Genomic DNA, 52,525 nt, shown 5'->3' with positions numbered 1-52,525 from the left:
TCTGTCAGGCAGAGACCGCGTGATGCTAGGGCAGCTGGTCGTGCTGCGTTGTCTCGAGCTCCTATTTTGGAATTCGAGTCTACCAGTAACTTCCGCTCTGTCCTGCGTCAACTCCTACCTTACAGCAGGTTCCAGGGTCTCTTGATCCTGCTCCTGCTGTCTCTCGGGGACTATCGCTTGCCCCGATAGTTCCTTCGGGTAGGTCACGTTCTTTCTCTCCTCCTCGGAGGGTGACGTTGATGGAGGTGGATTCGGCGGGTGCCTCTCCTAGTGATGAGAGGGACGTTCTTTGGGGCTCTCCCGGTTGCTCCAATTTTACGGAGCCTCTGGATGAGTATAGAGTCGGCTAGTTTCTGACTCTGATTTGGAGTCGTTGGATTCGTCTGGGTTGGACTCGGAAGGCCCTTCCGATGTTTCCCAATCACGGCCCCGAGATGCTGATCCGGTGCCTCCAGAGGTTTCGGCTTCGTTTCGCACTTTACCTGCAGAAGTTATGAAGCTTCTGGTGGATGGGGTTTGCCCACGCCCTTCCTCGGATTCAGCCGTCCCGGAGCGCACCTCGCTCCTTCAGAGCATGTTGCCTCCCCTAGCATCTGCCTCCTCGGCCTCTGATAGGTCTCTTGCGGAGGGACGAGGCGTTGCTTCGTCCCTCGCTCAGGTCAACGCTTTATTGAAGCAGAAGGTGAGCAAGGCTCGCAAGCCTTTTCCCCTCTCGGCTTTACAGGTCGTGGTTGCTGATATTGCAGATTTAGCTGCAGATACGAACCGCATCCACGACCTAGTCTTTGCTCCTAATTCCATTTTCCTTTGAAAGGGATCTGGATAAGTGGCCGGGACGCTGTGTTGACCAGGTTGTGATGGGGCCTAGGGAGCACTCTTAGTTGGAGCGTCTCCTTAGGCTGGCTCTCCATGTTCTGTCCTACGCAGACTGGTTTACTTTTGCGTTGCTGGCTTCGAGCTGCAAGTCGGTGGAGCAGCTCCCCAGCAAGGCTGGACTGATGGAGCGCCTCAGCCAGGCAATTTGCAAGGCACATCTTGATGCGATGGCCTTATTGTCGGCTGCCATGTCACACCTTGTTGTTGCCCGCCGGTTGTCGGTCCTTTCTGGACTGCCAGACGTCGATTCCTATCGGGCTACCCTTTTGGAGGCTCCCTTGACTGGCGAGGATTTGTTTGGGGGGGGGGGGGGGGTCCTTCCCTCAGTGCAATCTGAGATGAGGTTGGACCCATTTGCGTCTGAGGATGCACGCCACAATTCTGCAGGCAAGGGCGCTAGCAGGAAGAGGCAGGCTTCTGGCTCCTCCAGGCGTAGGAGGAAGAAGGCAAAGACAGCTGCTTTTCAGCAGCAGGCTGCCCCTCCGACTTCCGCGGTAGGGGTTCCCATAGGGGTCGAGGCAAAGCCAAATTTTCCAGAGGTAGGAAGGGTTCCTGACTCTTCCTTGCCCTTGCTAACTCCTTGTCTACTGTCTGTCGCCGCTCCCACGCCCTTGGTCGCGGGAGGCTCCGCCGATGTGGTTTGGGAAGGGCTAGATTGGCCCCTTCCAGACTTGCCAGTGGGCGGTCGACTGTCCCATTTTGTTCCTCAGTGGAAGGAAATCACATCAGACAGTTGGGTCCAAGGGGTTGTGTCCAAGGGTTTCTGCATCCCGCTCCCTCTGGCGCGAGAGCCTATCTTTTTCCCTCCTCCTTCCGATTCGGGAAAGGTGGAGGCTCTCGGGTCGGAGGTTCAGGCTATGATCGCGAAGAGCGCGATCGAGGAACTTTCATTGGACCAGTGGTCTCCTGGGTTTTACTCCCGGGTCTTCCTCGTGAAGAAGAAGTCCGGTGTCTGGAGGCCTATTATCGACCTCAGTACGTTCAACACGTACGTCGATTCCCCGCACTTCCAGATGGAAACGCCACAACGCATCATTGCGTCAGTGCGACCAGGGATGTGGGCTACGTCCATCAATCTGAAGGATGCTTACTTTCACATTCCTGTCAGGAGGTCGGCCAGGAAGTTTCTCAGGTTCACTTTCGAGCAGAAGGTTTACCAGTTTCGCGCTATGCCCTTCGGCCTCATTGTGGCCCCCTTGGTTTCACCAAGTTGTTGCAGGTAGTAGTGGGGCACCTCCACAGTCTCTCAGACTGTTCGAGCTGCGTATGAGTCGGCAGGGGATCAGTCCTTGCGGGTGTCAGGGGTTAGGGCTCATGAGGTTCGTGCTTTATTTAGGTACTTCGTGGGCCTTATTTAATGGTTCTTCTTACGCTGAGGTCATGACAGCTGCTATTTGGAGTATTCATTCTACGTTTACAGAGTTCTATCTTCGATCTTTGTCGGAACAGTCTGATGGGTTGTATTCTTTGGGTCCTCTTGTGGCTGCCAAATTCCGTTGTCTGTCCTCCCTCTTCTTTTGCATAACCCTCATTATGTCTTCTCCGCGTAACCTGGAACGCTGGTCGTAATCAGGCTCTGTGTCACAAAAGAAAAGGTATTTTGAATTTTTCCTCCGGGGGTATGGGTCCTATTGTTGGAACCATTCATCGCTCCACGGAGACACAACTGTGGTAAGTCGAATTCGCATTATAATGACTGTGGTAACGTTATTTCAAATAGAATTGAGGTTTCTCTTGTGAAACCTATTTCTGTTATAAATACTTACCACAGTCATTAGGTGAGTTCCCTCTCGGCCTCCCCTTGTCTCCTTGGCTTTCACTTTTTTTTGGGCTTTGGAATTATAAAGTGGGAAGCATGGCTTCGTGTCTGATCACGTGCGTGAATACTGCCGCTTGTTTGGTTGGTTTTCCAGGGGTTTCCCATGGGGGGGGGGGGGGGGGGGGGAATTCTTTATTTGCGTATGTAAAGAGCCAAGTAAGGTTGGAATATGCATTATAATGACTGTGGTAAGTATTTATAATAGAAATTGGTTTCACAAGAGAAACCTCAATTTTCTCACACTGCTCAACCCAAACAGACACATTACACACAGTCAAACTTTCTACATCATGATAGGCCGCATGTTCCCAAGCCATACTTGTCGAGAGGAAATCAACAAAATTTTGGTCAGCCATCCGGTGATCGTTATGATAGGCCAGTCGTGGAGGGGATGGAGCTATGTAACAACTACAACAATGGTAAATGTAATGGAACTCAGTGCATCTTTGCCCATGCTTGTGAAGTGTGCAAGAATGGTAGCCATCCAGCAGTAACATGTGTCCATATAAACAACAAGAGGCCCAATGGGCCTGCATCGCTCACCTGGTATTAATCTCACACTTGTAATCTTAAAAGAGGACTAAAATACAGCTACAAGGAAAATATCAGTGCTTCATTCATAAGAACCTATTAAAAGATATAAACATCCGACACCTATGACCTTGAATGTCGAACAAGGACATTATAATATTAGGTTGAACAGAGTTTATAGTTTTCCAACCCAGCATGCTTCTGGAAAAATATCATTACCCTGGACCTTTTGGTTATACAGAACAAATCATTTAAAGATTTTAACATATATTGACCACTGTGACCTTGAATATGGGCGAAGGTCATTCACTTGGTAGTCCTTCATCCCAGCATTTTAATGGCCAAATATCATCACCCTTGTCCTTTTGCTTATTAAGAAGAAGTCATTCAATGGTTTTAAACATATTTGACCCCTGTGACCTTAAAAATATATATGTCAAAGTCATTCATTTGAACTTGGTAGTCCTTAATCCCAGCATGTTACTGGCATTATCCTAGGCCTCTTGGTTATTCAGAAGAAGTTGTTTAAAGGTTTAGAACAAATTTGACCCTGTGACCTTAAAAAAGATGAAGGTCAGCAAACTTTATAGCCCTTCATCCCAGCATGCTACTAGCCAAATATCATCACCCTATGCCTATTGGTTATTCAGATGAAGTTGTTTAAATGTTTAAAACATATTTGCCCTCTGTGACCTTGAATATAAGTCAAGGTCATTTATTTGAACAAACTTGGGCCAGGTGAGCTAAAAATGACTAAGTGCTATAGACATAGAATGGAAAGCCTCAACACCTGTTAATGTTGAACATCTCAGACTAGAGTTGAGCAAACATCCGGATAGGATCTTCGTAGAATATCTATGTACAGGATTAGAGCAGGGTTTTGACAAAATGGTTAAGACTGATATGGACCTACTAACTAATGAATGTAAAAATCTTAACTCTGTAAGGAAAGAAGCAGAAGCAGTCACAGAACTAATAGAGAAAGAAGTTGAGAAGGGATTTTTAGTGGGACCTTTTCGACAGCCCCCATTGGAGCAGTATAGAGTGAGTCCGATAGGATTGGCAACAGGAAAATACTCTGACAAGAAAAGACTGATAGTAGATCTGTCTGCTCTACACGATGACAATTACTATTCTAGTGTGAATAGCATGATAGAGAAAGAGGAATGCTACCTTAGTTATGTCAGAGTAGAGGATGCGGTCAACCTTATTCAGGACATCGGTACAAAGGTAACTATGTGTAAGACTGACATAACGGACCACTGAAGTTAATACCAATACACCCCTCTCAGTGGCACCTCTTCTATGGGAAGAACTGTATTACTTTTACAAACGTTTAGCTTTTGGTTGTCGGTCGAGCCCAAAGATATTCGACACTCTGTTTACAGCAGTGTGTTGGATAGCAGAGAAGAACTATCAAATAGGGAACATTTTATACCTATTGGATGATTTCATAACAATTAACCCGAAATCTGTGACACTATGATGACACTCAAACATAGATTCAACATCTACAATATTCCCTTGGCAGTACACAAAACAGAAGGCCCTAGCTGTGTTATAGAGTACCTGGGCATAGTGTTAGATTCAAATTGAGTGGAAGCGAGATTACCTAAAAACAAACTGGAGAAATTGGTAGAAATTATTATGGAATTTCAAGGTAGGAAATCATTCACAAAACTAGAGCTGTTGCAACTACAAGGGCACCTTAACTACTTTGTATGCATCCCGGGTGATTCCAATAGGAAAGTCCTTCATTTCCTATTTGATATCTTTGTCCACAAAAGTTTCATTCATGAGACATCACATCAAGCTGAACCATGACTGTCGAGAAGATCTTAAAATGTGGATATTCTTCTTACAAAATTGGAACGGGGTCTCTATATTTCGCAATGAAGCCTTATCACAAGCACAAGATATGGAGTTATATACAGATGCATCTAAAACGATAGGATATTGGGGTAACTTCATGGGAAAGTGGTTCTCGGAAGCATGGCCAGATGCATTGACATCAAAAGACATCAATTGTGATCTTTCAATCGCGTTCAAGGAACTATACCCAGTTGTAGTAGCGTGTATACTTTGAGGTCATCTGTGGGAAAGGAAACGGGAATTATTCTGGTGTGATAATGAAGGAACATTGGGAATCTTGAATAAAGGTAGATCTAAAGCTTTGAACATGATGCCTTTAATGAGGAGATTAACGTTATGTGCAGCACAACACCCCTTCACAGTGTTGGCGAAACATGTGCCAGGAGTTCAAAATCAAATAACTGATGCCTTGTCTCGTTTGCAGGTAAAACGCTTCCGGAAGCTAGCTCCAAAAGCAGATTTGGTACCACACAAAGTTCCCTTGGTGGAGGCAGTGTTCTGGACCTCCACAGTGTAGCTCATGGTTTGTGGAGAACATCTGTGGCACCCAAAACTAAGACAGCATATGAGACCAGTTTCAGAACCTACATCAGCTTCCTCCTCCTACAGGGTGTCGTAGCAGTGTAAAACCTTACCAGGCGCCTCCAGTAAGTGAGAACCTTCTCGTGTTATTCATAGCGTACTGTTATCAGTACTCGCAACTGAGTTACCACACTATCAAGTTATATATCTGCGGCGTTAAACATACTTGTCTTCAACTCAATGATCGGCCAAATATATCTACAAGCACGGAGTGGTCTCCTTGCCTTACAGCTGTGCTTAATGGAGTAAAACGCGCACAAGGAGGTCCCATGAAGACTTCCTGTTACCATAGACATACTGGTTAGTCTGTGTGCGAGATGGAGGAGAGGTCTATTTGGGGTAGCTACAGATCTCCTTTTAGAAACAGCTTGTACAACAGCCTTTTTCGGGTTTATTAGATGTGGCAAATTTACATGTACAAATAAATTTGACCCCAGAACAAACTTATGTGTGGAAGACTTGACAATTAATGATGATCACTTAATTCTCAACCTGAAGTCATCTTAAACCGTTCCGTTTCGAAAAGGTGTGTCTGTGTACTTATTCAAAAACAGCAGAGGTGTGTGTGCATACAAAATCATGGTCAAATACATTCAAGCTCCTGATATCAAAAGTGTTTCAGGCAAAAGTGCACTGTTAGTGACACAGGATAAAGTAGCACTTTGTAGGAAGGTGTTCATAGACTATCTTAAGCGTTCACTTACAGAGATAGGCTTAAACTCAGAACTGTATAATGGACACTCCTTCCGCATCGGGGCAGCTACATCAGCAGCTTCTCGTAACGTTCAGGATCACCTAATAAAGACATTTGGTAGATGGTCCTCTGACACTGTCGATACATCAAAACACCAAAAAGTACTTTGAGAAAAGCTCAGATAGTGATGGCATTGACAATAAGTGATGACAATTCTGTCTAATGCTAGATTTCAATAAGACTTGCAATACAATTGGTATAGATAATCATAACACATTATCAAGGTATAGGTATATTACATACTGATAAACATAGTCATGTATGAATTATACATATGTGTGAGATATATTGGGTATACTAACATGTATACGTATGTACCTACTAATGTTGTTTGTTTATCTTAATTTCAATTTTATTTTTTGTTTCTTTCTTGTTATTGTGACATACATGTATATCAACTTTATACAGTGTAATCTTTTGCATTTTAGAGTGTATTTAGCATCAAGTTATAATTTAAGTAGCAACAGGTAACTGCATTGCCCCTGTATAATTCAATGATCAATAGTGGCTGCAGTTAACAGGACCACATAACAGTAGGTTATTGTCTTATTAGTGAGTACCACAGGTACCTCAGATCTCGGGGAGTAACCGATGTAACACCAAGCACTCAGCAGCTTGTCACATCTTAGTAGCAGGTAACACTTACTTCCAGTAGTTTGTAGCAGGTAACCGCGGTTAAGCACTGGTGCCTACAGCTACACCCAGCTATAACGATGTTACTCCTCAACCACTTGGCAGCATGATTAACGCAAGTAAACAGGTAACCGCTGTTACCTTCTATTTAGATGCACTGGTTACCATGGTTACCTCCAGCGAGCAACTGCTGTTACTCCACAACCACCGAGCAGCATGATTATCGTAAGTAGTACAGGTAACCGCAGTTACCTTCAGTATTAGCACTGGTAGCCGCAGTTACCACCAGCGAGCAACCGCTGTTACTCCACAACAACTTGGCAGCATGACTAACATAAGTAAACAGGTAACCACAGTTATAGGAAGCTTAATTAGCAGTGTATTGTGGATGTACATGTATAGTATATGTTATTGGATAGGTAGTGTGTATCGTTCGGCAGAAGAGTGGGAAATAGCTAAGTTGGAGAGAGAGAATACAGAAATATTGACAGTGCCGACATTATGTCCATGAATACATGAATGCGAGAAAGAACAAGAATGGATGCGATGTAATGTAATCAGAGACATGTAGCGATTATGTTAATGCTTTTTGCTTTTTTTTGCATCGCCTGATCTGGTCAAGTGGTATGTAGATATATTCTTGCTATGTAGTACATATGTATATATATATAGGTATCTTGTAAATAAGATAGCGATGTTAATTACGTTTATAATTTGTTTTATACTCTCTTCTTGGGGGTATTCAGCTGTGGTAGATCCTCATTTGGGCAGTTACTCATTTTGTAATTCGTAATCCCCCAAGAATTTTATTCCGGGGTACATATATGCTTCTTTCATACATTGCCCAGTCAACAGCTACAATACAGCTGGCCGGGTACATACATGAAAGTATTAGTAGTAATATCACAGCTGTTATATCCCCTTAGCCCATATATAGGTAGAATGTTTTCGTAAATAAATATTATTTGCTAATAATCTCAATCTGCCTTTGAGTCCTTGTTCATAAATAGATGTTTATTTTTTTATAATTATAATCTACAGTTCTTGATTAAAGCGCACAGTCAGACTTTTAGTAGGTTTTTCAAATACTGTATTTTTAATGAAATACGTTTGTAACACCGTGTCAATATGTGATTTTTCTTACGTTTATAAAGACTGCTAGAGGGTGGTAAAGGCATGTCTTCAAAACGAAGTAAATCATAATTATCCTGGCCTGCCCGGGTTGTCACATGAACAAAGTTCCCAATAACAAATACCCCTGGCCTCCCACCCTCTGCATTATAAAATAGGTTACTTGTGGCAGAAAAGAAGCAGTTGGCCGTTGAGTTGTGATTTCTTACCAGACCTGAATACACCATCAATTCTGACCTTTCTTTACTTCGATGAATAATTAAAATGGATTATGAAAAAGTTGGCAAAGAAGATGAACACATTACATGCTTGTACAGTGCATATCTGGTATTGTGTGAAAGACCTGTGTTTAAAGCAAACAAAAATAGTCGAAAACGCTACACAAACAAATATGTTTTCAGTGCTAATAAGTTACAGTGTACTGAAACGTAAATGTTGGCGCATAACTTACGTATGAAAACGGTACTAAAAATGTATCCGGAATTTAAAAGAAAAACAATTAAATTGAACAACTAAATACAAAAATATTGTTGAGTGGCAAACCTATAACACCTGTATGTTTAAATGTGTGAATATCCTTAAATTCTAAACTTTACACAGAATTCAATTAAAATTAAAAGTATTTAAAATTTGAATTTATTAGTAAAGCGTGTATATTTTGAACCATGCCACTACTCAAAAGTAAAATTTGGAGTTTAAAAAGATTTCATTAAAGACCAACAAAAAGTAAATCATGTCTTTACAGTGATTTATTTCATAATACTGTCTGTAAGTGATGCTTCACAGATTAACATAGTACATGCATTTCATCCCAGATTTTTAGCTCATTATCATTATAACAAAAAAAGTTTTCTCAAGCACTCAGAATCTACAAGGAAAAGAGGAGTTCAATGTCTAACACATGATTAAATAACATTGGAATATTGTCGGAGTTATCTCCCTTTATCCCATTTCAAGTTTGATAATTGTATTAAAAAGCTCCTTAAACTTCACTGATGAGAAATACAAGGCCCAATTTGATTGTAGAGTTCACATCTCAGACCTTTGAAGTTGGTCAAGGTCATATTTATTGAAATAAACTTGACATCAAGAAATCTAACACTACAGACAAAATATCATCACTGTAATATACGTCTTTAAATGTTGGTCAAGGTCTACATACATTTACTTTATAGTGTTTTATCCCAGCAAACTACAGGCCAATCATTACTACTCTAAAGCTTTCAAAATATAATGCTTTTAATTTTTCACACATTTGATACCTATGACAAAGATAAGGTCATGGTCATTCATTTCAACAAATTTTAGAGCCCTTCAAACCAGCAGCTAAACAAGAGGCCCAACAGGCCTGCATCGCTCACCTGGTATTAATCTCAAACTTGTAATCTGTAAAATGGACTAAAATAAATCTACAGGCAGAATATCAGTGTTTGATTCATAAGAACCTATTAAAAGATTTGAACATATGACGCCTGTGACCTTGAATGTCGAACAAGGACATTTGGTTGAAAGTGGGTCAAGGTCATTCATTTGAACAAACTTGATAGTCCTTCATTCCAGCATGCTACAGGCCCAATTTCAGTACCCTTGGCCTTTTGGTTATTGAGATGAAGTGGTGTGAAGATTTTAAGACATTTGACCCCTGTGAACTTGAAAATGGGTTAAGGTCATTCATTTGAACAAACTTGGTAGCCCTTCATCCTAGCATACCGCATGCCTAATATCTGTACCCTGGGCCTTTTGGCTATTGAGAAGAAGTTGTTTAAAGATTTTAAGACATTTTTAACTCTGTGACCTTGAAAGTTGGTCAAGGTCATTCATTTGTACAAACTCTGTAGCCCTTCATCTCAGCATGCTACAGGCCCAATATCAGTACCCTGGGCCTCGATTATTGAGAAGAAGTTGTTGGAAATTTTTAACATATTTGACCCTTGTGACCTTAAAAGTGAGTCAAGATCACTAATTTGAACAAACTTGGTAGCCCTTCATCCCAGCATGCTACAGGCCCAATAACACTACCCTGGGCCTTTTGGTTATTGAGAAGAAGTCGGGCAAAGTGAGCTAAAAAATGTGTATCATTACTCTAGAACTTACATATCTTAAGAGATCACTTCCCCATGCTAAAAAGTAGGATTTTTTTCAGATTGAATCCCACCTTCCTCTTTGACACCAAATGCACCACATGGCCTCTTTATACAAAATTAAAAATTGGTCCTTCAAAAAAGGTAAAATCCTTCAGCAGTACTAAAGGAGTTCAATAAAGATCTACTCCTAGAAGACCCATCAGCTCTGTCCCAAGGTTGGCCACATCCTTCACTTACGCAAAATACAAACGTTCTCCTTTCTTTATACATTATTTGGTTGATATCCCTTCATCAGAAATTAAGAAGTAGGATTGAAAAGATTTAACCATTTTCCCACTGGTTGGCCCATCCCTCTGTCCCTTTATCTGTTGGATTGTTTATACCAAATAAGGCTGAAATCCCTTTGCCCACACTGAAGGAGTACGAGTGGGGAAGAGAGGGTGGAAAATTTGTTTATACAAAGTAGAGTTCTTTTGGCCAAATAATGTTCCAGACAAAAATGGCATCAACACTTTCACCAATACTGAAGGAGGAGGATTTTTCAGATTTTCCCCTACTTCTCCCTTTTGTGCCCCATATCCTCAGATGACAAGTTAAATGTAAAATAACAATGGAAATGTCATTCTCTGTATTCTGGTTTAAATTTTGATCCCATTGGTTTTTTATTTATTGGGGTTGGCTACCTGAGCTACCAATTTTATCTCTTTCGTCCAGAGCACATTTTCCCGCAATTTTCTCCCTAAAAAAAAAGAGGAACTGTGATCACAGTCACATATTTACTTCAGTATATAGGCTTATTCAAAACAGTGAGAAGACTGCAATCAACATATAAAACAAGAGGCCCAATGGGCCTGCATCGCTCACCTGGTATAAATCTCACACTCGTAACCTTAGAAGTGATCTTAAATAAAGCTACAGGCAAAATATCAGTATTTATGATTAAAATTCATTCAAAAGAACCTGTTAAAAGGTTTTAAAACATTTCACTCCTGTGACCTTGAAATTTGAACAAGGTCATTATGTTGAACAAATTTTATAGCCTTTCATTTCAGGATGCAACTTGCAAAACATCAACATTCTGGGACCGATAATTATTAAGAAGAAGTCGTTTAAAGATTTTGAACATATTTGATCCCCGTGACCTTGAATATGATTCAAGGTCATACATTTAAACGAACTTGGTAGCCCTTCATCCTAGTATGCTACAGACTAAATATCAACATCCTGGCCTTTTGGTTATTCAGAAGATGTCATTTAAAGATTTTGAACATATTTGACACCTGTGACCTTGAATAAATGTCAAGGTCGTTCATTTGAACAAAGTTGGTTGCCTTCATCCTAGTATGATACTGACTAAAAATCAACATCCTTGGCGTTTTGGTTATTCAGAAGAAGTTGTTTAAAGGTCCTTTTTAACAATTGACCCCTGTGACCTTGAATATGAGTTAAGGTAATTCATTTGAACAAACTTGGTAGCCCTTCACCCCAGCATTTTTCTTGCCAAATATCATCTCCCTGGGCATTTTGGTTATTCAGAAGAAGTTGTTTAAAGTTTTAAGACAATTGACCCCCTTGTGAGCTTGAATAAAAGAGGCCCAGAGGGTGAGCAATACAGAGGGCCTGTATTGCTCACCTGGATATCTAAGCAATCATGGCAAAATATTCTCCAAATGAGATCCAAGGGAATGTGCCAGACCCCAAGGCCAATCCTTGTAGCATATCTGTATTCAATTTTTCATGCTCAGCAATTTAATGTATGGTTATGGGGTGGGTATCTCAACTGCTTCCAAGCTGTGACTCGGAAACTAGGTCCCTAGGGTTGTGGCCAGACTCCAGGATCAATTCTAATATCATGACTGCATTCCTCTCTTTATGCCCAACGATTGTATATATAGTTTTGAGGTGGGGATCTTAACCATTTCAAATTTAAGACCCAGGGGTTAAGTCTCCAAGGGTGGGGCAGACCCCAAGGCCATCCTGGAAGCATATGCGCATTCGTCTCTTTATACTCAGCAATTGTATATATGGTTATAGGGTGGGGATCTCAACTGTTTCCAAGCTGTGACTAAGAAACTAGGTCCCTAGGGGTTCGGTTAGACCCCAGTTTTTTTTTCTAATATCGTGACTACATTCGTCTCTTTATGCCCAGCATTTGTATATATAGTTTTGGGGTAGGGATCTCAACCGTTTCAAAGTTTTGAATCAGGGACTATGTGTCCAAGGGTGGGGCCAGACCCTAGGGACATCCTGGAAGCAAATGTGCATTATTCTCTTTATACTCAGCAATTGTATATATGGTGATATGGTGGGGATCACAACCATTTCCAAGTAATAAACTTTTTTGGGCACCACCCCTTAGCCTTACCATTTGTTCAATTTTGAATCCCTGCCTCCCATGAATGCTTCCGACCAAATATGATCGATATCCATGGCATAGTTCTACAGCAGAAGTCGTTTATAGCAATATAGCCCAATTGACCCCTTTTGGCCCTGCCTCTAAGCCCCCTGGGGGGTCAGACCCACCATTTGTACAATTTTGAATCACCACCACCTAGGGATGCTTCCAGTCAAATATGGTTGATATCCATTTCTTAGTTCCAGGGAAGAAGTCGCTTAAAGCAATATAGCCAAATATCCTTTTTGGCCCCCTCCCCTAAGCCCCCTGGGGGGTCAGCCACTCCATTTGTACAATTTTGAATCCCTGCCTCCCAAGAATGCTTCTGACCAAATATGATTGATATCCAGTGCATAGTTTTACAGAAGAAGTCATTTATTGCAAAATAGCCAAATTGCCCCCTTTTGGCCCTGCCCCTAAGCCCCCTGTGGGATCAGCCCCACCATTTGTACAATTTTGAATCTCCACTACCTAGGGATACTTCCAGTTAAATATGGTTGGTATCCACTTCTACTTTCCAGAGAAGAAGTCGCCTAAAGCAATATAGCCAAATTGACCCATTTTGGCCCCTGCCCCTCAGTCTCCTGGGGGGGGGGGGGGCCCCCCCCCCCTTTTTAAAATTTTTTTTCCCCCCCCCCCCTAGGGATGCTTCCAGTTAAATATGGTTGGTATCCTCTTCTTAGTTCCAGAGAAGAAGTCGCTTAAAGCAATATAGCCAAATTGACCCCTTTGGCCCCGCCCCTCAGCCCCCTGGAGGGTCAGCCCCACCATTTGTAGTATTTTATATCCCCACCACCTAAGGATGCTTCCAGTCAAATTTAGTTGAATTCCAATCAGTGGTTAAGAAGAAGTCGTTTAAAGAAATTGTTGACGTACGGACAGACGGGAGCTAATAAATCAAGGTCATTCATTTGAACAAACTTGGCAGCCCCTTACCCAAGCATGCTACTGGCCAAATATCATCTCCCTGGGCATTTCGGTTCAGTTGTTTAAAGTTTTTAACATATCTGACCCCTGTGATCTTGAATATGGGTGAAGGTCATTTATTTGAAAAAGTTTCAAAGAAATCTATTGAAAAATGAGCAAATGCATAACAGGACAAAGTTTTGCCAATTTTTTTGTAAAGGGGCATAACTCTCTTAAAAAGATTCAAAATACAAATTTATTTCAGGGGACACAACTACATCTGGTTCTGCCACTACACCAAATATTTCAAAGAAATCTATAGAAAAATTAGCAAATGCATAGCAAATTTTGTCTAAGGACAGACAGCCGGACAAGCTGATTTCAGTATACCCTCCCCCCCACCCCCCACTTCATTGCAGGGGATATAACTATCACTGCAAATAGTGTCAGTACCAAATATCAATTCTAAACTGACATAATACATAGTGTAGTAGTGACAATATACATTTACAATTGTCAATCAGACAGACTACATACTCTCGGATTTGAGTTAAACTGAGGGATCATCTTTGATATAGCTGTATTTGATGTGATTTTTTCAGTCACATGATACCACATTGACAACCAGCATGGTACCCATGTGCAATATTTATGACTACAGTTGGCTCAGAATATAGAATACAAGGAAATTATTTTTTCCTGAACCCACCTCCACTTTTTACAAAGCACATTAGGGCCAATGATGACCTTCGCACTAGAGAAACACATCACTTCCATACTTTAAGATTACGACCTTCACACTAGAGAATTACATAATTTCCATACTTTAACATTATGACCTTCGCACTAGAGAAACACATCACTTCCATACTTTAACATTATGACCTTCACACTAGAGAAACACATCACTTTCATACTTAAAGATGATGACCTTCACACTAGAGAAACATATCACTTCCATACTTTAAGATTATGACCTTCACACTAGAGAAACACATCACTTTCATACTTAAAGATGATGACCTTCACTCTAGAGAAACATATCACTTCCATACTTTAAGATTATGACCTTCACATTAGAGAAACACATCACTTCCATACTTTAAGATTATGACCACACACTAGAGAAACACATCACTTCTATACTTTAAGATTAAGACCTTCACACTAGAGAAACATATCACTTCCATACTTTAAGATTATGACCTTCACACTAGAGAAACACATCACTTCCATACTTTAAGATTATGACCTTCACATTAGAGAAACACATCACTTCCATACTTTAAGATGATGACCTAGCTTCACACTAGAGAAACATATCACTTCCATACTTTAAGATGATGACCTTCTGATTAGAGAAACACATCACTTCCATACTTTAAGATTATGACCACACATTAGAGAAACACATCACTTCCATACCTTAAGATTTAGACTACCACAACATATACTATCATACCCATGCAAACTCATCCTATTTATAGTAGCACAAAGACTTTCCCAGCACATGTATATCATACTTCGGATTCCAAGTCTCCAAACTGATAATTTGTCCAAATTTCTTCAAAGAGTTCTTTACATTGTACTCTACTACGGAGTTTAACACACAGCAGGAATGCCCCCGACATTTTCCTGTGGAGGGAGTAGGTTTCTATCGGTGGAGGGCACAGTCTCTGGTCAGCCATTATAGGGATGATCTCTGTTATTCTTTTAGTCATATCCTGTGCTCCAAAGTCAAATGGTTCGTAGGATGCCAGTGCCTCACCCAGAATCTGCACAGCACTTACATGAGCTTCTTCCATACTCTAAAATCAGAAAGGAGAACAAAATAGAAATGATAGTGTTCATAATATATGATAAACATATATATTTGATACTGTGGGTGACCTCTCGACCGAGGTCTCCTCATACTTTGATGTGTAGAGACATGTTAACCCTCTTCCACTCACCATTCTTGACACTCCAATAGTGTCAACAAGATAAGTTGACTTCTCCAGCAGGTAATACCATTCACTGCAGGAATATGGAGGTAACAAGACTGACATGAGTCTTAGTTTTATATCAAGGGGTATGATAGTCGGAATTATTTTGACGTTTTATCAACTTTTTTATATCGGTCTGGTGTCGATTAATGTCAGAACTCCGGTGCTCTATAACATGCGGGAAATATTAAAGCGACCCGGGCCAGGGTCGCTTTTCAAACTGATATTTTAGAAACAAATCGTCACTTTCACACACATGTAGCACATGGACAAGTGTGTGAAAGTGACAATTTGTTTCTAAAGTATCAGTTTGAAGAGCGACCCTGGCGCGGGTTGCTTATTTCCTGCATGTTATAAAGGGCTGGATTTCTGACGTTAATCGACTCCAGACCGATATAAAAAAAGTCGATAAAATGTCAGAATAATTCGGACCAGGATAGAGTATTAAACAAATTAATCGTTGAGCTCCACATTCATCTGCATGGCTTGATCTGATCGCATTTTTAAGTGTTAAGAGTTACCCCCCTTACCTTGCTCTCATGGCCTGTAAGGAAGCCCAACTCTTTAGAGTATTTGAGAATACCCTCTAGGTCCTGGTCTGCTGCTGCTCGAATCACCTTGATGTAACCATCAACAAATTTCTTATCAAACTCACGACTTGCTCCAAAGTCCAGTAGCACAATCTACACAAGAAAGGACAGTAAAAGACCAATCAGACACAAAAGAAAAGAAAAACACAAACAATCTGAATTATTAATAACCAACAAGAGGCAATTCTTAAAGCATTGACATTTCTGACCTATGCAATTAGTTTCTCATCCAGCCCTAAGCCAACAATGATTAATAGACTCTTTCATGCCCAGGGGTGTAGGATAGGAAAATTCTACCTGTTTTCTTTTTTTGGTAAAGCCGATCGAGGGTTTTACCAAATTTGAAAACCCTGAGGGTAGAATTTCTCTATCCTAAACCCCTTGGCATGAAAGAGTATTTTTCTCTCATTCCAACTACCAGAATAAGCTCAGAGACCATGAAAATGCATTTTGACTGACTACCATTTGGAAATTGTCAACTTTGCCCCTTAGCTATTTTGACAAAAATGAATCTGTCCGCAAGATTTAGCATACCCCATATTAGCAAACCAAGTTCGCGCAGAAAAATTGATCTCATCTTTCTAACTAGTATGGTTTTAATTTCATCACGTTGCCTTTTCCATGTTGTGGCAGCCAAGTTTTTCAAATTTGTGACGTCACGTCACTGTTGAGCCATTGTCACATCACGTCACGTGAAATGGGGTGTAAGATAGAAATTTCTTACACCCTTTTCTTACCCTGGACAGCTCTATCTACATGCACAGAAATGAGAGAAAACTGTCCCAAACTAAACAAAGACAACTTTAATACCAACCTAGCACAGGAAGGGGGAACGACAACACCAAGCATTGGTGTTCTTAATCTCAGAAAAGAAATGGGTAAAAGGCTAACTCAAAATAAATGTTTTAATACCATGTAACCGGACAAAAGTACAATGCCATATAATTTCTTACTGTTATATTGTTCAGTTAATTGGTTGACCTTCTGGCTTTCTTTATCAAGGTAAAATTTGTTTTCACCTTTATAAAGAAATATTGTTACATATATAAACTAGAACACTGACAGGTCAGTAAGGGCCCCGTCTTGTGGCAATATATCCCCCATAAACATCAAGATGCAATCTGCCCATATAGCTAAGCTTGACGTTTGACATTTGGACTTCAAAAAGAATCGCAAGGAAGCAAAATATACATTTTACATGTACTATGATGTGAGTCTTGTTTCCTTCCACCGCCATATTTGCTGGGCTAACAGAAATGTAAACACTGGTGCAATACTCATTTGTTAGCTTTGATTTGTTTTATTTCACCTTATATACCTCCTCCATCAAGAGCCAGGGTCAAAGTCAGAGATCCACTTTGTCTTTGACCTTTGGACCCAAATGACCTTGACCAATTACCCAGTGACCCTGATCTTTAGTCAGTTGACTTATTTTTTAATTCCGACCAACTTTGCTTCTTAATATCATAACAAAATGTTCTTCAGTGAAAAATTCAAAACTTGACCTTGACCCTTTGGATCCCATAACCTGGACCTAAGGTCAGTTGACTCTGTGTTAAGTTCTGAACAACATTGCTGCATAATGTCATAACAAAATATTCATCAGGGAAAAGGTACAAAATTTAACCTTCGCCTTTGACCTAGTGACCTTGACCTTTGGTCAATTGATTCCTTGTTTAATTCTGAGCAACATTGCTTCAAAGTGTCATAGCGAAATTTTCACCAGTGAAAAGATACAAAATGTAACCTTAACATTTGATCCAATGACCTTGACCTTTGGTCAGTTGACTCCTTGTTTAATTCTGATCAACTTTGCTTCATCATGCCATAACAAAATGTTCATCAGTGAAAAGATGCAAAAATTGACCTTGACCTTTGAATCTAATGACCTTGACCTTTGCCTCAACTTTTTACCTCAGTGTGTCTCTATGTTTAATTCCGAACAACTTTGCTTCATAATGTCATAGGGAAATGTTCACCAGTGAAAAGCTACAAAATTTGACCTTGACCCCTGATCCGATGACCTTGACCTTTGGTCAGTTGACTCCTTGTTTAATTCTGACGAACTTTGCTTCATAACGTCATTACAAAATGTTTATCAGTGAAAATATGTAAAATTTGACCTCGACCTTTGAACCTAATGAGCTTGACCTTTGACCTTGAATTTTTACTTCAATGTGTATTTTTGTTAACTGAACATCTTGACCAAGTTTCAAGTACATCGGTCAATAAATAACAAAGTTATTAGCCAGGATCAAAATTTGTGGACGGACAGACAGACAGACAGAGGGATTACTAAGGGGCACCCGTATCTCCAATACAGGGCCCTAATTACACATGAGCTGTTCATACTATTCCTACCTTACATCTGCATGTGAATATTTTCTTGTCAAGATCTTGTCATGTATTTCCACACATTTGACCACCTTGACCTTGAAGGTGTAACAAGGTCATTACCGTATTTTACCGGCAATAAGCCCCCTCTCGCAAATAAGCCCCCTCCCCACTTTGGTAAATGTCCCGGGAACAGGGTGGGTGCCTGGCATTAAGCCTCCTCCCTAATTTTGTCTCCATCTCAAAAATAAATGTATGTCAATTTTTGTCTCTTGCATAAGCAATATTATAACACGTGATTATGGAATATGATGTAAACATAACAAAATATCAAGATATCTAGATGGCTTAACTTAAAACAAAACATCGTTCTGTTGCTGAAAGAACACCATGCTTTAATTTTTTAACCGGTTGTGTATTTTGCAGATTTCAATGTAAAATGAAACATGTTGTTTGTACCAAATCCATTATATCTATAGTCTGTACTGAAATAGCAAATTATGAAAACACTTTAAAATACTTTTATGAGTTGTACCAGGAGGTAAAATCGTTTTTAAATTGATAATTTTTTTCATATCAAATCTTTCTGTCAAGGTCAGTTCGTTCATATTGCCATTCTGAAATTTGTATCAACCAATACATGTACAGTTGTCAACAAAAACGGCTCCTGGACATTATTTTTTGGAAGACTTTTATCCATAAAACATGTCTCTTGCTCATAATGCTTGCAACCTGCATACCGATAAGTTCTTTTGGTTTTGTGTTAATTAAGCCTTGTATATGCTTGAATTCATAGTACAGTATATATTTAAATCATGTAATGGCACTAGCCAAACACCAGAGAGCCTGGTCGTTATATTAATTTTTTACACCTCTGAATGTTGGTATTGTGTCTTAAAGAGTACTGATTGACTTATCAATAAAAAATATAAAAATTGTGTTTGATAAAATAAAATTATCGAGACAAGTTGATGATAGAAAATAAGTTAAGAAAAACAACAGCACCATCAATTTTTTGTGATTGTTAAAAAATATTCTGTCTGTTAGTTGTTATTTTAACAACATGAACAACTACAGTGGATAAGTACATAATATTTAGTGTGGTCATAGATCAAAACAGTGGTATATATCCAAGATGGCNTTAGCATGTCTATAAGGTAATCAAGTTAGGTGGGGGGGTTATTGGCAGTAAAATACTATAAGTTGAATAAATTTTATAGCCCTCCATCTAGCATGCAACTTTTGGTTATTTAGAAGAAGTCATTCAAAGTTATCATATTTAACCCCTTTGACATTGAATATTAGTCAAGGTTATTTTTTTTAACAAACTAGGTCGCCCTTCATCCAGGCAAATATCACCATCCTAAGCCTTCAAGTTGTTCCGAAGAAATTGTTTCAAATAAAAGATATCCCAGAAGGATTATGGCACCCACCGTTTTACCATCTTCATTAGTTCTACATCAGTTTGATCTTTTCTCTTTTATTCTTTTATCTGTTTGATTGACTCATGTATACAGTAAATGCACCTTAAGGTAACTTTTGATCTAAACTTCATACTGCTGTGTATAAAAGACAACCTTCAATGTAAGTTTGTTGTTTCAGTGAGACCAGATTTAAAAGTAAATATGCATAACTACAGACAAATGGGGAACCTACAAACACAAGAGGTCTAAGGGCCTTATCAGTCACCGGAGTTATATTATATAGGTACTGACCGGTAGCTCAATTTTGTTGTTGAGACGTGATGTGAAAATCAACACATAAACAAAGTAAAATACAATACTTGTCATGTCACCAAAGGTAAAGTACTTTAAAAACTATTCAAATAAATCATTTTGCTTTTGAGAAATATAATATCTATTGTTATTTAGCCAATTTTCCTCCCTGGCCAACCCTGGGATAGGTCAGAATCTTGCTTTCTCAAACTATTTGATTTCAATTTCATTATTACTATTCCAACCAAGTTTGAATTATTTCTTGCTGAAAATTGACAGGACATAGTTTGTTAATAAAACATCTGAGTCTGATGAAGAAGATTTTTTAACTTTTGATTTTACCCATTTTGGCCTCATCCTTCTAGCCCCGGGGATGGGGCATGATCTTATGGGGCATGAACTTATTTTCTCATACCCATCTAATTGCCATCTGGCACCATAACCATTCCAACAAGGTTGAATAATTTTCCTGCTAAAAATGCACAAATTTTATACCCTAAAGTGTTATTTCCCTATTCAAACTAAAGTAAACTTTACCCCCTCCCCAAGCGAGAAATGATGGCCAAGAGGTAATGAAATTGAAAAAAAGATAAAGCCCCTGATGGAATGTTCATCTATACAAAGAAATGGACTGTAGTTCATCTGAATCTGGAGGAAAGAAAGTTTTTTGAAATATTATTTAATTTTCCCTTTGGGGCCCCGCCCTGGCCCCTGGGGTTAAGGCAGGAATCCCATTTTAAATTGTAATACCATCTTCCTCCAAAGATGATTCTCACCAAGTAAGAATAATTTCCTTCTCAAAATTGACAAAATATACCCAAAAGTGTTATTTCCCTATATCAACTATTGTAAACTTTACCCCAAGGGAGAATGAATTGCCAGGGGGTACATGAAATTTACAATTTAAACAAAGGTCCTGATGATCTTTCCATCCATGAAGAGAAATTGACTATAGTACCTCTGAGTCTGGAGAAGAAGATTTTTGAAGAAGAGGCCCAGAGGGCCTGTATCGCTCACCTAGAAATGTTAGCAAAATTTAAGTTGAAATAGCCAGATGTTGCTGTTTTACATGGCTAGTCAGGGTTTATTATTTATATGAATTGGACAAATTCCTGTCATTCCTACAAGAAAAGGCGGAATTTGAAGAATTTGCTATGTTTCCACTTCTGGGCCAAGCCCCTCTGCCCACAGGAGCGTTTTAAAAGAAAAGTTGACGGACGGACGACGGACACTGCGCCAAAAATTGGTTAATTTTCTCTTTGGGCGCTGGCCCTTGCGGTTGGGGTAGGAATCCCAATTTTACAATTTTGTAGTGTCATCTACCAAGGATGATTCTGACCAAGTTTGAAAAAATTCCATGTACTGGTTCTTGAGAAGAAATTGAAAATGTAAAAAGTTGACGCACCACACACGTTGCACGACAATGGAGGGAAAGCAATCAGAATAGGTCACTTGAGCAAAGTTCTAAAAGATTCCTCAAGTACTTCCTAAGAAATAGCGATAACAAACATTCACTGTTAAAATCAAAAGATTGCTGCCTGTCAGCCATTTTACATATCTGATCAGTCTCAAAATTAAACAAGAGGCCCAATGGGCCTGCATAGCTCACCTGGTATTAATCTCACAGTTGTAAACCTCAAAAGTGATCTAAAATAAAGCTACAGGCAAAATGTCAGTTTTTAACGTATTTCACCCTGTGACCTTAAATATTGCCTGGGTGAAGGTCATTTATTTGAACAAACTTGGTAGCCCTTCATCCGCGCATGCTACTGACCAAAATATCACCATACTGATCCTTTTTGTTATTCAGAAGAAGTTGTTTAGAATTATTTACCTATTTGACCCCTGTGACCTTGAATTTAATTCAAGGTTATTCATTTGAACAAACTTGGTAGCCCTACATCCTAGCATGCTACTGACCAAATATCGATATCCTGGGCATTTTGGTTATTCAGAAGAAATTGTATAAAGTTTGTTTTAGACAATTAACCCCTGTGACCTTGAATATCAGTCAAGGTCATTCATTTGAACAAACTTGGTAGCCCTTCATCATGCTCCTGGTAAATGTTTTTAAACCTGTGCATTTTGGATATTCAGAAGAAGTTGTTTAAAGTTTTTAACATATTGCACCCCTGAGACCTTTAATATGGCCTAGCTGGGTTTTAAACATTTCACCCCTGTGATTGAAAGTCGAACAAAGTCATTATGTTGAACAAATTTTATAGCCTTTCATCTCAGGATGCAACTTGCAAAGTATCAACATCCTGTGACCCATGGTTATTCAGAAGAGGTTGTTTAAAGATTTTAAACAAATTTGACCCTGGTGACCTTGAATATAAGTCAAAGTCATTCACTTTAACAAACATAGTAGTTCTTGATCCCAGCATGGTACTGACTAAATATCAACATCCTGAGCCTTTTGGTTATTCAGAACAAGTTGTTTAAATATTTTGAACATATTTGCTCCTTGTGACCTTGAATATGATTCAAGGTCATACATTTAAACAAACTTGGTAGCCCTTCATCAAAGTATGCTACTGACTAAATATCATCACCCTGGGCATTTTGGTTATTCAGAAGAAGTTGTTTAAAGTTTTTAACATATTTGACCCCTGTCATCTTGAATATAGGTGAAGGTCATTCATTTGAACACATTTTTTAGCCCTTATCATCTCAGCATGCTACTGGCCAAATATCATCACCCTGTGAATTTGGTTATTCAGAAGAAGTTGTTTAAAGGTTTTTTAAGACATTTTGACACCTGTGACCTTGAATATGGGTGAAGGTCATTTATTTGAACAAACTTTGTAGCCTTTCATCTCAGCATGCTACTGGCCAAATATCATCACCCTGTGCATTTTGGTTATTCAGAAGTTGTTTATTGTTTTTAACATATTTGACCCCTGTGACCTTGAATATGGGTGAAGGTCATTCATTTGAACAAACTTTGTAGCCTTTCATCTCAGCATGCTACTGGCCAAATATCATCACCCTGTGAATTTGGTTATTAAGAAGAAGTTGTTTAAAGTTTTTAACATATTTGACCCCTGTGACCTTGAATATGGGTGAAGGTCATTCAGGACGGACCATGGACCACAAACCAAGGACCACGGACGCAGGTCGATTTGAATATAAATGCCATTCAATCCTTATATAAATCAATTCAGGCAATCTTAAAAACAGCAAAGCTAAGGTACATGTATTGCATATTGAGACACTTCACAAAAGTGGTTCTCCTCATTCTAGCTAAAGGCACATTATTCTGTGTTAGACTATAGACCAACTACTTACCTTGCCTGTATCAGGCTGATACATAAAGTTTGACCAGTTTGGATCTGTCTGCATGAACCGATAAACATATAATTCCTTCAAGCATAGCTTTAGAATATCTGAACCAATCTGAAAAAACACAAACATTTTGAAGTTGTAAGAAAACATTAATAAAGTATGTATTCTTTGTATTAATCACAGCAGTTTCAACTTAAGGTAATAGGATTGTGTCGCCATTTCTCAGTAGAATTTCTTCAAATTTTGTAGTTATATTGCTTTGAAGTAAAGAAAATTTTCTGCCACCAAAATAAAAAGGTTGTCAGAATTTTAAGGATTTTAAATTGAAATTTATGTAAAAAAGGAGTGAATTTAAAAAAAAAATGAAACACAATGTTTTGCCAAAACAAGAGGCCCAGAGGGCCTGTATCGCCCACCTGGATACCTTAGCAATCATGGCAAACTATTCTCCAAATGAGATCAAGGGAACATGCCATACCCCAAGGCCAATCCTTGTAGCATAGCTATATTAGATTTTTCATGCCCATCAATTTTATGTATGGTTATGGGGTGGGGATCTCAACTGTTTCCAAGCTTTGACTCAGAAGCTAGGTCCCTACCGTTGTGGACAGACCCCAGGATCAATTCTAATATCGTGACTGCATTTGTCTCTTTTTGCCAAGCATTTGTATATATAGTTTTGGGGTGGGGATCTCAACCGTTTCAAAGTTATGACCAAGGGGCCAAGTCTGCAAGGGTGGGGCAGACCCTGGGATCAATTATAATATCATGACTGCATTTGTCTCTTTATGCCCAACAATTGTATATATAGTTTTGGGGTGGGGATCTCAACCGTTTTAAAGTTATGGCCCAGGGACTATGTCTCCAAGGGTGGGGCCAGACGCTAGGGACATCCTGGAAGCAAATGTGCATTCTTCTCTTTATACTCAGCAATTGTATATATGGTTATATAGTGGGGATCGCAACCATTTCCAAGTAATTCACCCTGGGCATTTTGGTTATTCAGAAGAAGTTGTTTAAAGTTTTTAACATATTTGACCCCTGTGACCTTGAATATGGGTGAAGGTCATTCATTTGAACATACTTTGTAGCCTTTCATCTCAGCATGCTACTGGCCAAATATCGTAACCCTATGCCTCTTAGTTATTCAAAAGATGTTTTAACATATTTGACCCCTGTGACCTTGAAAGTAGGTCAAACTAATTTTCATTCTCAAACTTTGTTAGGCTCTATCCCAGGAAGCCATCAGCCAAATATGAAGATTAGTATTGCATTAATGTATATTAATTTCATATGTGCTGAAATTGTGTAAAATTTATTATCTCTAAACGATTAAAAATTGACATTTTGGTCCCTAGGGGTTCGGTCAGACCCCAGGGTCTATTCTGATATCATTATTGCATTCGTCTCTTTATGCCCAGCATTTGTATATATAGTTTTGGGGTGGGGATATTAACCATTTCAAAGTTATGACCCAGGGGTTAAGTCTCCAAGGGTGGGGCAGTCCCCAAGGCCAACCTGGAAGCATATGTGCAATCATCTCTTTATACTCAGCAATTGTATATATGGTTATATAGTGGGGATCGCAACCATTTCCAAGTAATTCACCCTGGGCATTTTGGTTATTCAGAAGAAGTTGTTTAAAGTTTTTAACATATTTGACCCCTGTGACCTTGCATTTAATTCAAGGGTATTCATTTGTACAAGCTTGGTAGCACTACATCCTAGCATGCTACTGACCAAATATCGATATCCTGGGCATTTTGGTTATTCAGAAGAAGTTGTTTAAAGTTTTTAACATATTTGACCCCTGTGACCTTGCATTTAATTCAAGGGTATTCATTTGTACAAGCTTGGTAGCACTACATCCTAGCATGCTACTGACCAAATATCGATATCCTGGGCATTTTGGTTATTCAGAAGAAGTTGTTTAAAGTTTTTAACATATTTGACCCCTGTGACCTTGCATTTAATTCAAGGGTATTCATTTGTACAAGCTTGGTAGCACTACATCCTAGCATGCTACTGACCAAATATCGATATCCTGGGCATTTTGGTTATTCAGAAGAAGTTGTTTAAAGTTTTTAACATATTTGACCCCTGTGACCTTGCATTTAATTCAAGGGTATTCATTTGTACAAGCTTGGTAGCACTACATCCTAGCATGCTACTGACCAAATATCGATATCCTGGGCATTTTGGTTATTCAGAAGAAGTTGTTTAAAGTTTTTAACATATTTGACCCCTGTGACCTTGAAAGTAGGTCAAACTAATTTTCATTCTCAAACTTTGTTAGGCTCTATCCCAGGAAGCCATCAGCCAAATATGAAGATTAGTATTGCATTAATGTATATCAATTTCATATGTGCTGAAATTGTGTAAAATTTATTATCTATAAACGATTAAAAATTGACATTTTATAATAAAACCATATACACATAGTAATTACATGTAAGAAGTATCGTTCTTGAAAAACTTCACAGTAGTGAAATAGGTAGCCGGTCTCCTGAAGTACAGAACAATGGACACATGTGACTCATTAATTAAACAAGAGGCCCAAGGGCCTTAGCGGTCACCTGAGTTATATCATAGGTACTGGTAGCTTTATTTTATTGTTTAGATGTGATGTGGAAATCAGCATGTAAACTAAATGAAATACAATACTTATCATGTCATCCAAGGATAAGAATTTTAAAATATTTGTAAATGTTCCCTTTGGGGCCCCACTCTAACCCCTGGGGATGAGGCAGGAATTCCAAGTTTACAATGTGATACCGTCGTCCACCACAGAGGATTCTGACCAAGTAAAAATAATTTCCAACAGAAAATTGTCAAAATATACCCAAAAGTGTTGTTTCCCTATATAAACAATAATGCAGAGAAACCCCTCCCCAAGAGATAACGAATTGCTCGGGGGTTCTGAAATTTACAATTTAAACAAAGCCCCTGATGATCTTTCCATCCATGCAGAGAAAATGACTGCAATACCTCTGAGTCTGGAGAAGAAGATTTTTGAAATATTGGCTAATTTTCCCTTTTGGGCCCTGCCCTGGCCCCTAGGGTTTGCGTAGGAATCCCAATTTTACAATTTAAAACCATCTTCCTCCTCCAAGGATAATTCTCACCAAGTAAAAATAATTTCCAACAGAAAATTGTAAAAATATAACCAAAAGTGTTGTTTCCCTATATAAACTATATTAAACTTTATCCCCTCCCCAAGGGAAAACGGATAGCTCGGGGGTCCTGAAATTTACAATTTAAATAAAGCCCCTGGTGATGTTTCCATCCAAGCAGAGAAAATGACTGTAATACCCCTGAGTCTGAAGAAGAAGATTTTTGAAATATTGGTTAATTTTCCCTTTTCGGCCCCACCCTGGCCCCATCAGATGATGGTGGGCTAAAAAGTTTAGGCACGACACACAACACACGACGGACGGAAAGTGATTGGAATAGGTCACTTGAGCAAAGCTCAGGTGACCTAAACAAGAGGCCCAAGAGGGCCTGTATCGCTCACNATTAAGGCCCCCAATAACTACTATTTTTGCATTTGTTAAAATTAGCGATACAATATCACTAAATTATAACGTATGCGTACCTATGAGTTATCTGCGAGTTATCTGTGTTTCTGGAGCTAATAACAATCGGGTGTGAATTTAATGGGCAGATTTATCCAGTGATCAATACTTGGAGTAGGTCACGTCATTAATGCTGCTACATTAGAAATAGATGTGAAAAGAGAGGGGTTTGTTTCATACATTCTAGCTACTTCACTTCAACTCAGATAAACAACAGCAACAAAATCGAAAGAAATGTACTAGTGATTACCTCCGCCATACAGGGGGTAGGGTAGAGAAATACAGAGTGTAGAAGTGTAGTATATGTATGTCTCGTGGGGAGGGGGAATCTATGTAAGAATTGCGGTTCTGTATAATTAAATTGTGTCCAAGCTCATGCTTATATTAGGGAAGGCAAATTCGTCACATAATCAATGGTTTCAGTTAATAATTCGTCCGAATTTAGGGTGCAAGTAATCAAAATGCCAACGTTATAAGAAGTAGATTTTACTGAAATGTGTCTAAATAAACATTGTTGTAAACACGCTTGAATGACATCACACAACAACATTTGTGACGTCAGACATTCCGTGGTTTGCTCAAAGTTGCAGTTTTGCCACCTTGAAACATTTCACTAATATGCAAGTAATGTAAGTGTCTATATGTAAAAGTTTGTATGCTGATGTTACATAAGTCGTACTGATACGAACAGCTCCAAATGTGTGTGCGTGTAATAATTGTTAAGGTTGAAATAAATATAACTTTTCTAAGTTGTGATAGTTTATTTTAGGTAAAGAAATGCTGTTTACATAAGATCGTTCTTTTTTTTGATACAATCAACCAACAACAACAATTAACGGCAGGGTCAGAAACTGCTGTTTCATTTGTTTAAAGAACAAAAATAACGAAAAACATTTCCACGCCAGTTTGATTTGCCACTTCTATCATTCAAGCAAAACTCAGTCCACTACCGTAATAATGTATAAAATGTACGTAGTGGAATATGCATGCAGTCATTTAAGTCAATTGTTAAAATCAAACCTTATTTCAACAATATTGTTTTTTCTTTAAGTTCTATTTATATTAAGTCAACGTTACAGGTACTTTTGCCACGATTAGAAAAGTGTTGATTATACTATTTTTTGCAAAGCCTCATTGAACGTGACGGTGCACGTGGCGTCCTTTGATTCATTGAGAGATGTACTACGCTCAGGATTCTATGCGGTTCTTGATTGACCAGTCAGCGGATTCGCACATTGCTGACATATATACTATAGTCACTATCATTTGAAGAAAAGGTAGATAACTGACGTGATTACTTTCTGAATCATATTAAAGTAAACTAGCTAGTCTTGTGTGTTTTTTGTAGGTAATTGGATCCAGAAATACAGAAAAGTAGTATAGTGTGGCCTTTTATTTATATATTTTTTTATTTATTTCAACAAAAAGTACCCCTTGTTTCTTCTCCTCTGTGAGAGTATATACCACATTTTGTATGTGTAAGATTGATCGCATTAGTTGACGAGATGTCCAGACCAAATGTTTTAAATCGTCGTCATGTTACAAGCGATTTTATAACTGTTTAAATTAATAAGACTGCTTTTTTATTCTTATACCACTTCTTGTCAAAATGTTTAAAAGCTTTGACTGTGCTGATGACTACGGTAGGCTGGCGTTATTTACGTCACACAATATGACGTGATATGACACACTTTTGTCACCGGGTGGCGATTTGGGTGCATGTCGAATTTGTCTGCACTAACCTTATCTTTTAAATATAACTGAGAAAAATTGTAAACTTTTAATTGTATTATTGTTTCACAAAATCAATTACTAATTTTATATGATTGGTTTGAACATATTCTCATTCCGCCAAAGAAACATGTAGCACTAAATAAATCCATTTGATTAATATTGCGTAAGTTAAGAAAGTTCATAACTTAAGACAAAATCGTAAGTTAGGGTAGCCCCTAAGCTGTCGTATTAGTTACGATAGTTTTTTATGCGTAACTTAAGATACGAAGTTTAGTAAGACGGAGATTTAATGTAAGTTAAGGTTACGATAAAATCGTAACTTAAGTTGCTTAGTAAAACTCAGCCCTGATATCAGCCAGAGGGCCGAAGGCCCGAGAGCTGATATTAGGACTCAAGGGCTGATTGGGGTGTGATATCAAAATGATCATATCATAAACTTTTTATCATATGTTTTTTTCCTTTAAAATAAACAAAACATACACACACAAAAAAGTCTTTATTTTATTTATATCCATAAAAATGGCAACAAAAACAATGATGCATATAAACAAAACAGTAACAATTATACGTGAAAAGTCAACATTTAGAAATTCCAAAATTCCAACAAAATGATATGATTATTAAAATTTGGGTGGGGCTTTGTAAATCAATCTTTAAATTATTTTCCATGAAACCGCAGTTATTCCATGCCAACAATTCAATTGTTTACATTAAAAGTAGACAGCATTTAGCGGAAACGAGTGTGATATCAATTTTCTAGGGGGTGTGATATTACTTTTCTAGGGGGGTGATATCACTTTTCTAGGGGGGTGATATCTCTTTTCTAGGGGGTGATATCACTTTTCTAGGGGGAGTGATATCACTTTTCTAGGGGTGTGATATCACTTTTCTAGGGGTGTGATATCACTTTTCTAGGGGGTGATATCATTTTTCTAGGGGGGTGATATCACTTTCAAGGGGGGGTGATATCACTTTTCTGGGGGGTGTGACATCACTTTTCTAGGGGGGGTGATATCACTGTTCTAGGGGGGTGATATCACTTTCAAGGGGGGGTGATATCACTTTCACGGGGGGGGGATATCACTTTTCTGGGGGGTGTGACATCACTTTTCTAGGGGTGGTGATATCACTTTTCTAGGGGGAGTGATATCACTTTTCTGGGGGGTGTGACATCACTTTTCTAGGGGGGGTGATATCCCTTTTCTAGGGGGGTGATATCTCTTTTCTAGGGGGGTGATATCACTTTCAAGGGGTGGTGATATCACTTTTCTAGGGGTGTGATATCACTTTTCTAGGGGGTGTGACATCACTTTTCTAGGGGTGGTGATATCACTTTTCTAGGGGTGTGATATCACTTTTCTAGGGGGAGTGATATCACTTTTCTAGGGGGGGAGATATCACTTTCAAGGGGGGGGGGGGGATATCACTTTTTTAGGGGGGGTGATATCACTTTTCTGGGGGGTGATATCACTTTTCTGGGGGGTGATATCACTTTTCTGGGGGGTGATATCACTTTTCTGGGGGGGTGATATCACTTTCAAGGGGGGGTGATATCACTTTTCTAGGGGGGGTGATATCACTTTCAAGGGGGGGTGATATCACTTTTCTAGGGGGTGATATCACTTTTCTAGGGGGTGTGATATCACTTTTCTAGGGGGGGGGGGTGATATCACCCGGGCTGATATCAACTTGTGGAAATTTTAGACTTATTACACATACAAAAAGGGTGTTATTATTAGTAAACATATGGCAATACCGTATATAACATACACATATAAAAATCTTTGGCGCTCATACACATATTACATAAAAGGTTTTGAACGTGTACATACACCTTATTCATATTAATCCAATACATACATATTTATCTTGACAAAAAGGTTTCACTAAATCACATTTCTATGATTATTTGATGTCCTTAATATCTCTTGAGGTAATTTTGATAGTAGAATCACTGATGTGATTTTAATTGTTGAATCTCTGATGTGATTTTTATAGTAGAATCTCTGATGTGTTTTTTATAGTAGAATCTCTGATGTGATTTTGATTGTAGAATCTCTGATGTGTTTTTTATAGTAGAATCTCTGATGTGTTTTTTATAGTAAAATCTCTGATGTGATTTTGATTGTAGAATCTCTGATGTGTTTTTTATAGTAGAATCTCTGATGTGATTTTAAAATAATCTTGTGATAAACAGTATGTCAGAATACTGAGGTGATAAACAGTATGTCAGAATATTCAGGTGATAAACAGTATGTCAGAATACTGCGGTGATGAACAGTATCTCAGAATAATCAGGTGATCAACAGTATGTCAGAATACTCAGGTGATCAACAGTTTGTCAGAATTCTCAGGTGATCAACAGTATGTCAGAATTCTCAAGTGATCAACAGTATGTCAGAATAATCAGGTGATGAACAGTATCTCAGAATACTCAGGTGATAAACAGTATGTCAGACTAATCTTGTGATAAACGGTATGTCAGAATACTCAGGTGATAAATGGTATGTCAGAATAATCTTGTGATAAACAGTATGTCAGAATACTGAGGTGATAAATAGTATGTCAGAATAGTGAGGTGATAAATAGTTTGTCAGAATAGTGAGTTGATCAACAGTATGTCAGAATACTCAGGTGATTAACAGTATGTCAGAATAATCTTGTGATAAACAGCATGTCAGAATATTCAGGTGTAAAGCAGTATGTCAGAATATTGAGTTGATCAACAGTATGTCAGAATATTCAGGGGATAAACAGCATGTCATAACATTCAGGTGATGAACAGTATGTCAGAATATTCAGGTGATAACCAGTATGTCCAATAACTCCGCTCATAAATAGTATGTCAGAATATTCAGGTGATGAAAAGTATGTCAGAATAATCAGATGATAAACGGTATATCGGATATTCAGGTGATAAACAGTATGTCAGCATATTCAGGTGATAAACAGTATGTCAGAATATTCAGGTGATGAACAGTATGTCAGAATAATCTTGTGATAAATGGTAAGTCAGAATATTCAGGTGTTAAACAGTATGTCAGAATATTTAGTTGATCAACAGTATGTCAGAATATTCAGGTGATTAACAGTATGTCAGAATAATCATGTGATAAACGGTATGTCAGAATATTCAGGTGTTAAACAGTATGTCAGAATATTTAGTTGATCAACAGTAAGTCAGAATATTTAGTTGATCAACAGTATGTCAGAATATTTAGTTGATCAACAGAATGTTAGAATATTCAGGTGATAACCAGTTTGTCAGAATATTCAGGTGATAAACAGTATGTCCAAATACTCAGCTCATAAACAGTATGTCAGAATATTCAGGTGATGAACAGTATGTCAGAATAATGAGGTGATAAACGCTTTGTCAGAATAATCAGGTGATAAACGGTATGTCGGATATTCAGGTGATAAACAGTCTGTCAGCATATTCAGGTGATAAACAATATGTCAGATAACGGTAAGTCAGAATATTCAGGTGTTAAACGGTATGTCAGAATATTAAGTTGATCAACAGTATGTCAGAATATTCAGGTGATTAACAATTATTTCAGAATAATCTTGTGATAATTGGTATGTCAGAAAATTCAGGTGTTAAACAGTATGTCAAAATATTGAGTTGATGAACAGTATGTCAGAATACTCAATATGTCAGAATATTCAGGTGTTAAAAAGTATGTCAGAATACTCAGGTGATAGATTAGATAGTGTGTCAGAATATTCAGGTGATAAACATCATGTCAGAATACTCAGGTGATTAACAGTATGTCAGAATAATGAGGTGATAAACGCTATGTCAGAATAATCAGGTGATAAACGGTATGTCGGATATTCAGGTGATAAACAGTGTGTCAGAATATTCAGGTGATAAACAGTATGTCAGATAACAGTATGTCAGAATACTCGGCTCATAAACAGTATGTCAGAATATTCAGGTGATCAACAGTATGTCAGAATATTCAGGTGTTAAAAAGTATGTCAGAATACTCAGGTGATAGATTAGATAGTATGTCAGAATATTCAGGTGATAAACAGTATGTCCAAATACTCAGCTCATAAACAGTATGTCAGAATATTCAGGTGAGAAACAGTATGTCAGAATATTCAGGTGATAACCAGTATGTCCGAATATTCCGGTGTTAAACAGAATGTCAGAATAATGAGGTGATAAACGCTATGTCAGAATAATCAGGTGATAAACGGTATGTCAAATATTGTGGTGTTAAACAGTATGTCAGAATAGTAAGTTGATCAACAGTATGTCAGAATATTCAGGTGATTAACAGTATGTCAGAATATTCAGGTGATGAACAGTATGTCAGAATATTCAGGTGATGAACAGTATGTCAGAATATTCAGGTGATTAACAGTAAGTCAGAATAGTCAGGTGATAAATGGTATGTCGGATATTCAGGTGATAAATAGTATGTCAGAATATTCAGGTGATAAAAAGTAATTGTCAGATAACAGTATGTCAGAATATTCAGGTGATGAACAGTATGTCAGAATACTCAGGTGATTAACAGTATGTCAGAATAATCTTGTGATAAACGGTATGTCAGAATATTCAGGTGTTAAACAGTATGTCAGATTATTGAGTTGATGAACAGTATGTCAGAATACTCAATATGTCAGAATATTCAGGTGTTAAAATGTATGTCAGAATATTCAGGTGATAAACAGCATGTCAGAATATTCAGGTGTCAACAAGTATGTCAGAATACTCAGCTGATAAACAGTATGTCAGAATATTCAGGTGTTAAACAGTATGTCAGAATACTGAGGTGATAAATGGTATGTCAGAATACTCAATATGTCAGAATATTCAGGTGTTAAACAGTATGTCAGAATACTGAGGTGATGAACGGTATGTCAGAATACTCAATATGTCAGAATATTCAGGTTATAAATAGTATGTCAGAATATTCAGGTGTTACACAGTATGTCTGAATATCGAGTTGATAACCAGTATATCCGAATACTCAGCTCATAAACAGTATGTCAGAATATTCAGGTGATCAACAGTATGTCAGAATATTCAGGTGTTAAAAAAGTATGTCAGAATACTCAGGTGATAGATTAGATAGTGTATCAGAATATTCAGGTGATTAACAGCACAGCATGTCAGAATACTAAGGTGATAACCAGTTTGTCCCAATACTCAGCTCATAAACAGTATGTCAGAATATTCAGGTGATCAACAGTATGTCAGAATATTCAGGTGATAAACAGTTAGTCAGAATATTCAGGTGTCAACAAGTATGTCAGAATACTCAGCTGATAAACAGTATGTCAGCATATTCAGGTGTTAAACAGTATGTCAGTATACTGAGGTGATGAACGGTATATCAGAATACTCAATATGTCAGAATATTCAGGTTATAAACAGTATGTCAGAATACTCAGAGGTTGGATCAGACAGGTTTTACTGTAAAGTCATTAATTTGGCTTGTGTTGTGAAAAAAAGTCTTTGATTTTTTTGTTTTAAGACAGATTATAAAGCACTCCAAATCGATAATATTCAAACACTTCTTGTGCTTACTTCAGTGACTAAACAAGAAGCCCAAAGAGCCTGAATCGCCCACCTTGTATTAATCTCAAACTTATAATCTTAAAAGTGGACTAGAGGTAGATTATTAGTGTTTTATTCAAAAGAACCTATTAGATTGTTTAAAGATATGATGTCTGTGACCTTGAATGCAGATCAAGGACATTAGATTGAACAGAGTTTATAGTCTTCCAACCCAGCATGCTTTTGGCAGAATATCCTTATTACCCTTGACCTTTTGGTTACACAGTACAAATCATTTAAAGATTTAAACATATATTGACCACTGTGAACTTGAATATGGGTGAAGGTCATTCATTTGAACAAACTTGGTAGTCCTTCCTCCCAGCATGTTAATGGCCAAATATCATCACCTTTTGCATTTTGCTTCTTGAGAAGAAGTCGTTTAAAGGTTTTAAACATATTTGATCCCTGTGAACTTGAATAAATGTCAAGATCATTCATTTGAACAAAATTGTCAGCCCTTTATCCTAGCATGCTACTGGCCAAAACATCATTATCCTAGGCCTCTTGGTTATTTGGAAGAAGTTGTTTAAAGGTTTTAAACATATTTGACCCCTATGACCTTGGATATAATTAAATATCATTCATTTGAACAAAATTGTTAGCCCTTTATCCCAGCATGCTACTAGCCAAAACATCATTATCCTAGGCCTCTTGGTTATTCGGAAGAAGTTGTTAAAAGGTTTTAAACATATTTGATCACTTTGACCTTGTATATAAGTAAAGGTCTTTCATTTTAACAAACTTGGTAGCCCTTCATCCCAGCATGTTACTAACGAAATATCATTATCCTAGGCCTCTTGGTTATTAAGGAGAAGTTGTATAAGGTTTTAAACACATTTGACCCCTGAGACCTTGAATATTTGTCAAGGTCATTCAATTGAACAAATTTTATAGCCCTTCATCCCAGCACGCTACTGGCCACAAATATCATCATCCTAGGATTTTCAGTTATTGAGAAGAAGTTGTTTAAAGGTTTTATACATATTTGACCCCCGAGACCATAAATATTCGTCAAGGTCATTCAATTGACCAAACTGTGTAGCTCTTCATCTCAGAATGCTACTTGCCAAATATCATAACCCTATAGGCCTCTTGGTTATTTAGAAGAAGTTGTATAAGAGTTTTAAATATATTTGACCCCTGTGACCTTAAATATGGGCGAAGGTCATTCATTTGAACAAACTTGGTAGCCCTTGATTCCAGCATGCTACCGGCCAAATATCATCATCCTAGGCCATTTGGTTACTGATAAGATTTTGTTAAAATAAAAGTTGACGCTGGACAGACGGACGAGGGATGCACGACGGACGGACAGACGCCGCACCATGGCATAAGCTCGCTTGGCCTTCGGGGTTCACAATTATCAATACAGTGGTTAAAATCACCAGGACAATGGTTTACAATACAAAACAATAAATCTGAATGTTGACTTTTTGTGTCATTAGATTTTAAAGTATGATATAAGTGGGTGGTGATGGACCACAGGAAGTCTGCGGCATCATCACCACCTGCCAACTGTGTACACTGGAATGGCCTTATGTTTGTTTTGAACTTTACTATCATCTCACTAACCGGCACCTTAAAACGTAGCTAAACGTAGCGAAACGTCTATAGCTATAAACGTAACAAATTTCAGTCAATCTTCTATCTATCTCTCTATACTCTGTAAAACAAGAGGCCCAGAGGGCCTGTATTGTTCATCTGAATATTTAAGCAGTCATAGCAAAATATTCTAATCAAATATTATATTTCACTACAGATATTTCCCTCGCAAACTTTGTCGGATCCATCTGTTGAAACTACCAGCCAAATATTATTATAAGATTCTATGCGTTTTGGTTCTTCTTCAGAAGTTGTTTGACATATTTTTCCCTGTTACCTTGTAAGTAGGTCAATGTCATTTTCCTTCTCAATCTTTGTTAGCTCTATCCCAAAAAGCTACAGTTGTGGGATCGCACAAAGTTACACGATGTGCGGTGTGCGCACGACGTGTGCACGATGTGTAAACGATTAAAAGTTGGAGGATCATTGCTTGAGTACATCTGTGCATACGATGGAGGAACGTTGGGCGATAACAATCGTGGTCGGTGTAAATTGAGGAATGTCTTAACAATATATACGTTTTTTTTTTAAACAAATAAACTTGATTTTTAAGTATTTTTTCTATATTCTAGTTACATCTATAAGCTTATCTTTCCGTCTATACTTTCTTAAATTTAGAAATTGTGTTTTCGGTGTATTCTAAACGACCTTAATCGACACATGTAAAATTTCAACACAGTCCCGTATACAGGTAAACATAGCCACTTTGTGCGTGTACCTGGACCATGGGGAACTTACGTAACTCATCGAGTAGAGCCGGGTAAAGGGGAGCTATAGGCAAACAGAATGCACATAACAAATACTAAACATATGGTATCACATATCAACTTTATGTGTCAGGCACTGGCCAGGTAAAACTCTGGTCGATCATAAAATTGTTATTTACCTGTTCTGTTACCTTGAAGCCAAACCCATTGTTGACAGTCTAACGGTCTCTGTAATACTGTGTAACACGCATTGTAAAATTATACAAAGTATTTATTATTTTGGTGAGAAATAACAGTAATTTATGCAGTGTACATTATTACATACGAGCCTTCCATATTTTTTTCATTCCGTAATATTGATCCACAAATTGTTCCAAATCGCACAGTTGTGCGGAGAGAAGCGCACAACGGGGCGAACGATTGTGAATCGCACAGTTGTGCGCACCATGTGTGGACGATGTGTGGACGGTGTGTGAACTATGTATGCACGGTGTGTGCACGCTATTTTCGGTGCGTTGTGCGGTCACACAACTGTACCAGCCAAATCTTATGAATCCATTCCTTTTGGTTGATGACCTCTGTGACCTTTAAAGCAGGTTGAGGTCATTTTCATTTGCAAACTTTGGTGAGCACTATCCCAGGAAGCCACAAGGCAAATATTATAATTTTATGCCTTTCAATTATTCAGAAGAAGTCGTTTGAAGAGTTGACACATTTGAACCCTGTGACCTTGAAAGAAGGTCAAGATCATTCGTTCTCATACTTTGTTGGGCTCAATCCCAAGAAGCCACCAGACAAATTTGAAGATTATGTACCTTTTAGTTCTTCAGAAGAAGTTGTTTGAAGTGTTTGACACATTTGACCCCTGTGACCTTGAGAGTAGGTTGAGGTCATTTTCATCTCAAACTTTGTCAGGCTCTAGGTCATTTTCATCTCAAACTTTGTCAGGCTCTATCTCAGGAAGCCACAAGCCAAATATAGTGATTCTATCCTTATAGTTCTTCAGAAGAAGTCGTATGAAGCGTTTGACATATTTGACTGCTATGACCTTGAAAGTAGGTCAAGGTCATTTTCATTCTTAAACTTTGTTGGACTCTATCCCAGGAAGCCACAAGCCAAATATAAAAATTCTATCCTTTTCAGCTCTTCAGAAGAAGTCGTTTGAAGCCTTTGACATATTTGACCACTGTGACCTTGAAAGTAAGTCAAAGTAATTTTCATTCACAAACTTTGTTGGGCTCTATCATGGAAAGCCACCAGCCAAATATGAAGATTCTATACCTTTAAGTTCTTCAGAAAAAGTCATTTGAAGTGTTTGACACATTGAACTCCTGTGACCTTGAAAGTAGGTCAAGGTCATTTTCGTTCTCACACTTTGTCGGGCTCCTACCAACGTAGCTTTCAATCAAATATCGTGGCTCTATGCCTGTTCGTTCTTCAGAAGAAATCATTTAAATGATTTGACATATCTGACCGCTGTGACCTTAAAAGTAAGTCAAGGGTCATTTTCACTCTAAAACTTTGCCGGGCTCTATTCCAGAAAGCCACCAGCCAAATAAGAAGATTTTATACCTTTAAGTTCTTCAGAAGAAGTCTTTTGAAGCCTTTGACATATTTGACCGCTGTGACCTTGAAAGTAGGTCAAAGTCATTTTCATTCTTAAGCTTTGTCGGGCTCTATCCCAAGAAGCCACCAGCCAAATTTGAAGATTCTATACTTTTAAGCTCTTCAGAAGAGGTCGTTTGAAGTGTTTGACACATTTGACCACTGTGACCTTGAAAGTAAGTCAAGGTCATTTTTCGTTCTCAAACTTTGTCGGGCTACTACCAACGAAGCGTTCAGTCAAATATCATGGCTGTTCGTTCTTCAGATGAAGTCATTATAAGGAAAAGTTGACGGACAATGATGGATAACGGTCGGAAGGACGGATGGACGGACGGACGACAGACACCGCACCATGAAATAAGTTCACTTGCCATTTGGGCAGGTGAGCTAAAAATGAAACGCATAAACTTCCCTCCAACAAAACTCCTTTATTTATAAAGAAAGATTGTAATGTTTTGTTTATGTATCATTCAATGAGCTCCTTTGAGAATACACATGGCCGAAATCAGTCAGGCGTGTGGCTTTGTTAACTGTGTTTAGTCAAAATTACGTGACTTGACAAAGCTACGCATTATTTTTTCGCAAATGCTCATATTACACAACACTTTGATGATAACTACATCAGTTTTCCATACAAACATTAGTTTACTATTGAAAAAGATGCCACGTTTAACGCAAGTTCAGAGAGGTAGAGCAATTGCATTGTTATTAGATAGTACTGTCATAGCCAAGCCATTGTTGCACGGCAATTTGGTATCGCCCAGTCGCCTCTTATAACACATTTTCCTGCCGTTGTAATGATGGCTCAATAAGACTGGGCAATTCCCTTGTTGCACCTGATCAACAGAGTTAAGACTGCTACCGAGACTGCATCGCATACCAAAGGCAGTCACCTACCCATGCTCGGAAAAGGATATATTGAATACCAGTTACTGCTACGCCAACGCAAGCATGGTTGAATGTGATAGGTTCGATGGGTTTAATGGTTTGGTGTAAAATTGTAACCTTAAGATTGGACTAAAATAAAGCTACAGGCAAAATATCAGTGTCTTGACTTAAGTCATTCAAAAGAACCTGTTAAAAGATTAAAACACATTTGACTCCTGTGACTTTAAAAGCCAAACATGGACATTAAATTGAACAAACTCTTTAGCCTTCCTCACAGAATGCAACTTGTCAAACATCACCCTAATGGCCCTATACTTTTTGTTTATTGAGGTGACTTTTAAAGATTTATGCACTGTGGGCCAGATGTGACGTTGAAAGTATGTCAAGGTCATTCACATGAACAACCGATCACCCTGGAACCTAAAGTTATTCAAAAGTTGTTTTTAAGTGTTTTAAAGACAAATAACCCCTGTGACCTTGAATATGAGTGAAGGTCATTCATTTGAACAAACACTGTAGCCCTTTATCCCAGCATGCTACTGGCCAAATATCATCAGTCTTGGCCTCTTGGTTATTTAGAGGAAGTTGTGACCCTTGCGACTTTGACAATAGGCAAAGGTCATTCATTTGAACAAAATTGGTAGCTCTTCATCCCAGCATGCTACTAGCCAAATAATATCATCCTGGGTCTGAAGTTGTTAAAAGTTTTCAACATATATGACCCCTGTGACCTTGAATATGGGTCAAAATTGGTATAGTGTAATGTATTCTGATAAACACCAGCATGTCTTCTTGTTATCAGCTATAACTCTTCGTTATACATAAGAAAATCCATGTCTTAAACTTTGTAATAATGTGTACTAATTGTTGGTTACCTTCGGTAACGAGGAAGAGTTGGTTGATGACAATATCTCGCTTCATTCCGCAGAGGATGAAGCAGACGGCTGTGACGATTTTTACGTCTCAAATCATAATAGACAATGTCCCGGAACCGGAAGCACATGTACTTGGTGATGCGCTAAGTGGTGAGGCCCCTTACGCTAATGTAGGTAATTGGGGCACCGGCATGAACGAGTGGCTTCGGCGGCTTTAGGAGCCCCAACGCAAGCAGGAGAAGCAAAAAAGGTACGAACAGACGAAATGGCTTCCAGGTTAATGGAGCTAGAGGCTCTTATTGCCTGCCTTTCCCGTGAACAAGGTTCTGGGGATAACTTGGTACAGAACGTACCGGGTACCACGTGTTAGGATACCAATTTTAGACATGGACCTGATGGGTTCGAGTTTGATATACGGAGATGAGGACTCTGTTTGTGACGAATGTGTCCAGAGTACTGTACCCAGCAGCGGGGCTGCATTCAATGTGGACATGGACGACATATACTCCGGAGCAGAAATATGGACCAGGGACCCACAAAGGGTTGGCCCGATTAGTTAACACATCGTGCACTAAAAATGCGGACGTAGGTAAGATTATAGAGAAATATTTGACACCGCAGAATTGTCTGGGTGTTACTGTACCACGTTGAAACCCTGAAATATGGGCAATTACCAAAGCCATTAATACAGCAGAAAGACGTACAACTGCAGGGATACAGAAATCTCTACGCTCGGGCTTAGTACCGGTATTGAAACTTACAGAGGCGTTAATGGGCTTGCCCCAATTTAGAGATACGCTTCGCCCACTTTGTGTGGATGCTTTGGCTTTGGTTGGTAATGCTTTTCAGACCATCTCAGTGAAGAGAAGGGATTTCATGAGACCGGCACTGCCGGCGGCTTATCAAGCCATTTGTGCTAAGGACATGTCAATTTCAGTGCAATTGTTCGGAGACGAGCTGGGGAAAAACGTTAAAGAATTAAATGAAACGGCGAAGGCGTTTAGCGGAATGAACCAGCATGCACAGAACAGGGGCAGAGGTGCCTGGGGTGGTAACCACCAGAACGGACAGAGGGGCCGTGGACTCGGACAGTCACGTCCTTTTTTACGGCATGGCTACCAGGCCCCGAGGGGCCGAGGGTACGGGTACAAGAAACCCCAATACCAAGCAAGTGGAAACCACCATCAGAGCGGTCCACGGAAACAGAAGGACTAGATAGCAAGGTAGGTAAATCTTTAGGTCTGTTGAAATCGAAATTGTCGTATTGGCAGAGTATCACTGATGATAAATGGATACTAGAAACAGTCCAAGGGCTGAAACTAGAGTTTGAGGAAATTCCAGTACAGACATGGAATCCAAGTCCCATAGCTTTTGATAACAATGAGATGGAATTGATAGATTATGAAGTAGAGGAGCTATTGAGAAAAGGGGCAGTGAGAAAATCACCGAGCGAACAAGGGGAATTTGTGTCCAACTTGTTCTTAGTACAGAAAAAGAATGGTAAATTTAGACCAGTAATAAATTTAAGGAAATTAAATGAGTGTATTGTGTATCACCATTTTAAACAGGAAACACTAGAGGTGGTACTTGAGTCAGTGGAAAGAGGCGATTTCTTCACGTCGATAAGACTTAAAGGATGCATATTTAAGCATACCGGTTGATGAGTAAGATAGGAAATACCTTAAATTTAGATGGAGAGGTTGTCTCTATGAGTTTATCTCTTTACCTTTTGGCCTTACTAGCGCCCCTCGGGTCTTCACTAAGGTTTTGAAACTATATTTGCTAAAGTACGGAGCCTGGGGGTAGTAGCATTTTATTACATTGATGACTCTTTGGTCAAGGATAGAGATAAAGAGGTTTCAAAAGCAATTGTGAGATGTTGGCTAGCAACTTCGTACAGGCAGGTTTCGAAATTAATCACGAGAAGTCTATGATGGTGGCGAACAATGTTATGGTTCATCTTGGTTATCTGATCGATTCGATTGCTTTCACAGTATCTCTTCCTAAGGAAAAGATAGAAAAGATAAGTAAATACTGCAAGACGGTATTAGACAAAAGACAAGTCATGTCCTTGGAATGATGATATTCTCAATCAACCAGACCCTAGGCCAGTTTCATGTGTTAGTACTGGGATTGCTTTGGAGATACTCCAAACATAATCACAAGTATAACAAGAGGCCTAGGGGGCCTGTATCGCTCACCTGGTTATTTAAGCAATCATGGCGCAATATTTACATTTGATCTGTAATGCCAATTTGTTACCACTTCAGACATGTAGGCATTTTTGTAACTAGAGAAGAAGATTTTTGAAATTTTCCCAAATTTGTCCCCTTTTTGTCCCCTAACTCAGCCCCCTAGGGGGTCAGACTCATAAATATTATACCAGCAGACCTCCCTCCCGTAACAAGTATTTATGCCAAATTTGAACAAATTATTTTCAAAACATTGGAAGATATGCCCTGTCATGTCTATTTCCTATATAAACTATATTTATAATTTCATCCCCTCCTCAGGGGCAAACGGGGGCCCTGGGAGACATAAAAATCACAATTTCTTTAAATCACCCAAATGCCATTACAGCTATGGGTAGTATTTGATCCTAGCATTTTTATAACTAAAGAACAAGATTTTTGAAATTCTCTGTGGCTAGACATACATGTAGCTCCTAAAGGTGGAGCTAATCACAACCAGCTAACCCCTGCAGGCCTGATATCACCCCCTTATGTCCAATCAATTATCTGGATCACTGCACACAAGTGTAATTTCCTGTTTATGCATATATATAGTGTATTTTCCTGTTTACACATATAGTAACAAAGCAACTGTTCACAAATGTCACAACAGACTTTTAAAATTAATTCTTCAGGTAAAGGGTACCACTGCATCAGTTATAATCACAAAGAAATTTAGGTTTTTGAGTTGAAGTACTGTATACTGAGAAATTATCACCACAGTTTGACTTTCACCTTTTTAACCCTCCCCCATTTAAGTACACAACATATAATACATAGTAATTACATGTGAGGGAAAAATTAACCTAGGCAAAAATGGGTTATATCAGAAAAGGCTGATTATTTGACGGGTCGAAAGTTTCCTGGAAACAATACTTAACCCTTCTATATAAAAGATGAAGCAATCAAAAGGCGTTTTTCTGACTTAAGAGTAACTTCCTTTGTCAAGTTTTTTATAGGCTTTGCAGCCCATAAATTGGACACTCATTTTCCTAAGACTTCTGACCACTAAGTAAATCCTAAGACTTCTGACCACTAGGTATACCCTAAGACTATACACTAAGACTTGTTACCACTAGGCATACACTAAGACATCTGACCACTAAGTAAATCCTAAGACTTCTGACCACTAGGTAACCCTAAGACTTCTGACCACTAGGTATGCACTAAGACTTCTGACCACTAGGCATACACTAAGACTTCTGACCACTAAGTAAATCGTAAAACTTCTGACCACTAGGTATACCCTAAGACTCTGACCACTAGGTATGAAATAAGACTTCTGACCACTAGTTGTACCCTTAGACTTAAGCTTCTGATCAATAGATATAGGTATACCCTAAGATGCTGACCACTAGGTATTCACTAAGACTTCTGACCACTAGTTGTACCCTTAGACTTAAGCTTCTGATCAATAGATATAGGTATACCCTAAGATGCTGACCACTAGGTATTCACTAAGACTTCTGACCACTAGTTGTACCCTTAGACTTAAGCTTCTGATCAATAGATATAGGTATACCCTAAGATGCTGACCACTAGGTATTCACTAAGACTTCTGACCACTAGTTGTACCCTTAGACTTAAGCTTCTGATCAATAGATATAGGTATACCCTAAGATGCTGACCACTAGGTATTCACTAAGACTTCTGACCACTAGGTATACAATAAGACTTCTGACCACTAGTTGTACCCTTACGTCTTCTGACCACTAGGTATACACGAAGCTTCTGACCACTAGGTATAACCTCTTTACCGGCTTCCTTAACCTGACTTTTGAAGGACTATGATAACATTAATAATTCCAGTATCAAATCTTTCCCATGGGAAACTTTGACCCCTGGGTATGATTTTATCATAATTACTCCATGTCCTGACTGGAACAAACATCACCACCTTCCTTCTACTCTACATTTTAAAGGAGATAGCAAAGCTCCTTAAAATTTCATTAATTTTATTCTATTTGCATTGTATCCTTCCCTCTACCCTTTCCACAGTCCCTACATTTTTGTCCCTCCAACAAGGGGCATAGCCCCCACATTTGTGTTCCTCCAATAAGGGACAAACCCCTTCATTGTATCCCTCCAACAAGGGACACATCCCCTATATTTTTGTCCCTTCAACAAGGGGCATAGCCCCCACATTTGTGTCCCTCCAACAAGGGACACCGCGGCCCTTCATGGAAGTCCTTAAAAGCCCCTACACTAGAGTCCCTCCAAAAGTGCCACAACTCGGTACTGAATTATCTTACTTATTGTTAGCATGTTAATAAGATTAAATTCACAAGGTACATGCCACAAGTGAAACATACAGAAGAAGAAGGTCATATACCGTACTATAGTAAATGAGTTCAGGCAAGATATGTGCAAGAACGCCTCCTACTGACAACCTGGCAACTTAGCCATCCTGATTCTGGAGTTAACTTCATAAAAACTTCATCTCAAAAGTGGAACCTTACTGGTTTGAGCATTTATTTTTTCTCTCAATGGGTAACAATTTTCAGTAACCTTGGCCTTCAATAGCTAACCTTTACTATGGAAACATTTCTCTACCCAAGAAGTACTCTGCAATCTGACAATAAACATTAGCTGTGTATGTAGGAGTGATCCTAAAGTGGTATATCCATTTGCTCTGAGATGTTCAGCAGGTAATGTTGCCAATATATTCCATGTGATCTCCTCCCACTCAGGGGTCAAAACTCTGTCATCTCTGTAAATACAGCATCATACTTCCTCAGTTGTTAAATATTTTTGTACATATAAACAAATCTGTCCCTGTGCAACATATTGACGGGGAGGGGTGGGAGATGGAGGTGAGCATGACATATGGGCTGTTCTCATGCTCAAGCATGGATTTTGTGCAAGCCAAAATTCTTTTCTTCTATAAATTAACAAATAAATTATTGAAGAGTCTCAAAGCTGAAAACTGTTTTCAATGTTTATATTTGAATTTTTAAATCGTTTGACATGATTTAAGCTAGTTACAAGAAAGTTGGTTTGAGCACAGAATCTATGCTTGAGCATGAGAACACTTTCATAAATACTGGCCCTGGAGAACAAGGAAATCTAAGAAACTGTTTATCAATCATATAACGTAATCAAACATTAAAATCAATTTTATTGATGAGAGTAAAAGGATCATGTTGACAATCAAAATGTTGCCTTTATTTACATTTCAGACTTAAGCTTATCAGCAAATCTCAATCATATGTCTCTTTCCAGTAAGGACAATAGAGAAAACTGCTGCAGGGGTCAAAGTTCAACATAGGCAAGAACAGGTACGGAATTATGAACAAGTGATACAGATATTCTATACTATAGACAATGACTGCCATCATTGATTGGTGCAATCTCTTGTTACAGCTATTTTATACAATAGACAATGACCGCCATCATTGATTGGTGCAATCTCTTGTTACAGCTATTTTATACTATAGACAATGACTGCCATCATTGATTGGTGCAATCTCTTCTTACAGCTATTTTATACTATAGACAATGACTGCCATCATTGACTGGTGCAATATCTTGTTACAGCTATTATATACTATAGACAATGACTGCCATCATTAATTGGTGCAATCTCTTGTTACAGCTATTTTATACTGTAGACAATGACTGCCATCATTAATTGGTGCAATCTCTTGTTACAGCTATTTTATACTATAGACAATGACTGCCATCATTGATTGGTGCAATCTCTTATTATCTTGCAGTGTTCTATTTAGTGCAGTAGAATTAATTTCGATAGAAAATCAGCAACATTTCATTAGCACCTTACAACACATTATCACCTCTGATTTACAGCGATAAATTCTCTCCCAGCAGGGCTGTTCCTGCAGTGGGCCATACCTCATCAATCGCTGAGGTAAGAGTCCTGACAGAGGTGCCTCACGCATTGCCGTGCCGTCACCTCACCAATTTGTTTCCTGTCTCTCGATTGGCTGACAAAGAATGATAAATTTGAACCTGCCTGAAAGGTTAATGCAAACATTATAAACACAGTGTGTGGACACATTAATTTTCTGTGTTGGCTCAGGTACGTCTGCCGCCCCATCCTAAACACCCCATTATGTGACAATTAACATACTTCATCCCCCCAAAAAAACACTTCAGTCACGTTTTACTTTACTATCAAACACACACATGAGGCTACCATAGCAACTTCCGTCCCCCACCAGGTTCAATTACATTCAAATCTGTGGCAGTTGCAAATCAAAGTCTTGAAGAAGTCGAACTCACTGCACGATGGCCATATTCATGGACAAATTGAATATGATTACGTTTTAACAACAAACCAAAGTCATGGTCACAGCTCTACTCATGAATTCATTGGTGTTATGCAACATTCTACAAGGAAGGCCATTCCTCAAGAAGATTTGCTTGAACGTAAGTTAATTGTCACTTTTGAGTATTGGCAAGGAAATATGATCCAAACCTTGGAAACATGACAATGAATGAAGCAATATGATTTTAATGGTGGAATTTTATAAGCATTTTGTTGGTAACTCCTTTAATACTGAGTGTCTGTGGAAGTATAATCAATATTTCATCCTTTTGTGTATATCCTCATAAGTTTTTTTATGATATTCGAGAAGTTTTGACGGAATATACTGGAGTTTTAATAATAAGTATTCCGGTCCGAGAACATTTATCTTGTCCCGGCCTGAATTAATTGCCAATGAGAGGCTCATTAGAATACCATTTAACGAGATCTTAATCTGAAGCTCCAGTATCAACAGTAACATTCTCACGAAAATCTCTCTACTTAAACAATCTTATTTTCTACTTTTTTTCATCTTTCCAAGATGCAAACTATTTTTAAACAAGAAGATATATATCTACATTTGCAATATTTCTAAGTTTTAATGTTATTTGACACTCCTTTCCATGTAGAAATTATAGCATTGGAGAATTGTGTAAAAAATGACACGGTCCTGGCATGACCAAAGTGATTCTAATGGTTCAGGAGACCATTACTGTACAGAGATTATCCGAAGGGTTGTGGGAGTTGGGGACACATCATTATCTGAAGGGTTGTGGGGGTTGGGGACACGTTATTATCTGAAGGGTTGTGGGGGTTGGGGATACTAACATTATCTGAAAGGTTGTGGGGTTTGGGGAAACAACATTATCCGAAGAGTTGTGGGGTTGGGGAAACAACATTATCTAAGGGGTTGTAGGGTTAAGGGACACAAAAAGATCCAAAGGGTTGTGGGGGTGAGGGACATAAAATGATCTGAAGGGTTTAAGGGTTTTGGGCTTCAAAACATGATCCTTCTGTGTACTAATGGAATTGTTTTTTTATAAAAACACAGATCACTACTTCAAGCTACTGACAAAAGGCTTTTTTCCCAAACGGTTGGCGGAATGGCTTAAGTGTTATGGTAATCCTTTGATCATCGTGGGATTATCATGTGAGATTCTATGAGGTACATAACCAGCATCATTATTCAGGCTGATGTGGCGGCATGCATGGGGAACATCATTGGGAAAGCTTAGGATGGACAGGGGCAACATCTGAACTTAATTAAGAAGTGTATTAATTGAAAACAATAGACAGCTTTTTCATATTTATGGATTGATAGCATTTCACGGCCCCAAAAGATGTTGGAATATTTGTAGCCTATTCCAGCTACCTTAATACATTGTGTCATAATAAGTACACACTATTACAGATGGTGTAGTATATAAACCATATAACATTTTAAATGGTGCTGTTGTATAAATCAGTTATGTACACTGAGCACAGCCTTGTGTTACTAATTGACAATGACTAGCCAGTGGTAAGAGTAAGGTATCCCTCTAGGGTTTGAACATTTCAATTTTCGTTTGTAATGAAGTTGTACCTACTGTGTACATGGCAGCTAATTAAATGGTTTAAAACAAAGTATGGACGTTCGTCTTGAAACAGCATTCTGAATATCTTAAAACAAATCACACATTTTTTTCCTACATAATAGTAAGGGCTTCTGTGTCAGATTTATTACCGATACTCTTAAAAAGGTACGTAATCAGAAAATCTATATTCATACATTTGTTTGAAAATAAATCATATTTTCCTTTGCTTTCTTAAATAACATTTTGCACAAAGAAGAAACAGACTGTTCCTGGTATATTTCTACAGTGAGATTTGTGGAGAAAGGATTTCATAAATTAGCTTATTACACTGACAGTCATAAACACATATTGATATAATACTTTATTCTCAAACCTTAGTAGGATAATTAGTAAGGTCAGAAACAATACAACTAAAACAACAATATTTACCACTGTACAAAGGGTCATTATATTGTCAGTAATTTAAAGCTTTTCAATTTTAATGAAAATTTGTAAGAGCTTTATATCATTGTGTGAAGTTAATTATAAAACATATGTTCAAATTATTATCAGTTCACATGCTGAAGTAATAAAAGATTAAACCTGTGAGGGTAGTTGTGAACGTTGACATGCCTAATTACAATAATAAAGTATAAATATGATGTTAGCCTCACCCGTCCTACAGATGCTCTGTACTTACCGTTTCTCACGGCCAGGTATTACACATAAAAGCTTGTTAAAGAATTACCTCCAGGAACTGAAGATCTCTAAATCTGGTAAAGTATTGCTTATCTTTTATTGAGTACCAACTTTATATCAACTTATTGATGTTTGTGAATCAGTTCCTAGATTAACTTTGATACATGATTGGAATAAGAAACTGCCTACATCTTTGAGCAAAACCACAGAAGGCCTGATGACGTCACAAATGTTGCTGTGTGACGTCATTCAGGTGTTTCAGTCAAATCTTCTTCTGTACTGGTGCTCATCAGCATTTTGATACATGTGTATTTGGACAAATTATTAACTGAAACCCTTACTGATAGGACGTCAAACAATACTAAACCAAACCCAACAAAACCATACTGTAGCACAGGTTTTAAGACTGGGTCGCCATACTGTAGCACAGGTATATAAATTTAACATGGGGATGTACTACTATAGCACAGCTTTAAGATGGGGTTGTTATATTGTAGCACAGGTTTTAAGACTGGGTCGCCATACTGTACGTAGCACAGGTTTTAAGACTGGGTTGCCATACTGTACGTAGCACAGGTTTTAAGACTGGGTTGCCATACTGTACGTAGCACAGGTTTTAAGACTGGGTTGTCATACTGTTTTAAGACTGGGTTGTCATACTGTACTACGTAGCACAGGTTTTAAGACTGGGTTGCCATTCTGTACGTAGCATAGGTTTTTAGACTGGGTTGCCATACTGTAGCACAGAGTCTAATTTGTCTAATATTATCAACATCTTAATGTAAGTGCCATCAGTCTCTGTCAGGAAACATCATGAACAACTTCCGACTAATGAGGAGTGTTGTACAAGGGACATTCACTCTGGGATTAACTCTCAGTGAAGACTGAATCAGATATCATTAGGCGTCAAGTTAATTGTTCTCTGTCCTGGTTGTTAGGGTTGCCGAGATACGTTTATGTTACAAGTGAATCAGACCTGTCTGTTCTAGCTGTGAATCTATTAACATATTGCCATTACAGAGTAGAATTTTCCGCTTATCCTGTAGCTGATGAAAATCAAAAACTTAACAATAAAATCTTAATTTATCTATGCATATATATATATACATGCCATAACTTTTCGGTGCAAAATAGTGTGATCAGTGATATTTTTTAGTGAGATTTGGTCAAAATTAGTGAGATTTTTTCTCTGAATTAGTGAGAAATTCACGAGACATTTAAAACATAAATTATACTGCATATAACATTGTATTATTGTATTTGTGTTATTCTGAAGCCTCCAATTACTTTGTTAGAACCAAACTTGAAGATTTATTGATATTTAAAAGGATTTTATGGAGGTTTACACGTGACATACGGTATAGTAAATATATCACAACATTTCCATCAAAGGCAAAAAAAATGAATAATGAAAAGAGGTAAAACTTATAGAGGGATGTCCTTGTTACCCAGGTTAGAAGAAAAAATATCTCAAAACATTGGGAATATTTAATATTCATTTGCTGAAAAAAAGTAAACCAATAACTTACTACTTCCACTATTTTCATATATAACTATATATTCATATAATTGTAAAGAAACTTGTTTTCTTGCATTTAAGTTTTTTTCATTAACACTCAATCCCATTCTGACGGCAAGAGAATAAACTCTGGATTCAATGTCAGTGTCCGGTTTCGATGTTATTGTCCTGACTTACATTTCTGTTTGGGTACACCATGCATGTTTTCGGTTGTAATGAGTGTAAAAACAATGGTTGGGCTAGGATGTGAACCCTTGACCTCCAATGAGTATACTGTCATTCTAAGCTACGTGATGAATGTATGCACAAACAAGAGGCCCAAGGGCCTTAGCGGTCACCTGAGTTATATCATAGGTACTGGTAGCTTTATTTTATTGTTTAGATGTGATGTGGAAATCAGCATGTAAACTAAGTGAAATACAATACTTGTCATGTCATCAAAGGATAAGAATTTGAAAATATTGGTAAATGTTCCCTTTAGGGCCCCGCCCTAGCCCCTGGGGATGGGGCAGGAATCCCAATTTTACAAAGTAATACTCTCATTCACAAAAGATCATTCTGACTATGTTTGAGTAATTTTCTGCTGAAAATGGATAAAATATATACCCCGAAGTATTATTTCCCTAAAGAAACTAAGGTAAACTTTACCCGCTTCCCAAGGGAGAACGGATAGCTCGGGGGTCCTGAAATTTACAATTTAAGTAAAGCCCCTGATGATCTTATTTTTCATGTAGAGAAAATGACTGTAGTACCTCTAAGTCTGGAGAAGAAGATTTTTGAAATATTGGTTAATTTTCCCTTTGGGGCCCCGCCCTGGCCCCAGGGGTTGGGGTAGGAATCTCAATTTTACAATTTGAAACCATCTTCCTCCAAGGATAATTCTCATCTAGTAAAAATAAATTCCTACAGAAAGTTGTCAAAATATACCCAAAAGTGTTGTTTCCCTATATAAACTATAGTAAATTTTACCCCCTCCCCAAGAAAGAACAGATAGGTATGGGGTCCTGAAATTTACAATTTAAGTAAAGCCCCTGATGATCTTATTTTTCATGCAGAGAAAATGACTGTAGTAAGCCTGGAGAAGAAGATTTTTGAAATATTGGTTAATTTTCCCTTTGGGGCCCCCCCCAAGCCCCAGGGGTTGGGGTAGGAATCTCAATTTTACAATTTTGTAGCCTCATCTACCAAGGATGATTCTGACCAAGTTTGAAAATAATCCATCCTTTGGTTCTTGAGAAGAAGTTGAAAATGTAAAAAGTTTACGCACGACGGACGACGACAAACGGAAAAACTAAGGAGAGGTGTATGTATGTACACAAACTAAGGGGAGGTGTATGTATGTTCACAAAATTAAGGGGAGGTGTATGCATGTACACAAAACTAAGGGGAGTTGTATGTATTACACAAAACTAAGGGGAGGTGTATTTATGTACACAAAACTAAAGGTAGGTGTATGCATGTACACAAAATTAAGGGGAGGTGTATGTATGTACACAAAACTTAGGGTAGGTGTATGTATGTACACAAAACTAAGGGGAGATGTATGTATGTACACAAAACTAAGAGGAGATGTATGTATGTACACAAAACTAAGAGGAGGTGTATGTATGTACACAAAACTAAGAGGAGTCGTATGCATGTACACAAAACTAAGGGGAGGTGTAAAAATGTACACAAAACTAAGGAAAAGTGTATGTATGTACACAAAACTAAGGAAAAGTGTATGCATGTATACGAAAATAAGAGGAGGTGTACATGTATGTATACAAAACTAAGGGGAGATATATGTATGTACACAAAACTAAGGGGACGTGTATGTATGTACACAAATCTAAGGGGAGGTGTATGTATATACACAAAACTAAGGGGAGGTGTATTTATGTACACAAAACTAAAGGTAGGTGTATTTATGTACACAAAACTAAGGGGAGGTGTATGCATGTACACAAAACTAAGGGGAGGTGTATGTATATACACAAAACTAAGGGGAGGTGTATTTATGTACACAAAACTAAAGGTAGGTGTATTTATGTACACAAAACTAAGGAGAAGTGTATGTATGTACACAAAACTAAGGGTAGGTGTATGCAGGTACACAAAACTAAGGGGAGTTGTATGTATATACACAAAACTAAGGGGAGGTGTATTTATGTACACAAAACTAAAGGTAGGTGTATGCATGTACACAAAA

The 52,525-nt window shown here is 38.3% G+C and overlaps 3 protein-coding genes across 4 annotated transcripts in view; 2 read left to right on the top strand and 1 right to left on the bottom strand.

The window, feature by feature from the left end:
* The window catches only part of LOC110450866, an 8,735-nt gene extending 687 nt beyond the window's left edge, over positions 1-8,048 (top strand). The window contains exons 1-2 of one of the 2 annotated variants that reach the window (XM_021498643.1): positions 3,914-4,456; positions 5,523-8,048. In XM_021498643.1, the coding sequence (XP_021354318.1) occupies positions 4,115-4,456; positions 5,523-5,615 (435 nt within the window). In that variant the 5' untranslated portion in view covers positions 3,914-4,114 and the 3' untranslated portion in view covers positions 5,616-8,048. Of the gene's footprint in view, positions 1-3,913; positions 4,457-5,522 lie in introns of those variants that run through there. The other variant, XM_021498649.1, reaches the window with a different exon arrangement.
* Positions 8,049-13,671: 5,623 nt separating this feature from the next.
* Positions 13,672-43,234, bottom strand: LOC110450838 (atypical kinase COQ8A, mitochondrial-like). The gene is made up of 5 exons (XM_021498609.1): positions 43,229-43,234; positions 27,379-27,384; positions 23,499-23,608; positions 16,099-16,251; positions 13,672-15,391 (listed from the first exon to the last, which is right to left on the bottom strand). The coding sequence occupies exons 3-5, from the start codon at positions 23,550-23,552 to the stop codon at positions 15,101-15,103; spliced, it is 498 nt and encodes a 165-aa protein (XP_021354284.1). The 5' UTR covers positions 23,553-23,608; positions 27,379-27,384; positions 43,229-43,234; the 3' UTR covers positions 13,672-15,100.
* A 2,985-nt stretch (positions 43,235-46,219) lies between these two features.
* LOC110450856 (adenosine receptor A3-like) overlaps positions 46,220-52,525 on the top strand; it is a 17,747-nt gene continuing 11,441 nt past the window's right edge. The window contains exon 1 of the mRNA XM_021498630.1: positions 46,220-46,685. The gene's annotated coding sequence lies outside the window, so the exon portion shown is untranslated. The remainder of the gene's footprint in view (positions 46,686-52,525) is intronic.

This window comes from Mizuhopecten yessoensis, unplaced genomic scaffold (assembly GCF_002113885.1).
Source record: "Mizuhopecten yessoensis strain PY_sf001 unplaced genomic scaffold, ASM211388v2 scaffold557, whole genome shotgun sequence".
Taxonomy (NCBI): domain Eukaryota; kingdom Metazoa; phylum Mollusca; class Bivalvia; order Pectinida; family Pectinidae; genus Mizuhopecten; species Mizuhopecten yessoensis.
Note: the sequence above shows the minus strand (reverse complement) of the source record. Positions and strands in the feature narration are given on the sequence as shown.

Excerpts from the sequence above, each read along its gene's own strand:
- LOC110450838 (XM_021498609.1), bottom strand. The coding sequence starts at position 23,552 with ATGCAGACAGATCCAAACTGGTCAAACTTTATGTATCAGCCTGATACA. Across the intron at positions 16,252-23,498 it reads ATCAGCCTGATACAGGCAAG|ATTGTGCTACTGGACTTTGG; the intron begins GTAAGTAGTTGG and ends TTTCTTGTGTAG. Across the intron at positions 15,392-16,098 it reads TTACAGGCCATGAGAGCAAG|AGTATGGAAGAAGCTCATGT; the intron begins GTAAGGGGGGTA and ends TTCTGATTTTAG.